Source organism: Grampus griseus, assembly GCF_964374135.1.
Source record: "Grampus griseus genome assembly, chromosome: 3".
Taxonomy (NCBI): Eukaryota; Metazoa; Chordata; class Mammalia; order Artiodactyla; family Delphinidae; genus Grampus; species Grampus griseus.
In genome coordinates, this window is record NC_139019.1 from 85,019,609 (window position 1) to 85,091,697 (window position 72,089).

Sequence of the window (72,089 nt, forward strand, 5' to 3'; positions counted from 1 at the left end):
AACCTAGAGAAGGAAACAGATATCCAGGTACAGGAAGCACAGAAGGTCCCAAACAAGATGAACCTAAACAGACCCACAAGACATATCATAATTAAATTGCAAAAGTTAGAGGTGAAGAGAGGATTCTAAAGGTAGCAAGAGAAAAACAAAGAATCATATATAATGGGACTCCCATAAGGCAATCAGCTGATTTTTCTGCAGAAGCTTTGCAAGCCAGAAGGGAGTGGCATGCTGTATTCAAAGTGCTCAAAGGAAAAACCTGTAATGTAGGATACTCTACCCAGCAAGATTATAGTCTAGAATTTAAGGAGATAAAGAATTTCTTCGACAAACAAAAACTAAAAGAGTTCATCAATACTAAACATATCTTACTCAGTACTTTGTAATAACCTATAAGAGTAAAAAGAATCTGAAAAAGATTATATATATATAAACGGAATCACTGTTCTGTACACATGAAACTAACATAACATTGTAAATCAGTTATGCTTCAATTAAAAAAAAATACCAAACATACCCTAAAAGAAATGTTAAAGGGTCTTCTCTAAGTGAAAAATAAAAGGCCATAAGAAGAGGTAAAAGTCTGTAGGAAAGGAAAAATTCCAGTATAGTAAAGGCAAATATGTAACAAAAGCTGAGGATCAACCACTTAAATAAACTATTACAAAGAGTAAAAAACAAAATATTATAAAATCAATAGGACTACAATAACCAGTAAAAGACTAAACATGAAGATGTAAAATATGACATAAAAAATTATATATGACAAGAATGAGTTCATATTCTGCAAAAGAATGTTTTCATCCCATTAAAAAGAAAAACATTAGAGAGTTGGGATAGTATTGCTTATTCCATATTTTATGCTATTAATATTGTATAGAATTCAATACTGCTGCTTCATCTGTACCATTTTTCTAGATTCCACATATATGTGTTAATATATGATATTTGTTTTTCTCTTTCTGACTTACTTCACTCTGTATGACAGTCTCTAGGTCCATTCACATCTCTACAAATGACTCAATTTCGTTCCTTTTTATGGCTGAATAATGGGGTGGGATGAATTGGGAGATTGGGATGGACATATATACACTAATATGTATAAAATAGATAACTAATGAGAATCTGTTATATAGCACAGGGAACTCCACTTCACTGTACAGTAGAAAGTAACACATTGTAAAAAACTATACCCCAATTTAAAAAAAAAGAATTCAATAATGCCATTTGATTAACTAATTTTGTTATAATATTTAAATTGCTGTTTTAACAACTATACTTCCATTCCAATAAAGAATTCTCAGCCATTTAAACTTTGATCTATTTTGCTTATTGGATGATAATGCAAGTGAAGTGATAAACTGAAAATTTAACAAATAACTTATTTATAGACATAAAATGTTAAACAAAATGAACCATTCATGATAGTAAAGAAGAAATCACCCAGTCATTATATCTCATATACAATGTTTAAGAATTTGTTAAATAAGCAAAACATGTTTTGACCAACATAATCCTTCATTTAAAAATTTCAAAAATATATGAGCAGAATTGTTTTACTTACTATATTCTTTTGGAATACCATCAGACTATTTGAGAACCACTGTATGAAACATCAGCGGTGGTCCATAAAAATATGTTGGTGTTCCCTTTACTATGTAAGGCCAGATGAATTTATTCCTTTGTCAAAGCATATAATACTTTGGGGTAAGCTTTCAGTTAACCTCTCTTTTGTTGGTTTTCTCTACTATCATAGAAATCCAAGCCTCAGTGTTTAGAAAAATGTCAAGAATGCTCATTAATAACCACATATCTTGTGTTCAATGGAACAGCTGGAAGCTGTTTGATAGACGGAAGGAAGGTAGAAACCAAGAAAAGGATCTCCAATATGGTAGACACTCCATTCAATCCAAACTAGTTCTCAGTAGTTTATTAGACCAGTGCTTCTCAAATTTTAATCAACATAAGATAGTCTCCCAAAATGTAAATTCTGTGCAATAGGTCTGGGATGGGGCCTGAGATTCATATTTCTAACTAACATTTACACACTGGAAATATCAGTACAAACTGATAAAATTGTATTTATGTGTACATTTTTCTGTGTTGTTCATTGGTATGATAGGCATTTTTTCCCTCTCATTCCCCAGATCTTTCCCTGATATGCTCACTAGCTATTCTTTATCACAGGTTTCCCGAAGTATAAGATTCTTAAATTTTTGCCTCATGTCCCTGACCCTGATAAAATCCCTAATGTAGTAAGTGTGATTAGGCAAAAGTAATTTTACATATTATTTTTATTATTTCTAAATTTTATTATTTTTCTATTGTGTGTTATAATTTCTGATAGGCTGTACAATTTTTTCTTTCTGGTCTATTTTAGAATTAAATTTATGAAATACTGAAATTATGGTGGATGAAAAAATTTTACACAAGCTAAATAATTTTATTATAGATAAATGTATACATATTCCTATAATGATGAAATTTCATAAATAGTTCTATTGATTGTTGGAATATTAATGGCAATTTTGAATACTGTTGCATTAAATGTAAATAGGAACCATTTATAGAGATTATAACACAAAAACCTTTTTAACAAATCTTAAGGAAAAAACCTTCAAACAATGAATTTGACTCTGAAGATCTTAAATAGCACATTTATCAAACAAATCAAGGGATCAAGAAAACTTTTATAATATTCATGTATTATAAAGATAAGAATTTTGTTCAGTATTTTCATTTAAAATTCTCATTTTTAGAAGGAATTTAAGAATGTGTATTCATGGCTAAGATTTGATATTGACATGTAACTAATAATATCCCTGTAAAGCCCTAAGTCAAAGTCATTACCCTTCTATGAATTGCAACCTTATTCCACTTCTATCACATTTCATTTAATCTCTTTATCATTTACTCACAAGTGCAAACTTAAAAAAGTGTTTTCGCTGTTCCCTGGAATATCCAAGGTCTAATAGGAGCAGTAAATCAAGTGATAAAGTGTTACCAAATGTCATACGCTTTTCTTTGAATCACCATTAAAAGTCTCTAAACAGCCAATGCTTCTGCATACACTAAGGGTTTTGACTAATAATATTACTTCCATTTTATCTACATATGTATATATGTATCTATCTGTTTACCTACTTACCTATACCAATACAACTGTATCCATCACTGGCATAGCTATCAAGTGGTTAAGGATCAGATTTTGTAGAGCATGGTAGATAACAGCTCTGATATTTTACTTCACAATTGATAAGATGCCATCACGTGAATTTGGTGAAGGGAGCAACAAACTGACTTACATGCCAAAAGGGCCAACAGTCCTGTTGTAGAAAAGAAGTGGAAGCAGAGAGATCAGTTAGGAAGTTTTTATAGTAACTGGGACAAAAAGTGATGGTGGCTTGGACCAATGTGGTGGCAGTGGAAGTGCTGGAAATGGTGTTTGGCAAACATCTCAAAGTTGGAGGTGGCCAGAATTTCTGATATACTGGGTATGTGATGTAAGACAAGGAAAGGAATCCAAAACTTTTTTGCCTAAAAAACTTGAGTTTATGGAGTACTAATTATTTCAATGAGGAACATGGGAGGAAAAAACTGATTTAAGATGATGTTTCCATTAAAGATAAGTACAAAAACTGAAAATACCTTAGAATTTGTATTTCTTTTCTTTTTTTTTTTTAATAGAGATTTTAATGCTGGCAATTTTTTTTTTTTTTTTTTACAAAGGTGTGGGAAGTACATGTTCTTATGGTGGAAGGTTAGTGTAGTGCTTATTAATATTGTTCACAAATTATCTCCAGATTCCTGACAATTTTGGAGATAGGTGTGGCCAAGTGACATTCTTAAGCTAAAAAAATGTGAAAAGAAGCTCTTTATCTCTGCCAACAGCAGCTAACAATGTTCCAATTGTGGATGCTCTATACTTTTGCATCTCTGGTTTAGATTGACATGAAACAGAATCCCCAGATTATCCCAGTGGTGGACATGTAGTGTGAGCAATAAATATACCAGTGAGACGTTGGAGTTCTTTGTTATGACAGTTTAAACAATCACTTCCTGACCCATAATTTTTAACTACTGAAAGACTAGTTGGCAGTTTAGAATGGCTTGGTTTTTCCCTTCTTCCTGTATTCAGATCCTTTGCCTGTGTCTTCCATTAGAGGAATGCAATGGGGAAGTCAGCTGGCAAAATGGATTAGGAAACGTAATTTACATTTTCTAACTTGAAGGTAAAAATGAGGTATGGAAGGATGGGTGTTGTACTAAGAGACAAGACAGTATTTGACACTGTCCACTATGTTGGTTATTCAGTCAAAGAGAATAACCATGCTTCTTCCTAATAGGATGTAACTATCCTTCATCCACAGGAAGATATTTCACTCTTCCAAACAAGGAAGACCAAAGTTTTCAGTCACTGCATCTATCTCTGAGTAATATCAATTTATCTTCCAGTTTATTTTCCACTGATAAAGATGTAATCACTTTTTTAAAGCAATTATGTTAGCTAACTAATCCCAAAAGATCTGTTTCCTCAGAGCACTTCTGGCTCAAATATTATATCAGTCAGTCTTCAATCATGAAAACAAACTACTCAAGAAATACAAATGGAGGTAATTTAGAGAATTTCGTTTTCAAAAGTTTGAAGCACTGAAGGAACAAAAAGGGATAGGTGAGGTTAGCAAATAATGAACAATTGCAGGAAGACACTATTACTCTTAGAGCTGGAGAAGCACAGGGAGAATGGTGTCACTCCAAGCCTGGGATTGTTCTCCCAGTTGAAGCTTCTGCTTGCTGTGTTTGAACTGGTTAAGCAGGAAGCCAGGGGCTCACTCACATTCCTTGTTTTTGCAAATGCTACTACTGCCTTAAGTACTGTTACCACATTCCTGTCGCTGTCTCCACTGTTGCTGTTATTACTGCTTCTCAAGTTTTTTTCACTACCACCATCCCCACTAGCACATCTGGGACAACCATTGTTAGAGACACTCAGAAGCCATAAAAGTATTTTATAATTTTACCAGCTTCCAATCTCCTGCCACAGTCTTATATTAGCAGAACCTAACAGAAAGCCACTGGAAAGAGAGTCTGTGAAATATAGTTTGTATCACACCAGGCAGGAATGGTGACTGGTTTAGACAGATTCCTAGGATACTAACAGATATCAGATAGTAGACTACAGAAGAGTGAAGAAAATAGCTTGAGGCAGGCCACATTTTATATGCTGGGTGGATATAAATGTCTAAAATTCAAGGGAAAGTTCTGGGATGGAAATAATTATTTCTCTATAGGTCATATGATCACCCAAAGAATAACCGTAAAAAGAGAAGAAAATTTGTGACAGGACACAATCTGAGGTTACTCTTCAAAATGCATAGCAGCAAGAAGAAAAGTTCTATCAAAGGAGATTCAGAAGGACTGAGAAGAAAACAAAGATACTGCTATTGCAAATTTAATAAAAACGATGTTTCAAAAATCAGGAAGCAATCATGTCAAATGCTGCAGATCTTCAGAAAAAATTAGGGCTGAGAACTAACCCATAGTTTGGACAATATGGAGGAATTAGTAACCTTGACGGTAGCTGCTGCTGGCAAATGCTGGGGACAATTAGATGAGATTTAAGGAGAACAGGAGGAGCGGAAGCCATGACTCTGAATATGTACAGTAGTTAAGCCATCTCATTTGAAATGAGAGAAGTATATTAAAAAAGCGGTAAAAGCTGGAGGAGAATGAAGATCACGGGAAAGCTGTTCTTTTACCTTTATTTTTAAAGTGGGAGATAATACGAAATATTTGTCTGCTCATAAGAATGATACACAGTGTAGAGAAGAAAATGTTTTAGAAGGCAGAGATGAGAAGACTTTTTTCCAAAATAAATATACAGATGGCCAATAGACACATGAAATAATGCTCAATATCACTAATCATCAGTGAAATGCAAATCAAAACCACAATGAGATATCACCTCACACCTGTAGAATGGCTATCATCAAAAAGACAGAAACAAACAAGTGTTGGCAAGGATGTGGAGAAAAGGGAACCTCCTGCACTGTTGGTGGGAATATAAATTAGTGCAGCCACCATGGAGAACAGTATGACGTTTCCTCAGAAAATTAAAAATAAAAATTACCTTACAATACAGCAATTCCACTCCTGCTATTTATCTGAAGAAAATGAAAACAGTAATTTGCAAAGATATATGCACCCCTTTATTTGTTTCAATGTTATTTCCAAAAGCCAAGATATGGAAGCAACCTTAGTGTCCATGGATAGATGATGGATAAAAAATATGTGGTAAATATATACAATAGAAAACTACTCAACTGTATAAAAAGGAATGAAATCCTGCTATCTGCGGCAACAGGGATGGATATTGAAGCTATTAGGCTAAGTGAAATAAGTCAGACATAGATAGAAAAATACTGTATAATTTCACCTATATGCATAATCCCAAAAAACAAATGAACAAAAAAAGTAATGAACAAAAAGAAATGAACAAAAAAACTAAAAAATACAGAGAAAAATTGGTAATTGCCAGAGGGAAGGGGAATAGGAGGTGCGAAAAATGTAATGTTTGTTCATTACAAAAATGTAATGTTTGTTCAAAATTACAAAAATGTAATGTTTGTTCAAAATTACATTTGAAAAATGTAATGTTTGTTCATTACAAAAATGTAATGTTTGTTCATTACAAAAAAGTAATGAACAAAAAAAATGAACAAAAAAACTAAAAAATACAGAGAACAAATTGGTAATTGCCAGAGGGAAGGGGAATGGGAGGTGGGAAAAATGTTTTAAGAGGGTCAAGAGGTAAACTTCCAGTTATAAAATAAGTCATGGAGATATAATTTACAGAATGGTGACTATAGTCAAAAACATTGTATTGCATCTTTGAAAGATGTTAAGAGTTCTTAAAAGTTCTCATCATAAGAAACTTTGTATCTTTGTATGGTGACAGATATTTATTGTGATGATTTTGTGATATTGTGATGATTTTGTGATATTGTGATATAAACTTGCAGTATATACAGATATCAAATCAAAATGTTGTGCACCTGAAACTAGTATAATGTTACATCAATTATACCTCAATAAAAAATAAAAGATATTTAAAAAAGAAGCGAGAAAATAAAACTGTAGAAGGAAGTTCCTTGATTTGGTGATATGGGATAGAATCCAATACATAGGGAGAAAGGTTTGCCTTATATAGGAATAATGACATTTTATATATGTAGCAGAAACTAGCTGAAAATATGTATATTTGGTACTGGGAAGATGTAGAAGTTATCTTCTGTTTAACACTTTGTTCTTATTTAAGGGAGAAATGTGAAAGAGAAAAGAATACCCTGATATTCTGAACCAGCTAACACTAACAGCAAGTATTTAGTGTTATTAGAAGCTGGCCTCACAGTCACAGTTAGGTCAAGATGTTCTCTTATTGAACATAAGTAATCTCACAGAATAATATTAGAAAAGGTCACACTGGTGGTGGACATTTTCTATATCCTGATTGTGGTGGAAGTTATACAACTGTATTCAATTACCAAAGTTTAAACTTTACACTTAAAAGAAGTAGATTTTATTGTATGTAAATTATACGTTGATAAAGAAAAAAAAAAGTCAGTGAAATTAAAAAGGAATTGAGTCTTTAGGTATATTTCTGAGAACATAAATCAAGATAATTACCACTGAGTGTAGGATCAGGTGAGCATTTCAAAACAAAATCAATTCTTACTCCAAAATAATACCTCACCCTCATTCCACTTCAATATAGAGTACTGAGTTGTCTTAGTTGTACAACTCTAATCTCAGAACTTAGATAAAACTGTATACATATCTATGCAGTAAGGTCCAATTAATGTCAAAAGCATAATTTCTTGAAAAAATCAAAATTTATATTACATGGGTATTTACAATTGAGATTACTAAAAAAAAGTGGATGTTAGCTCAAAATTGGATAAACTTTTACTTGTGGTGATGTTACCAAGGAAATGCCACCCCTGATAGTCATACTGTCAATTTTTTTCAAAAGCCAAGTTTTCAGAGTAAATTTATTATCTCATACGTACAGTTATCTATAATTATTCTAAACTATTTAAGGACATGTGTGGGTGGGAATATCACTCTAGGACTATGATGAAGTGAGACTAAAACAAAAACAAACAAATACCACCTCATAATCTTGTTTAAGCACAGACAAATTTTGATAACTGTACAAATTACAAAAATACCAAATATCCCTAGAGATTGTTGGCTTCAGGGCACTGACGGAGAAAGATTACCGGTTGAGAAGAAGGTGGATTTTGGAAGTTTAAGGAGATAAAAAATAACCTGCAAAATAGTCACCTAGGAGAATAGGATTATTAATTAACTTCAGTTCTAGAAAGAATAAGTTTTAAATATTGCAGGTAGTGCTCTAAGGATAAGGTAATTGAAATGGAGATTTGGAATGTGTTGCATTTATTATAATGACAAGTTTTAGGGTATCATATTAGGAGTGTAAGATGGAGGAAAAAATCAATAAAAGTGAAGATAAGGAACCAAACTGACAGGATGCTGGATGGATTATTCAAATGTAATGCAATTTTGAAGAATGTTGACCAGGACAGTGATAGAGTAGGTGTCAGTAAAGCAGATACTAAAATTATCCATGAACAAGGAGAACTGACCAGAAAGACTGCACAAAGAGTAATAATAGGGGTACGGTCTGATCATGTGAACTTCAGTGGAGCTGAGAGAGTGTGTGCGTGTATGTGTGTAGTGCGAGGGGATGGAGGTCTGATAGTCTGAAAGCAGCCGTTAAGAGTAAAAAGAATCACCTACTCTAAAGCGGAAAGATTAGCCATCTCACGGGCATAGTGGAATTAGTGACCTCAGAAGAGAGCCAAGGTCATATTAGAAAAAGAAGTTAAAGGAATGATTCAGAGAAAGTTGAGGATTTAAGACATACCTTGATGACAGTCCAGGAGTTCCAGAGGCACATTGAAAGGATTTGTGGATTGGGAATGAGATGGGATATAAGTCAGATTTGGGGATATGTGAAATAATCAGAGGGTTAGAATCTAGTTATTTGAGAATACTAAGACAGAATTCTATCTCTGGTGATGCTAGAAATATGTCATGATAAAACAAGTCCAGATGACCCCTACAGGGAAGCAGATGACCAGTTCTCACTCAAACAAAAAAACACTTATTGGAACTGGTGTCTCAGAATTTTGGGAGAGTGTGGTAAAAATGTAGGAGAAAGAACAAAATTTTGATGTTATAAGGAGCATGCCTCAAATCCCTTTTAGGAGGTAACTATGTACATGAACAAATTATTCAGATTATTTGGCAAAAACGCTAGGAAACTCCTTCCTGCATCAGGAAACTGCTGAAACAAGGGAGATCTGAAAAGATTCAGGGTACAGACACTTTGATAGACATTTGAAGACAAGAATTTTTTTCTGTACAAAATGCACCTTACAGAAAAATGTGTTAATACTAATTCACACAATACAAACATAATACCAGGAATTAGAAATACTAAAAATCTACATTGCATAAAACTTCTAAAAATAAATGCCTTATAGTCTATTCAAAAACTGTTTAAACTGATTTTATGTGTACTTCCATTAGATTAGCTTTGAAACTTGAAATAGTGAATATAATAAAGTCATCATCTCAGCACTGGACTTTCCCGAATTCATGTTAAGATTTTCTTTTTTTTTACATTCATAAGTTACAGACAACTTTTAAAACATTGCCCCTACCAAAAGCATTTCAAGGAAACCAGGATTAAATGCTTAAAGCCTACATTAATTAAAATAATCCAGGCAGTTTTCACTTTTTAGAACAGAACATTTAGTAAAGCAATTTCAACAACTATCACACATTTACTCCCTTTGTGCGTGTGTGTTTATGTGCGTGCACACAGGCGTGAGGGGTATGTGTGCACACACTCACTTGCATGAATGTGAATAATGTATGGACATAATGATGTTTATTAAAGCCATAAAACATAGTTTTTCAGCTTCAGGATAGCAATTCATACTTCTTTCATGTTATATTTAAGATACATTTCTTAGAAGGTAAGCGCTTCTTCATAGTAGCTGATATACCTTAATAATATTGATACAGAGGAGGGAGGTTACATTGAGGCAGAAATAGATTAAGTGACACGCTTTATAATATTTGAAATGATCACTGTTATCCAGTACCATATGCTTTTTTTCCCCCTCTTCTGCAGTAATTTCCCTTCATTTTTTATATAATAGTGTACCATGAAGTGACTTCCAGGAACATGTCACTGATTAAATCAATGTGGAATGACACAGCACTATCATTCCCATAGTGTTGAAGCACTTCTGGAAATGATTAAAAGGCAGGGCATTCCCTACTGACTGTTGAGGTGAGATGTATACTTTGGAGAAGATAGTCCTATTGAGCAGGTGTCAATTATAAAAGTGTTTGAAAATAGCAACTTTTCTTTTTTTTGAGGATATTTCAAATACGTGGCTGTTATATCTGATATGATTTTATCATAGGTCTGTAATTTCCTCTACAAATCTCAAATGAAAAGCTCTGAGACAGCATCAGACCAAACTGATATATTTACTATCTGATGTATCTAATGATTTTTAATAAAAATGTATTTTGATTTGAGGAAATTAATTTTATACTGTTAACAACACCAAATGTCAGATGAGCAAAGCTAAAAAAAAAAATCGTTATCTGCCTTGAGATTATTGTTAACCCACTTTAATTATATTTTCTACAAACTTTTTTTTTTACATTACCTTATATTTAAAGACCTATTGAGCTTCTCTTGATGGGGCAAGTTAATATTGAGTTACATTTATTTTAAAATACATTGATAATGTACCCAGAATAAAACTGTTATGTTGCTTTATATGTTAAAAGTTTTCTTTCGTTTCTTTCAATCAGAAAGAAAAATACAAAGAAACAACAAAAGACCCCAACTGCAGCCATGTGTTCATAAGCAAATTTCATAAAACTTTAATTCTTGCTATTTGAGTAGCTTTGTGGGGACAATTTTGAGAGGAAAAGGAGATTTTGTCTGAATGGGACATGTGGTTTACAACCATTTTACTAAAATAAGTACTGGGTATGCATTTCAATTTCATAATTGAAATATGCAGCAAAGTTCCAAAAGTTGATTACTCACTATTCAGATATGCTCTAACATTTTATTTTCAGTTGGAACTATTCAACCAATTCCAGTGATGTCACATAGATTCAAGGTGTAAGTGTTAGTCTGTGATTGCATTTTATTCAGCAAGTGAAAGATTAAGATACACATAGGAATTTTAACTGGATAGCTAACACTGAAGTGTATAATTATTTTTTGTATACTTTATTTTAGAATAGTCTCAACCTCCAATAAACAATGAGATACTATGTCGGGAATAAAGAAATATGCATTATAACCATAATATGTGTCTAGTGGAAGAGTGTTTAAAAAAAAAAATCCTTACTTCCCAGAGGCATCTGGTAAATTTCTAGTCTCACTAACAAATTTATTCCCTGTCATCCCTGAACCAGTGTGTGTGTTCCCAGTCCTACAGAAGTCCATGTCAAGAGAGAATGGACTGCCATTACGAGCTCCACACTTTTAGTTAGGGGTTGTCAATCTCCCATTAGTATTTGGGCTTACAGTTGAAAGGGATGAATACCAGATCATGCATTCCAAAACTATCATTTATTTATTTATTTATTTTTTGCGTTATGTGGGCCTCTCACTGTTGTGGCCTCTTCCGTTGCAGAGCACAGGCTCTGGACGCACAGGCTCAGCGGCCATGGCTCACGGGCCTAGCTGCTCCGCGGCATGTGGGATCTTCCCGGACCGGGGCACGAACCCGTGTCCCCTATATCGGCAGGCGGACTTTCAACCACTGCGCCACCAGGGGAGCCCACTATCATTTATTTTTAAAAAATGAATAAACTAAAAATCAAGGAAATTCAATGACAATTAGTCTGATGAGTCTGAAGTGCATTAAGTTATGTAAAACACTTTGGTACAAGTCAAGAGCATCGTATGCCTCCCTCATCTCAGAATCATTGTTACTAAAGTCCATAACCAGTCCCCACATGGAATTTAATGACTCAGTATTTACTGTCTTGTGGAAGGCTAGATATTCCCCCAAAATTATACTAATATCTCTTAAGACCTTAAAATTTTTTAATTTAAAAACAAGTTATTAGAAAAAATTTTAAATTAGTAATATATTGGCATGCATATAAGGCTTAAATCTATCAGTGGGAGACAAGTTAAGGGCAAGACAAACCTGAATACAGTTTATCTCAGGCCTTCTTTGTTACCTGTCGGTGGTCATCTTCCCCTTCCTTTTCCTACCCCACAGATTAGATCTTGTGAACCCAGTACCCTATAGACTTGCCATCAATTTTTTTTTCAGTCATAGATATTAGCAGGTTAAATTAACCTTACATAAAATTCAAATAACTGAATAAAATGTCTGTAAATTCATTTCCTAATATATATGAACTGAAGACATTTGGAATGGAAGATACAGTATTTTCTAATATAAGTATATATAAAGAAAAGCTGTCATAAGATCTAAGCACCTAAGACTGTATCTGGCAAAGTTACAAAATTTGTAATAAAAAAGAAGCAAAGAGTGGGAGAGTATTTTTAAGTCTTCAGCATATGGAGTTAGTTCAAAACTGGAAATGGCACAGAATGATTATGAATTACCATTGGATATGATTCAAAATGTAAGCTAATAATAGGCATGTATTAGTTCACCTGCTTAGAAAATTAACTGAGCTATGAAATAAAATGAAGACATTAATGGGACATTTTAATTAGTGATATTATTATGTATACTTAGGACAAATTGTTTGGATAGGGAACTTAATTATCCACTGGAGGATCAAGCAGTAGATGATAAAGCTATATGTTATTATTGCCAGAAACATATTTGCATATTTGCCAAATTTAGCACTTTCTCCAATGTTTCAAAGCCTATCCTACATTTTAGATTTTGATTCATGCGCTTTTCTTTTTCAATGATTTTAACTATTCGAAGTTTCAAATAAAAATCCTTGGAAATTAAATATATAAGACTTGAAAATTATCATATGTTTTTTTCAAACCAAAAATATTTAGTTGATCTCATTTTACATCTTTAGTCTAAGAAAAAATTCTCACATGGTGTAGGCCAAATTCTGAACTGCCTTCTCCACCACCCATGCTTATGTTTTTAAAAACTGTCATCATACATCTTTAGCAAATAGTAGGATAAAACTCCTTTTAATGTACTATAATTTTAACAAAAATGCTGGTTTTGTAAAATTAAAATGCTGGTAAGGAAGACATTAATGATGCTTATGAGCCTTTTTATGTCAATTATTACCAGGGTTTTGCACATTCTAATTCATTAATAAATGGGAAAAAAGGGAAGTCATGTTTTATTACCTACCATTACCCTAATAAAATGAGATTTTCTTTCAATGAGAGTATTAAGGGATATTGCCAATTTCCATTTTTCCAGAAAATCCATTTTTACAAAGTGACCTTGGTTTTTTGACCCATTCTGAAAGAAATTTTGCTGTAGTTTTCATATTCATCTTCCTTATGCTTTCCTTATTTAACTCCAGTAGCAGCCATGAATTTAGGTAGAGCTCCTTTCTTCACCTGTCAAATACACTGAAACTATGATCTATTATTGTTTGAATACATCATCATACATCATCTTTTCAAAGTACTTAACTGCTAATACAATTATCCCTGGATTTTATAATGTTCTATTTTACCTGCATAGATTCAACAAATATTTGTCTGGTACCACCCACTGTCCTAGTCACTGGCATCTTAAAAATTTCTATTCCCTTTGAACACACTGTCTTAATCTATATCTCTAAGGTTTTATTTTCCTCTCTCTCAATTTACCATTAATTTGCACTCTTTGTGAAATTACACCTTCAGCATCTGTACCCTACCCAATTTTCTCATATTACTTCCCATTAGGTTTTCTCATCTGGATTTTTCTGCTCTATTATTATCTTTGGATATCTACTCTAATAGTTCTCATTGAAGCAAATCTGCACCAAAAAAAAAACCCTCTTCTTTTACTTATACAGTTCTTAGGACCCCAAAACCAAACCATGGTGATTTTTAAATTTCCACATTTTACAGACAACTTAACTTGAACCAGTTCACTTGGCCATAAGTATCTATTATTTTAACATCAATTTCCATTGAATTTCCTTGTGGGAAGTAATTATTCCCAATCTCAGTCTTTATAATTGTAGATGGGTGACCACACCTCTGGATGTTCCTGGCCACAATAAATGATTTAAAGTTGATTATAAAGTTGATTATTTTCTCTGATTCAGACCAAATCAGAGAAACTCAAATCCCAACACCTGGGTTGAAACTATAGTGAATGAAGCACTCTCTTTCATCTAGGTTTGCCTAATCAGTAGAATCAAGCCATTTTGTCTCACCCAGGAGTAACCTCCTTAAAATGAAGCCAACATGGAGAAAATCAGCACTGAGTTACAAATATACCTCTCATGTAATCTTGAGTACATGAGATAATTTATGCTTGGAAACAGCTCTACTATTGAAATGTTCTGTTATGAAAGCCAGAGATTGCTTTACTTATTTATTTGATTTTGATTTGGGTTTATATCAGTTATAAACAAGAGTCCTAAGTTACATTATTGACTTTGTAATCCTCCATGCATATTTTTAATAAACTTTCTTTGTTTTTCTCATAAACCTATAACAATCCAGATAAAAAGCAAGCATTCACAGACCCTGACCATTGCTTAGAATTTCTACTAATCATTTATTTTCTACCCCAAGACTCATTCCCTCCAATAGTTGTCCCATATTCCTCTCCTTGCAGGGTCTCTAATCCCTTCCTGACCTATTCCTTAGCTAACTATTTCATAAGTCAGTGACAACTGTAACTACCATCTACCACTCCCTTCACATCTGATTACCTTTGCCTTCTTGTTTTGAATGTTAACAAAAGACTTGGCTCTTGAGCAGCCACCTTGCAGACATGGGAGAAAAGTCAAGGGAATCAAAGAGATATTGTCTTTGACATCTTTAAACCACTAAACCAATGCTAGCAGCCCTCAAACTCCAGCCCTCAAACTTGTTATATAAAAATATACTCACTTATTTAAGTCATTTATAGTCAAGAATCTGTTACTGTAGCAAAAGCTGCTTACCAATGCAGATGTTTTCCAAATAATGACTGAGAAACATATTTATTTGCTACAACTAATTTAGGAACAATAGGGTGTTTTTCAGACAGTCCATCAGTCAGCATCCATTAATTGAGCAAATAAACCCACAAACTTTGGCTAAGCTAATCCAGGTGCATTAAAAAAAAAAAAAAGAAATGGAAGAATGGTTTTCAAAATATATTCTATCTTATTGCTATGCATTTATAGTCTGGAGTTACACATTTGGCTGAAAACTAAGGAAGGAAATAAAAATAAAATTGTGTGAGAAAAAGGAAGAAAAGGAAAGAAAAGAAGGAATATTGCAATATACAAAAAATATGTGAGGAGGATAAGGTGTGAAATTTTAGCTAGTGAAAGCAAAGGGTCAAATGATAGATGGTAGACAAACTCTGGACACATATTCAAGATCTATAAGTGTAACTTCACAAAACATTTGCCAGAGCAGTATAGTAATATGAGACAATAATGGACTTTCAATTCTGGAAAACCTTGATTTAAATGCTAGTTTCACCTCCAACCCTATCTCTGCAACCTACAGTTAATTTACTTAAATTTTCTCTTTCTAATTCTTATCATTTGTAAACTTGTGAAAACAATACTACATCTGGACTAAAATTAGAAAGTAAGTCAAATGATCCATATTCATTACATAAATGTTTAGTTTTGTTTCACAGCATTCTTCCAAGTTGATTTATCGTATTCTCATTGACTTTCATTTTTATTTTAATTAAAAAAGAACAATAAAAATGTGGGAGTAGGATTCAATGAAATAAAAAAACAAGCATACCATAAAGAAAATCAACAAAGGCACTTTAGTTATTCTTAAAAGCTAATTTATAAACCAAAAAACAAAATTAATCAAGCAAAAAAGAGAAAAGATGCATGAAAACTACTAATTTTATGGGCATTAATAAAAAGGAAAATAAAAATAATTATGATAAACTTTACACCAAATATTTTGTATTTCAGATGAATTTAACAATATTTTAGGAAAACACAATTTACCAAAACTGACAAACAGAATATTACTATATTTAATAAATATATCAGAATGTGTACCAAAATTTACTCAATGAGATTGCCAGGTCAAGTTGGTGTCACCTACATAATTTCCAGACAGTTAAGGAAGAAATAATACTGATTATACACAAACTACTCAGCAAAGTTTTCTATGTGTACAATATAACTTAGTTACTGGACAATGATATTACAAAATAAGAAAATTATAGGCTAACCTTTCACATAAATATAGATGTAAAATTTCAAAACAAAATATTAACATATCAAATCTATCTTTATCTATCTACCCACCTATCATCTATCTACTTAACTAAAATAAATATATCTCAACATAATTTGCTTCCAAGAAACACAATACAGAAACATCAAGCAATGTAATTCACCATATTAATAAGGTAGAAAATCATACATATGGTATCTATTGAAAAGTGTATATGTAGTTGCAAAAATATCATTTAATATAATTCACAAACATTCAAAGATGCTAAGAAAATTTGGAAGATTTATCTTAATCTCATAAAGAATGTTCACTTAAAAAACAAACAAAAACAAGAGCAAAAACAGATTCAGTAAAGAATAAAGTACTGAAATCTTTCTGAAATCCAGAATAAAAAAGGTATACTCAATAAAACACACCAAGATTGTGTTGGATATATTGTCAGTAAAACAACGCAAGAAAAAAATAATAATTTGCTATTTATAAATGACAATTTTGTAAATAAAAAAGCTTGGTGTATACAAGTATTTATATGTATGCCTATCTATATACTTATCTTGTTAGCTATCTAGATATATTTATACTTCTATATAACTACAAAAATTTTGGGTATAAAATGATACCATTTTTAATAGCATACAAAAATAAAATATCAAGCTAAGAAAACATGATGTACAGAACAATGTTTTATAGTTATTCTAAGTTAAGAAATATTAAAAAGAGAACTAGACAGTCTTCGTGGAGGGTAGCCATGGTTTCCTGCTTCAACAGTGCTTGGACGGAACCCGGTGCTCTTCCCCCGCTCTGGCCAGATGCTCAGAGCCAGCCCTCGCCACCACCTCACAGTGCCCTCTGACCGCCCTAAGGTCCCTGCCGCCGTTACAGCGCCATGCAGCCACTGCCACCACTTCACCTCAGCCGCCCGCCATGACGACCGTGTCCCCCTCGCAGGTGTGCCAGAACTACCACCAGGACTCAGAGAACACCATCAACCGCCAGACCAACCTGGAGCTCTACACATCCTACGTCTACCTGTCCATGTCGTACTATTTTGACCGCGATGATGTGGCTTTGAAGAACTTTGCCAAATACTTTCTTCACCAATCTTGTGAGGAGAGGGAACATGCTGAGAAACTGATGAAGCTGCAGAACCAACGGGGTGGCTGAATCTTCCTTCAGGATATCAAGAAACCAGACTGTGATGACTGGAAGAATGGGCTGAATGCAATGGAATGTGCGCTACACTTGGACAAAAGTGTGAATCAGTCACTACTGGAACTGCACAAACTGGCCACTGAGAAAAATGACCCCCATTTGTGTGACTTCATTGAGACTCATTATCTGAATGAGTAGATGAAATCCATTAAAGAATTGGGTGACCATGTAACCAACTTGCACACGATGGGGCCCCCGAATCTGGCATGGCACAGTATCTCTTTGATAAGCACACACTGGGAAATAGTGATAATGAGAGCTAAGCCTTAGGCTGGCTTCCGTAGCCACAGGGGTGACCTCCCTTGTCACCAAGGCAGTGCATGCATGTTTGGGTTAACTTTACCTTTTCTGTAAGTTGTACCAAAACATCTACAAGTCCTTTCCTTAGTACCATTCCTTCAAATAAAGTAATTTGGTACCCCCCCCCAAAAAAGAGAACTAGATAAATGGAGGGATAGGGAATGTTAATGGATTGAAAGACTCAATATTATAAAGATATTAATTCTGTATAGAGTTGTCTCATTATAATCAAAATAACATGTTGTTTATAAGAAAGATTCTGACAAGCTGGTTTTAAAGATATGGCAATTCTAAAAATGCTGGGTTTTAGAATACATTCAAACTTAAGTTGTTAGCAACTTAAAATAGATTGCTATAAAGTAAGTTATTTTATGAAAGCCTCTTGTTAACCACAAAGCAAAAATCTAGAGAGGACACACAAAAGATGGAGTCTATGAATACCAATTGAGAAAATAATCAAATCACAAAGAAAGAGAAAAAAGAAACAGGAATTATAAAACAACACAAAACAACAAAATGACAATAGTAACATACCTATCAATAAACTTCAATGTAAATGGACTAAATTCTCCAATCAAAAGACTAGACTCATCTGTTTGCTGCCTACAAGAAATTCACTTCAGATATAAGGACAAACATAGACTGACAGTGAAGGGATAGAAAAGGATATTCCATACAAACAGAAACCAAAAGAAAGTTGGGGTAGATATACCAGATAAAATAAAGTTTAAGACAAAAACTCTCATAAGAGACAAAGATCATCACATAATGATAAAGGGGTCAAACAAGAGAATATAACATTGTTTAAGTATTGATGCACTCAGTATAGAAATACCTAGACATACAAAGTATGAACATACGTAAAGGATGAAGTAGACAGCAATACAATAATAGTAGGGGGCTTTTATTCCCCATTAACATCAGTGGATAGAGGACCTATACAGAAAATCAGTAAGGAAACATTGACTTTAAACAATGTGGTAGTACAGGTGGATTTAACAGAAATATATATATAACATTCTACCAAAATGCAACAGAATACATATTCTACTCAAGCACATATGAAGTATTCCCAGGACTGATCATATGTTAGGTCAGAAAAGAAGTCTTAATACACTTAAGAAGATGAAATCATATCAATCATTTTTTTTGACCACCCACTGTATAAAATAAAGAAAACTGGAAAATTCATAAATATATGGAGATTGAACTGCATGCTATCATACACACAATGACTCAAAGAAACTAAAAGAGAAATACAAAATTACCTTGAGACAAATGAAAATGGAAATACAACCTACCTAACCTTATGGGATGTAGCAAGAGCAGTTTGAAGAGGAAAGTTCATAGGGATAAATGTCTGCATCAAGAAACAAAGATCTAAAATAAACAACCTAACTTTACATATCAAGGAAATAGAGAAAGAACAACAAATGAACTCTAAAATTGGTAGAAGTAAGTAAAATATGAAGATCAGAATGGAATCAATGAAATACAGACTAAAACATTAATAGAAAAGATCAATGAAACTAAGATCTGGTTCTTTAAAAAATAAACAAAATTAACAAATCTTTAGCTAGATACACAAAGAAAAAAGAGAGGACTCAAACAAATCAGAAATGAAAGAGGAGATGTTACAACTGATACCACAGAAATACAAAGGAATATAAGAGACTACTATGAAAATTTATCCACCAACAAATTAGATAACCTAGAAGAAATGTATAAATTCCTAGAAACATTCAACTTACCAAAACTGAAACATGAAGAGAATATTTGAACAGACCAATCACTAGTAAGGAGGTAATCAGTAATCAAAAAACCTCCCAACAAGAACAACAACAGGGCTTCCCTGGTGGCGCAGTGGTTGAGAGTCTGCCTGCCGATGCAGGGTACACGGGTTCGTGTCCCGGTCCAGGAAGATCCCACATGCCATGGAGGGCCTGGGCCCATGAGCCATGGCCGCTGAGCCTGTGCGTCCGGAGCCTGTACTCCGCAACGGGAGAGGCCACAGCAGTGAGAGGCCCGCATACCGCAAAAACAACAACAACAACAACAAAAAGTCCACGACTAGATGACTTTACTGGTGAATTCTACCAAATATTCAAAGAAGAATTAATACCAATCCTTCTCAAACTCTTCCAAAAATAAATTAGGAAACACTTCCAAGCTCACTTTATGAGGTCATGATTACCCTGATACCAAAACCAGACACAAGATAAGAAAATCACAGGCCAAAATCCTTGCTGAACATAGATGCAAAAATCCTCAACACCATATTGGCAAACTGAATTCAAAACTACATTAAAAGGATTATACACCATGATCAAGAAGAATTTATTCCATGGATGCAAGGATGGTTCAATGCCCACAAATCAATGTGATATACAATGTTAACAAAATTAAGGATAAAAAAAAATCATATTATCTCAAAAGACTCAGAAAAAGCATGTGACAACATTCAACATCTGAAGTGAGTTTACTGTTGGCAACATAAAGATGGGTCTATGTATTTTGATTGAATTTAGTCCATTTACATTAAAGTTTATTGACAGGTACATAATTATTGCTATTTTTTAATTGTTTCTGGTTGCTTCATAATTTCTCTGTTCCTTTCTTCTTGCTCTCTTCCTTTGTAATATGATAGTTTACTGAAGTGTTATGCTTATACTCCTATATCTTTCATGCTTCTGCTATAGGTTATTGCTTTGTGATTACATGAGGCATACATAAAATAAAATAACAGTAACATGTGAAAGAATGAAACTGGACTACTATCTTACACCATACACAAAAATAACTCAAATGGATTAAATAATTGAGTCTAAGACCTGAAATGATAAAACTCCTAGAAGAAAATACATTTCTAATAATGGGTTAATATCCAAAATATATTAAGCCATACAAGTCAATAGCACAAAAATAATCTGAGTAAAAATGGGAAGACAAACTTAAAGGACATTTTTCCAAAGAAGTCATACAGATAGCCAACAGGTATATGAAAAAGTGCTCGACATCACTATTCATCAGGAAAATACAAATCAAAATTGCAATGAGATATCACTTCATGTCTATTATCAAAAATATGAGGTAACAAGTATTGGTGAAGATATGGAGAAAAGAGAACCCTTTGCACTCTTGGTGGGAATGTACATTGGTGCAACCACTATGAAAAACAGTATGGAAGTTCCTCAAAAAAACTAAAAGTAGGGCTTCCCTGGTGGCGCAGTGGTTGAGAGTCCACCTGCCGTTGCAGGGGACACAGGTTCGTGCCCCGGTCTGGGAAGATCCCACATGCCGCGGAGTGGCTAGTCCCGTGAGCCATGGCCGTTGAGCCTGTGCTTCTGGAGCCTGTGCTCCACAATGGGAGAGGCCACAACAGTGAGAGGCCTGCATACCGCAAAGAAAAAGAAAAAAAAAAAAACCTAAGAGTAGAACTACCATATGATCCAGCAACTTCACTTCTGGGTTTTATCCAAAGAAAATAAAAATACTAAATTGAAAAGATATATGCACCCACATGTTCATTGCAGCATTATTTACAATTGCCAAAACATGGAAGAAACCTAAGTGTCCACTGATGGATGAATATATTAAAAAATTGGGTATCTTTATATATCCCACACACAGGAATATTATTCAGTGATTTAAATAAATCTTGTGATTTGTGACAAAATGAAAGGAACTTGGGGGCATTATGGTAAGTGAGTTAGCTCATAGAAAAAGACAAATTCTAAGTGATTCCACTTACTTGTGGAATGTACAGAACAAACAAAAAATGTTCTCACAGATACAGAGAACAGATTGATGGTTGCCAGGGTTGGGGGGTGAGGGTGTGGGAGAGTGGGGATGGGCAAAATGAATAAAAATGGTTAAAAGACAAAACTTCCAGTTGTAAAATAAATGTCATGGGAATATAATGTATACCATGTAACTATAGTTAATACTGTATTAGATATTTGAAAGACCTTAGTTCTTATTACAAGAAAAAAATTTATAACTATGCATGATGATGCATGTTAACTAGATTTTTGTGATTATGTGATGATATACACAAATATTGTATCATTTTGTTGTACACCTGAAACTAACAATGTTACATGTCAATTATATGTCAACTTAAAAAGTATACATGGCAATGCAATAATATAGGAAAAATCTAGACAATATTGATTTTTAAAAGAGCTGGAAACTTTCACTACCTACTGATCTATTATAAAGTTACATTAATTAAGATACTGTGAATGAAAATAAAACAGAATAATGGAATACAGTAAAGAGTGCAGAAACAGTCCCACAGATATATTTCAGTGGACTTATTAAACAGTGACCCTATAGTGCTTTTCAGAACAGGTAGGCTTTACAATAAAGAGTTCTGCGAAAATTTGGTATCCATATGGGAAACTTTGCCTTTATTTCATACTACACAAAAATGAATTCCAGATGAAGTGATATGCATTTCAAAAGTAAAACAATACATCTTCTACATGAAAACATAGAAGAGTATCTTTACAATCTTGGAAGGCAAGAGATTTCTTCAACAGGTCACAAAAATTATGAAGTATAAAAAAGATTAGATGGCAAGGTCTTCTAGTAATCTGCTCAAGGCAGATATTCCTAGCATGATCTTACTGCCTTCTAATCATGTTTTCCACCCAGAAACCATCAATAAACCAGTTGTCCCTTGGGGTTACCAGGTGAGTTTTGTACTTGAAGTAGCACATCATCAACTCCAATACCCTTATCTTAGCTAAGAGTTAAATCCATGCATCCAAATATCCCCAGAAATAAGGGTGGAGAATTCCAAACCCAGCTGTAAATTACTTCCATAAGTCTACCATTGATTCTTGGTCAAACTTATTAAATTATAAATTGCAGTATGTTTCCTTCTCTTCCATTTTTTTGCACTATTTAAAGGACATGAAAGCAAAAAAAAACCTGCCAGGATATTATTTGTATCATTAAATTATGTTTGCTGTTTTTAAAAAAATAGCTTTAATTTCACCAAATATTCCAGCACAAACTTCATAATTATGCCCAAACAATAAATCTTTTGGTTCCTTTTATTCCTAAATTTGAACTTAAAGAAAGGCATCAATAGACTTTTCCCTCAACTACAGCCATAGCAACACGGGAAGTTCCCTATGAACAGCAATTAGAATTTTTAAAAATGCTTGACTTGGTCTATGGGTACATGAACAAGCACCAAGCACAGCTCTGGCACAGCAGTTCTAATCAAGTGCAGCCCTTAAAAAAAAAACAGAAAACAAATAAACAAACAAAAAAACAGCATTAGGGGGAAATCCCCCAGTTGGTAAGCCTCAAGTGGTACACTTGATCAACCCCTTTCAGTTGAGGAAAAAGTGGTGCGAGATAAGGATATATCATACCTTTGGGCAGTGGCAAATAGTATCAAACAGAGATAAAGATTTGAATATCAGAAACAATGATTTATAGGGAAGAGCAATGAAGATGGACCCTATGGAGTGTTGGCATGCTCTAAGAAATGGCCTTTTTTTCCTCTTTTCTGTTACTTCTTCATAAACTAGACTCCTAAACTTAGAGAGTTTATCATATGCTATTCTGATATTTAAGTTTTGGCAGATACTATCTATAGTAGTTTGAATGGTGGCCCCCCAAAAGAAATGCCCACATCCTCATTCCTGAAACCTGTTAATATTACCTTATTTGTAAAAAGGGTCTTTGCAGATAATTTCGCTAAGGATCTTGAGATGAAATCTTCCTGGATGAACCCTAAACTCAATTAAAAGTACCCTTTTAAGAGAAGGGCGAGGAAAAGACTCAGACAGAAGAGAAGGTCCTGTGAAGAGAGTGGCAGAGATTGGATTAATGCAGCCACAAACTAATGAATGTGACAGCCACCAAAATTTAAATGAGGCAAGGAATGGGGTCTCCTCTTGAACTTTGAGAAGTATCATGGCCCTGATGACACCTTGGTTTCTGGCCTCCAAAACTGGGAGGAAAAAATAAATTTTTGTTTTAAGCCACTCAGTTTTTTGATAATTTATTATAGCAGCCACAGGAAACGAATACCGTATTATTAATTTTTTAATTATGATGAAAGTAAATTTTTTCTAAAATTTAAATAAATATAAACAAATTTAGAATTTAATCGATCAAAGTACTGTGAGTTCTGATGGTATCTTTTCATTTAATATAATGTAGTTATGCTTTATGAACCCTTTTCAAAAGAAGTTACATTTTTCCTCCCTCTTTTCCTTGATTTAATTCTAAAAGGTTTAAATACCAGGCAATTTCTTGGAGAAAATTTACTGCAAAAACTTCAATTTATCTGGTCAGAATTAATAAAATAAGAGTGTCAAATAGAAGAGAAAGATAACATCCATTGCAACTTTGGTCCCCAATAAATGTTGTTGAACCATAATTTGTGTATATTTTCACTGTGACAGTGAGTTTTTATAGCACTGTCTAAAGTGTTAAATAAGTCCATGATTCACTTGTTCACTAAACCATTGTTCATATGCCAAAAAAAGATGAGAAGTAGCCAAAACAGATGGCAGCTATAATAGTTCCTCTGCTTAAAATAAATTATATACAGGAAAAGAGCATTTATTGGTATTCCCGCAATTCAGACCAACAGGATAGGCACATTTGGAAAGCACTTTGGGTGAGGTCATTTAAGTGTAGAATTGAAAATATTATGATGTCTTGGAGAGCTGAGAGATACTTATATTTTCTCAGTTACATAACAGTGATTCTAAATTATTGCTCATTAACCCTGTGTTGCAATAACTATGAATTACAAGGGAATGGTTGTTCTTTTTAAAATAAATAAGGAGATACTGTTATGAGCAAGGATCAATATACATCAAATAATGCATTTCAATATGCATTATAAGTAAATACTGTCTGTAAGGTCTTTGCTAAAATTCTATCCAAGCTTCTGGATTCCTTCTTTATCTTTGGGTGATAGCATTTGCTCTGACTTTTCCTCAAAACGTACTCCTAAATTTTTCTTTCATACCAAGGAAAATATGCTAATGATAGCTTAAACTATTCTATGCCATTGGCTATACTAGTTAAATATTTTACTTATTAGGAATTGATTAAATAATTACGAAGTTGGAAAGGATCTTCAGAACATTTAAAGGTCTCCATAAAATAGCAGTGTACTCACACTGCCCTCTGGGTAACTGGATAACAGGGCATCTCTTCCTTTTATGATTATGATTCAAATTTAACATTTGGCTTTACAATTCCTTTCTTGGCAATTGGCCTAAGAATAGTCAATCTGAGTAATCAAGTGGATAAGTACTCAAGTTCATATATTTAGTTTCCTCAAAAGGAGTTTCAATACTACTTCATGATTGTAATAGTGGTAATAATTGCTTCATTCTGGAAGGATTATATTGAGTAAGAAATGTTTTATATATCAGAAAAATACTTGTTTCTTAGAGGATATAGAAAAATATATGTCATCCTTAGTTTGTTTACATGTGCAGTTATGAGAAAATCTTAAGACTGTCCAAGATAATTACCATAATTCAGTATTGCTAACACAATATTTTACAAGGAAAATAAAATGAATTTTTCTGTGTTTGACACAAATGCACATTTAATATCATTAGCTACTGAAGATTTTTAAAAGTGTTTCAGCAAAGCCTAAAGCTATATTCTAAGCATGTTAAAAGATATGAATTATAAAGTAAGGCATATTACAGGTGTGAAATAGTGTTCTTTAATCATTTAGTTATTTTTATGGAACTAAATGGACAATCTACTAGAGTATGCTTTTCTTAACCAAATATTAAGCAAGATATGATAGTAAGCTAGACATGAGAGTTCATTAATTCTTTCAGGAATTTACGACACCATTAGAGTCCTGTCAAACACTACAGTAATGTGAACAGTGATCAACAACAAAAGGACATGTGATAAATCTTTCATAGTCAATTATTTATGAGTCAAAGACATTCTAATGATTAGATTTTACTAATTAGGGTGTACACAATTCTTTAAAAGACATTGAGGTTTAGCAAATTTGATTTCAAGTAGAGTAGAATTCAGTTTCAATTGCCTCCTGCACACCAGGGGTTGTTTCCTGGACAGACAGCTTTTTCCTGCCAACTTCTAGTCCCAGCAGTGTCCTGACACGAGATGATCCAAAGTTTAGATACTTGAAAAGAATTTGATGGGTGGGATCTTTATATTAAAGAGATTATGCCATGCACCTGTGTTCAACTAATCTATAACAAAGGAGGCAAGACTGTATTATACAATGGAGAAAAGACAGTCTATTCAGTAAGTGGTGCTGGGAAAAGTAGATAGCTACCCTTAAAAGAATGAAATTGGAACACTCACTAATACCATATACAAAAAAATAAAATCAAAATGGATTAAAGGCCTAAATATAAGATGAGATACTATAAGACTCTTAGAGGGAAACATAGGCAGAACATTCTCTGACATAAATAGCAGCAAGATCTTTTTTGACCCACCTCCTTGAGTAATGAAAATAACAAAAATAAACAAATGCTACCTAGTTAAACTTAAAAGCTTTTGCACAGCAAGGGAAACCATAAACAAAACAAAAAGACAGCCCACAGAATGGGAGAAAATATTTGCAACCGAAGCAACTGACAAGGGATTAATCTCCAAAATATACAAACAGTTCATGTAGCTCAGTATCAAAAAAAAAAAAAAAAACAATCCAATTGAAAAATGGGCAGAAGATCTAAATAGATACTTCTCCAAAGAAGACACACAGATGACCAGGAGGCACATGAAAAATGCTCAACATCACTAATTATCAGAGAAATGCTAATCAAAACTACAGTGAGGTATCACCTCACATCAGTCAGAATGGCCATCATCAAAAAATACCTACAAATAAGTGCTGGAGAGGATGTGGAGAAAAGGGAACCCTCCTACACTGTTGGTGGGAATGTAAATTGGTACAGCCACTATGGAGAACAGTATGGAGGGGTTCCTTAAAAAACTATAAATAGAGCTACCATATGATCCAGCAATCCCACTCTTGGGCATATATCTAAAAATCATGAAAACTCTAATTTGAAAAGATACATGCACACCGATGTTCATTGCAGCACTATTAAAAAATAACCAAGACATGGAAGCATCTTAAGTGTCCATCGACAGAGGAATGGATAAAGAAGATGGGGTGTGTGTGTGTATATATATATATATATATATATACACACCTATATATGTGTATTATATATGTATAATATACATATATAATACACATATATATATATACACACACAAAGGAATACTACTCCATTATAAAAAGAATGAAATAATGCCATTTGCAGCAACATGAATGGACCTAGAGATTGTCATACTGAATGAAGTAAGTTGGACAGAGAAGGACAAATATTATATGATATTGCTTATATGTAGAATCTAACAAAACGGGTACAAATGAACTTATTTACAAAACAGAAATAGAGTCACAGATGAAGAAAACAATCTTATGGTTACCAGGGGGGCAAGGGGAGGAGGGATATTTTGGGGGATTGGGGATTGACATATATACACTACTATATATAAAATAGATAACTAATAAGGAACTACTGTATAGCACAAGGAACTCTCCTCAATACTCTGTAATGACCTATATGGGAAAATAATCTAAAAAAGACTGGATATATGTTTACGTATAACTGATTCACTTTGCTGTTTAGCAGAAAGTAGCACAACACTGTAAATCAACTATACTCCAATAAAAATTAAAATATCTAAAACGAAATAAAGAGATTATGATTGATCATGGCTTTGAGTGCCATATTTATTTCTTTGGAAAATATTCATCTACTTCTATGTTCTTAAGAATGGAAAATTGCTTTTCTTTCCTGCAAAGTAACATTAATTACTACTCTCCTTCCTATTCTTAGATAGATATCCATGTTGCCCAAGTCCATTTATAATTTTATAACACCAGTCACTTTCTGAAATGTGTTAGAAAATTAACAAACAAAACTTCAAAATTGAATTTTCCAAGGAAAATATGATGGTAAGGAATTACAGAATTTTAAAAAATATTACCTGTTAATTCTAGAAAAATAATTTTCAACCTTGGCTATATATTAAGCTTAACCTATAATCTTTACAAGATCTTGGTTTTTAAACATATAGATATTTTTATTATCTGTATTTTAGAATACAGATAATAAAAACAAAATCATTTTTCATATGATTTATGAAAGTCATATGTTAACTCTTTTGCAACACTTTTTTGAGTCACATTTGCCTCTAAATTTCATGTTAATTCAGTTGAAGTTTATTTTTATTCTTGAATCATATTTTTTTGTGTGTAAATATATGACAGTATAACCATCCATTGTCTGTTGAATACATTTTTGGATTGATCTCTGTTCCAGTGTTTTGTTATTACAAGTTATGTTTCTGAGCACATTTTTGTACACATCCCTGGTATATATATCTGAAAGTTGGATAACCGGCAGTTTGTGCGTGTTCAACCAGATAATGTGAGAGTGTACATTAAAAGAGGCTGTTTAACTTCCTATAGTAATTGTTTCTGGTGCTCTAATTCCTCAACAACACTCAAAATGATCAAACATTTTACCTATTTTTGCAATTCTAGTGGGTATAATATAGTTATTCTCTACAGTCTTAATTTTCATTCCCTGATGAGTTATGAAAGTGTACTTCTTTCCATATGCTTAAATGTATTTACTACTGTTCATGTTTAGTGGCAAATTCGGGCGTGTATGTTTTGCTAACATGCCTCACAGACATTTTATCGTCTCTAAACTAAAATAAAATTGATGGTGGAAAATGTATGTATCTTGTTTTCCTTTACTGAATTATTGAGGTATAATTTATACAATTAAATGCATCCACTATTATTATAATTTGATGAGTTTGATTATATGTACACATTTGTATAACTACCAATATAATTAAAACAATTTTAATAAGCCTAAGAAAGCTCCCTTGTGACCTTTCCAATTAAATCCTTGCCCATCACAGGTTATAAGCACCAACATAGACCATATGCTGTGACATAACACAAATTTCAATTATGCAGAGTATATGCTCTAACTATATGAAATTAAATTAGAAATAAATATAAAGGTATCAGAAAAATCCACAAATACTTGAAAATTGAGTAACAAACCTAATATCTTATGGACAAATAGAAATTATCAGAAATATAAAATACTTTGAAGCATATGTCCTTGAAAAGATGTATATCCTGTTTTGTTGTTGGGGGCATTGATCTACAAGTGTCAAATAGGGTAAGTTGGTCACTAATGTTGTAGTCTTCCTAACCCATCATGATTTTCTATGTACTGCTCAATTTCTAGGAGAGAAGTGTTTTCTGTTCTTTTCTGTCAAATTTTCTGTCATGTGTTATAAAACTGTTGGTTGATTCACAGATATTTAAAACAGTTATATCTTCTTGATGAACCAAATCCAATTATCATAAACTTTCCCTAGTAACATTCCTTGTTCTGAAGTCCAGTTTGTATGATATTATAGTTAAAGCTTTCATATGCTTAATGCTTTCAGGGTGCATATATTTATTTCCTTCTATATTAAACTATCTATATATGTAATTTATTTTTTTAATTAATTTTTTTTTTGAGGACCACAAATAGTCCTGGCTTCCTTTTTTATGTAGTATGACAATCTTTGTCTTTTACTTGTAGGGTTAATGGTTAATTGGATCATTTGTAATTAATACAAGTTTGGACTTGATAGAATTTAAGTTTATTATATTGCTGTATGCTTTCTATTTTTCCTTTGTTCTCTTAAATTTTTTGAATAAGTTAAATGTTATCATTACTTATTTTTTGTGATCAGTTTTATAATGCATTTTTCATAAAATTCTTCTTTGACATATATTACTTTACACATAATATTAGAAACTTACAATAGTGTTCTATGTACTTACCTTTACAGTATTGTCAAGATTTGATTTACTACACATTAGAAATCTCACTGTATATCATTAATATTTTTTCTTTTGACAGTCAATTAGGTTTTATGAAATAAAACAATAGAAATATATAATTTACATTTACCATATATTTATGATCCCTATCAGTCTTCATTTTATCTCTTCATGTACCCTAATTTCTACCTGCAACTCTGCTGGGTGTCTCTGTTTCACATTCATTTTTTTTAAATTAATTAATTTATTATTTATGTTTGGCTGCACTGGGTCTTTGTTGCTGTCCGTGGGCTTCCTCTACTTGTGGAGAGTGGGGGCTACTCTTCATTGCAGTGTGCAGGCTTCTCATTGCAGTGGCTTCTCTTGTTGTGGAGCATGGGATCTAGGTCTGTGGGCTTCAGTAGTTGTGGCTCACAGGCTCCACAGCACAGGCTCAGTAGTTGTGGCGCACAGGTTTAGTTGCTCTGTGGCATGTGGGATCTTCCTGGACCAGGGATCGAACCCATGTCCCCTGCATTGGCAGGTGGATTCTTAACCACTGCACCACTAGGGAAGTCTCTCACATTCATTTTTGAAAAGTACCTTTTCTGGGTATAGAATTTTAAGTTCATGCCCTCCCTTCCACCCACAACACCTTAATACTTTAAAGAAGTTATTGTCTTTATGCTTGCATAGTTTCAGAGAAATCAGCTGTTTTTGCCTATCTGTGTTCCTCATTGTTGCACTTTTAAGATTTTCTTTGTCACATGTTTAAACCCATTTGATTATGGTGTATCTTAGTTTCATCTTTTTCCTTCTTTTGAGTAGCTCCTATAATATTCTTGAATTTTTAGTATTTTAACTTGTAATCAAACATGGAAAACATTTTGTCACTATTTATTTTTTTCTATAGTTCCTTCCTCTGGGACTCTGATTACACACAGTAGACAGCTTGAATTGTTCTGTATGCAGTGAGTTTGTTAAAGATTTTTTTCTCTCAATGCTTTCATTAGGAAAGATTCTATTATTACGTATTCATTTTAGAAATATTTGCTACTGTAGTACAAAATCTGTTAATCCTATCCAGTGAATTTATAATTTGATATATTTAAATTAATAGCTTGAGATTTCAGTTGGTTATATCTTATACCTTAATTTTCTGTCTTATGTTTAATCTTTCCTTCAAATAATTGAATATTTTATAGTTTCTATTTTAAGGTCCTTGTCTGATAATTCTATAACTTCTGTCATTTCTGGGTCTGCTTTTATTAATTGAGTTTTGCCTTTTTTAGGTCACATATTCCTGCTCCTTGGAAAATCTAGTAATTTTTATTATATGCTAGACAATGTGTTGCCAGACATTATGAATATTGTGTTGTTCATTGTCTCTATTTTGTGGTTATTCTTTAAAGATTATTGGACTTCATTCCAGCAAGAAGTTGAGTTGGTCCCTACAATTCCTTATTCCATCATTTCATTAATAATTTAAATTTTCAACTAAGGCATGACTCCTCTGAAACCTCCACTGAATACCTAATGTGTTCAACAAGGACTTTTCACTCTAGATAGTCAGAATTTACTAGCTATCTGATGTGTGTGAGTTTTGGAAATTGCTCACCTAAAAATCTGCCATCCTTTTAAGGTCTGTACTGTGAAGTTTCACCATAGCATGACTAACCTAGTACTTAGGAAAGATTCAAACAACTGCTATATAGAATCCTTGGGATTTCTTCTTCTGCATAACTCCTACCTCTCATGAGAAATGACTCAAAACTTCCAGCTTCCTCAGCCTTCACCATCTCCAAAATCCAATTTCCCTAAACCAGCCAGACTTTCAGGCTTATTATTTCTTTTACTCCTTCTTATCATAGTCACAAATTATCTCCATGCAGAATTCCAGGGTTATTGTAGGGTACATCTTGTTTGTTTCACTTCTGACAGGGATCACAGTTCTTCAATGCTCAGTTTGAAAACTGTTGTTTTCTTTTACCCAAGTTTTACAGTAGTATATGGGGGAGGATTAATTTATTTCTTGTTGCTTCATTAATAGCCAGTGGTGGAAGTCTGTGTGCATTAGTCTCAATTTACATCCTAAAGTAGATGATTGAAGTATGCAACTCATTAAAATAAAAAATGGGTGGTTTTTAGCATTAAAGAAACCATAATCATGAGTCTCTACAACAGATCTAAATACCACAAGACCACTGCTACACAGATTATTTATTAATTAGCATAAATACTGTTGATTTTATTTTCCATCTTGAAATAACTAGTTTTCATAAAATATATATTTTACAGATATATTTACCTTTGTCTGTAATTTTTTCAAGTGGCTGGTAGGCCAACAGCTTAACATTTTGAGTCTCATTCTATGCCCAGTCTTCTTTTCATTACTACATTCTCCAGTGGAACATAAAAGATTTTATAGCATTCTTAAACTACAAGTTTTGTCAGTCATGCTGTTGATATATTTTTGCTTCTTATTTCAATGTACCTTTCTTGCAGAGTGCTTAAATGCAGATAGATGGTATGTCATTGACCATATGTAGTATAAACTGTTCTTGTGACTATTTGCCAGTAAACATATAGTTATGTGGGGGAATCACATATTGGACATATTTGATTATAAGCAAGGAAACACCTCAGAAGCGTCTCTAAAGGTAGTTTCTTGTAAAAATAGACTGAAAACTATTAATAGCCAAATTGATTAAACAACACCTTTACAATAAACATATAGATATAACTATCCATCAGATATATATTTTATTTATATACATATACATAATTTAATAATTAGAAATATGATGCCTATATCCCATCACTACAGTTCCCATTTTTCTGGAGAGGCATACACATTTCTATTTTTAAAACTTCTACAAGTTATTTGATACAGAGCAAGACTGAATATAATAATCTTTTCAAGGACCTAACAAATAACATAATTTGATTCCTTTTTTTAAATAAAGGAAAGATGAACCAAAAGGATTTTTTAAAGTACTCATCCAGGTATTGTCAAATTTATCTCCTAAGAGATTCTAATCCATTTCCTTTTTTCCTACACAATGCTATCTTTATCCTTAGAATTTATAGATTCATTACTGAGGAAACTGATTAGGTTTAATGTTTGACAGAGTACAATTCTGTTTCTGCATGAATTTAGTTTCCTTTTTGAATCCAGTGTTGGTGTCATAAACTTTTTAACAGTTATTATTTTAAGTGCAGACTAAGAGTAACAGCAAGAACAAAGAAAACAACACTCTAGGTTTTAAATGTCATTTTTGAGATACAATTTTAGTTATATCTTGCTACTTATTCTCAATTTACATAACAAGGATACATGAATTTATTTTGTGACCCATTGTCATGTAAATGTATGAAGAGTTCATAAATTTAAATGTTTTTCAGACAACTGTTTGACCTGTTGTAGAAAGTTATTCCTCATGGGGAAAATATCTACTTCATATTTGATAGCATGACACTTTTTTGCATCTTATTGTCAAACTTTGGAAAAGAAAACAGTAGACCATGATGGTGAGAATAGAATGCTAACAAACTGGTAGAACTCTAATTCAAGTTTGAGAAGTGATTTGAATTGGACATGTCATGCAAAGCTCTAGTTTTCTGAAATGTGATTTTAGAAAATAAATTTGCTGAATAAAAATAAACCTAAATTCTAAAAAACAAAAGATGCCACAAAACTTTAGTGCTTTTTAAAATTTTAACCTGTTAATTCAGATTCTTAGAAATATATTTACTATCTGCTTGTCAATTTTAAATCAATAGAAAGACTATCATAATATAAAAACTTCATTTTAAATCCTGAAAACATGAAGAATATTCAGAAGGTATTAACAAACAGATGGTCATTCTGGACATTTTAGACAACATTATTGACTGAGACTTTTGCTTCAAGGTTCAGAGAAAAAAATTTAATGGGTTTGAGGATATAAATATCAGAAAGACTGTTGATAAAAATTCAGTTTGGGTGTCTGGATGTGTCTGTTGGTAGTGTCCTTGGGCAGGTGGGTTCTGGACATTACCAACAGACATGCCCAGAAACCTAAACTGAGCTGATGGGTGAAGATGGCCTCTACCAAATCAAACCTGTGAAGTCTGGAAGAGGAACCCGATTACTCAGGTGAGCAGATAGGGAATCAAGGATCACAAAGAACCAGGTAAATATGACATCAACAAAGGAAAATAATAAAGCTCTAATAACTCATCCTAAAGAAATGGAGACCTATGAACTTTGTCTTCAGACAAAGAATTCAGAGTAATCACCTTAGAGAAGTTCAGTGAACACCAAGGATACAGAGGCAGGTAACTAAACAAAATTAGGGGAAAAAATGCATGAACAAAACTAGAAGTTCAACATCGCAATAGAAATTATCAAAAAACAAACAAAGAAACATCCTAGAGTTACAAATTACAATAATTGAACTGAAGAATTCAACAGAGACTTTCAAAAGCAGACCCAATCATGCAGAAGAAAGAATCAGAGACCTGGAAGATAGGACATTAGATATTATCCAAGAGGATCACAAAGAAAATTAAGAATGAAAAAGAACAAAGAAACCCTAGGGGACTTATAGGACACAATGAAAAGAAATCAGAAGAAGATAAAGAGACAGAATGTATATTTAAAGCAATAATGGTTGAAAACCTCCTGAACAAAGAGAGAAATAAACATCCAGATCCATGAGGCAAAAAGGACATGAAACAGGTTGAACTTGAATGGTGCTATACCAAGAAACATTAAAATTAAATTTTCAAAAGACAAAGAAATAATTTTAAAAGCAGCAAGATAAAAGAGAAGAGTCTTCATGAGAAGAGTCATGACATGAAGCCTCATAAGATCACTGACAGATTTCTCAACAGAAACTTTTCAAGCAAGAAAAGAATGGTATGACATTTTCAAAATATTAAAGAAAAAAATTGTCACCTCTATTCTAGGTAAAACTGTCCTTCATAAAAGGAGCGATAAAGACTTTCCCAAACAAACAAAGCTGAGGTCGTTCATTACCACTAGACCACCTAACAAGAAATGCAAAAGAGAGTTCTTTTAGTGGAAGTAAAAGGACACTAACATCTTAAAAACATTAAAAGGTAGTGTAAAACTCACTGATAATGGTAAATCAGTCAAAGTTAGATTCTATACTTTGGTGATAGTGGTACATAATTCATTTACAACTCTAAAATTCAAAAAGAAAGGAATGCATAAAAATAGCCATAGCTACAATAATCTGTTATTGGCTATACAATACAAAAATATGTAACTTGTTAGAGCAACAACCCAAATGTGAGTGGAAGGAGAAGTAAAATGCAAAATTTAGAAATTCTATTAAACTTAAGTTGTTATCAGCTTAAAATATTATAATTTTAAGATATTTTATATAAGCACCACAGTAACTACAATAGAAAACACTGTAGCAATTACACAAAAGAACATGGTAAAGAGGTCAAAGTGTACTGATGCCAAAACACATCAAAACATGAAAAAAGACAGCAGGATAAGAGACAAGGAACAGTGGATCTACAAAACAACCAGAAAACAATGAACAAAATGTCAATAGTCAGTTCTTACTTATCAATAATTTCTTTAAATGTAAATAGATCAAATAATACAATCAACAGTGTAGAATGCTTGAAGAAATAAAAAAAAAAAAACAAGATCCAGCAATACACTGACTACAGGAGAGTCACTTTATCCTTAAAGACACAAATAGACCAAGAGTAAAAAAATAGAAAAAGACATTTTAAGTAAGTGGTAACCACAAAAAAAAAAAAAAAAAAAAAAGCATGGGTAGCTATACTCACATCAGGTAATATAGAATTGGATAAAAAATGGTAAGGGCTTCCCTGGTGGTGCAGTGATTGAGAGTCTGCCTGCCGATGCAGGGGACGCGGGTTTGTGCCCTGGTCTGGGAGGATCCCGCGTGCTGTGGAGCGGCTGGGCCCGTGAGCCATGGCCACTGGGCCTGCGCGTCCAGAGCCTGTACTCCACAATGGGAGAGGCCACAGTGGTGAGAGGCCCACGTACCGCAAAAAAAAAAAAAAAAAAAAGGTAAAAAAGAAACAAAGTCATTATATGATGATAAAGAGGTCAATTCACCAGGACAACATTAAAATTATAAATATTTATGCAGCCAATATTGGAGCACCTAAATTTATAAAGCAAAATTATCATAGCTAAAAGGAAAAATAAACAGCAATATGATAATAGTTGGGGACTTTAATACCCCACTGTCAACAATGGATAGATTGATCCAGACAGGAATATCAATAAGGAAAGAGCAGATATAAACAACACTATAGACCAAAATGACTTAACAGACATACACAGAACATCCTATCTAAGAACAGCAGAATACACATTTTTCTCACGTGCACAGGCAGCATTTTCTAGGTCAGACTATATGTTACACCACAAAACAAGAATTAGTAAATTCAAGAAGGCTGAAACTAAAAAATGAATAACAGAAACCTCAATTAAATACAGTTGGAGACCAGAAGGGGGTGCTTCATGCTCTGCAATGAAAGCAGAGCCCAAAAGGAAGAAGACACCTCTTCTCTCCTGGCAAGGCCACAGTCAATCAAGAGTCATGAACTCTTTGTTTACTACAGCCCTCCTAACTTCATTTTATCCTCTGTAAGTGGTCTCCTTTCCTTGCTGTGCCAGAAATTTGCAAGTGGCTCTCCATGGTAGCAGATCTCAAATTGCAATTATCTACTGATCCCCCAAAAAACATCTTTGTTGGGAAAATATGTGGCAGTCTATTGTTTAGGTCAACAAAATCATACCAAGTATTTTCTCTGACCACAATAACATAAAACTAGAAATCAGTAACAGAAAAATTGGAAAATTCATGAATACATGAAAATTAAACAACAGATTCTTGAACAACCAATGGATTGATGAAGAAATTAAAGGGCAAATTAAAATACTCCCTTGAGACAAATGAAAATAGAAACACAACATACAAGAATTTATGGGATGCAGCAAAAAGGTGTTCTAAGCGGGAGGTTCATAGCAAGAAAGGCCAACATCAAGCAAGAAAGTGCCAAATAAACAACCAAAATCTATCCTTTAAGGAACTGAAAAAAGAAACTGAGTTAAAAAGGTTGTAAAAATAAATTACTAAAAAGCTTCAGCACAGCCAAATAAACCAATAAATGAAAGGACAACCTATGAAATGGGAAAAAAATATTTGCAAACCATGTATCTGTTAAATGTTTAATATTCAAAATATATAAAGAACTCATACAACTTACTGGCACATAAAACCCAGATAATCCAATTAATATGCAAAAATTTGAACACACAGTTTTACAAAGAAAATATACAAATGGCCAACAAATGCATAAAAATATGCTCAGCACCACTAGCCATTGGGGAAATGCAAATTAAAACCACAATGAGTTATCACTTCATGCTTCTTAGAATGGTCAACAACAGAAAGACCCCAAAAGCAAATACTGGTATGGATATGGAGAAAAGGGAACCCTTGTGCACTGCTGGTGGGCTTGTAAATTGATACAGCCACAATGGGACACAATATGCAGGTACTTCAAAAAACTAAAAATAGAATTACCATATGATTCAGCAATTCCTCTTCTGGGGAATTTTCTGAACAAAAACACTAATCCAGAATGATATACGTACCCTCGTGTTCACTGCAGCATTGTTTACAATAGCCAAGATATGGAAAAAACCTCACTGTACATTGATGGATGAATGCATAAAAGTGGTATACACACACACACAAATATATACATACACACACACACATATATATACGTATACATATACATACACACATATACAAAGGAATATTATTTAGCCATAAAAACCTAGGAAATCCTACCATTTGTTAGAACACGGATGAACCTTGAAAGCATTATGCTAAGAGAAATACATCAGAGAAGAACAAATACTGTATGATCTTACTTTTATGTGGAATCTAAAAACAAAAACCACCCACCAAACTCATAGAAAAAGAAAGCAGATTTGTGGTTACTATAGGTGGGGGTTGGAGGGAGAGGGGAATTGGAAGAAGGTGGTCAAAATGTAGAAACTTCCAGTTATAAGTACTAGGGATGTAATGTAAAACATGATTAGTATAATTAACACTGTTGTATGATATACCATAGAGTTGTTAAGAGTATAGATCCCAACAGCTCTCATTTTCAGGAGAATATTTTTTAAATTCTATCTATAGGAGATAATGGATGTTAACTAAAACTGTTGTGGTAATTATTGCACAATATATGTAAATTAATCTATCATGTTGTACACCTTAAACTTATACAGTGATAGATATCAATTATTTCTCAATAAACCTGGTAAAAAAAGAAATTCAGGGAGACATTAAGCCATAAAACCTGTTTTGTGTTATTAGAAGTATTGATGAAGAGTTTAAAAATAATTAAATACATTTTAATTATTTAAATATTTAAATATTTAATTATATATTTATATATAATTATATATTTATATATAATTATATATTTAATATGATGAAATACTACTTAGCCATGAGGAAGAGTGACATTTTGCAATTTGTAACAACGTGGATGACTTGGAGGGTACTATGCTTAGTGAAGCAAGACAGAGAAGGACAAATACTGTATGGTATCACTTATATGTGGAATCTAAAAAATAAAATACACTAGTGAATATAAAAACAACAATAAAAAAACCAGACTCAGATATTGAGAACAAATTAGTAGTTACCAGTAGAGAGGGGGAGAAGGAAGGGAGCAAAATAGGGGTAGGGAATTAAGAAATACAAACTACTATGTGTAAAATAATTAAGTTACAAAGATATGTAATACAACACAAGGAATAAAGTCAATATTTTATAATAACTATAAGAGGAATATAACCTTAAAAAATTGTGAATCACTATATTGCACACCTGAAACTAATATAATATTGTACATTAACAATACCTCAGCTTAAAAAAAATGAAAGAAAATAAATAGTAGCATCCACCTTAAGAAAACATTGGGGCTTCCCTGGTGGCACAGTGGTTGTGAGTCTGCCTGCCGATGCAGGGGACATGGGTTCGTGCCCCGGTCTGGGAAGATCCCACATGCCGTGGAGCGGCTGGGCCCATGAGCCATGGCCGCTGAGCCAGCGCATCCAGAGCCTGTGCTCCACAACGGGAGAGGCCACAACAGTGAGGGGCCCATGTACAGCAAAAAAAAAAAAAAAAAAAAAAAGAGAACATTGGATCAAATAAACTTAATAAATGTATACAGAACATTCCATCCAATAGCAAGAGAATATACCTTCTTCTCAAGTGCATATTGAATATTTTCCATGATATTGTAGATCATATAATAGGCCAAAAACCAAGTCTTAATAAATTTAAGAACATTAAAATTATATCAAGCATTTTTTCCAACCACAATAATATGAAACAAGAAATCAATTATTTACAAGAACAAAACTGGAAAATTCACAAGTATGTGGAGATTCAACAACATGCTACTGAACAACCTATGGGTCAAAGAATAAACAAAAGAGAAATAAAAATGTGCCTTGAGACAAATGAAAATAGAAATACAACCTATCAAAACTTGTGGGATGCAGCAAGAGGAGTTTGAAGAGGAAAGGTCTTAATGATAAATATCTACATCAAAAAACAAGATTTAAAACAAACAACCTAACTTTACACATCCAGGTACTAAAAAAAGAAGAACAAATGAAGTCCAAAGTTAGTAGAAGGAAGTAAATAACAAAGATCTCAGGGGAATCAGTGAAATTGCAACTAAAATGTCCAGAGAAAAGATCAATGAATCAAAGAGCTGGTTCTTTAAAAAAAATAAAGAAAACTGACAAAAATTTAGCTAGACCCACCAAGAAAAAAGAGAGGAAAAGCAGAAATCAAGAGGAGGTGTCAAAACTGATATTACAGAAATACAAAGAAATTTAAGAGACTACTATGAAAAATTTATCTGTCAACAAATTAGACAATCTAGAAAAAATGGATAAATTCCTAGAAACATACTACCTACAAAGACTTGAAAAAATAGAAGAAGAAATGGAGTATATGAGCCAAGTACTTACTAGTAAATAGGCTGAGTAATCAAATCCTCCTAATAACAACAAAAAAGTCTAGGATCAGACAGCTTTACTGATGAATTCTACCAAATATTTAAAGAAGAATTAATACCAATCCTTCTTAAGCTCTTCCAAAAAAAATAGAAGATGAGGAAACACTTTCAAACTTAGTTTACAAAGAGAGCATTCCTCTGACACTAAAACCAGCCAGAATACCACAAGAAAAGAAAATTACAGGCCAATATTCTTGATGCAAAAATTGATGCTGGTCTATTGGGAACATACTTCAACATAGTAAGGCCATATATGACAAGTCCAAATCCAACATCATATTCCATGTTGAAAAGCAGACAACTTTTCCTCCAAGATCAGGAACAAGATAAGGAGGCCCACTCACAGCACTTTTGCTCAGCATAGTATTGGCAGCCTTATTTAGAGCAATTATTCAAGAATAAGAAATAGAAGTCTTCCAAATTGGAAAGGGAGAAGTGCAACTCTTTACTATTATCAGACGACATGATATTCTATCTAGAAAACCCTAAGATTCCACCACAAAAAAACTATTAGAACAAGTAAATTCAGTACACTTGCAGGAATAAAAAATCAATATACAAAAATCTGTTGCATTTCTCTACAGTAATAATAAACAATAAGAGAGATGAATGAAACAATCCCATTCACAATAGCATGAAAAATAAAGTATCTCTGAATAAATTTAACCAAGGAGGTAAAAGACTTGTACACTGAAAACTTTAAGACATTGATGAAAGAAACTGAAGAGGACACAAATAAATGGAAACATATTCCAAGCTCCTGGATTGGAAGACTTAATATTGTTAAAATGTCCATGCTACCTAAAGCAATCTACAGCTTTAATGTAGTCCCTATCAAAATTCTGCTGGCATTTTTCACAGAAATAGAAAAATCACAAATTTTTTTTTTTTTTTTTTTTTTTTGTGGTACATGGGCCTCTCACTCTGGTGGCCTCTCCTGTTGCGGAGCACAGGCTCCAGACATGCAGGCTCAGCGGCCAAGGCTCACGGGCCCAGCTGCTCCACGGCATGTGGAATCTTCCTGGACTGGGGCACAAACCCGTGTCCCCTGCATTGGCAGGCAGACTCTCAACCACTGCGCCATCAGGGAAGCCCCATAAAATTTTATAGAACCACAAAAGACCTCAAATTGCCAAAGCAATTTTGAGAAAGAAAAACAAAACTAGAGACATCATGCTCCCTGACTTCAAAGTATATACAATTCTACAGTAATCAAAACAGCATGGTATTGAAATAAAAACAGACACATAGATTAATGGAACAGAATAGAATCCCAGAAATAAGCCCACATATATATGTTCCATTAATTTATGATAATGGAGCTAAGAATATACAATGTGGAAAGGGCAGTTATTTCAAAAAATGGTGTTGGGGAAACTGCACAGTCACATGCAAAAAAATGAAACTGGAACACTGTCTTACATCACACACAAATATTAAGTCAAAACTGATTAAAGACTTGAATGTAAGACCTGAAACCATAAAACACCTAGAAGAAAACATAGGTGGAACGCTCCTTGACAATGGTCTTCACAATAATTTTTTGTGTTTGACACCAAGAGCAAAAGCAACAAAAACAAAATCAAACAAGTTGGACTATATCAAACTAAAAAGCTTCTGCAGAACAAAGGAAACCATCTACAAATGAAAAGGCAACATACTGAATGTGAGAAAATATTTGCAAATCACATTTCTGATAAAGGGTTAATATTCAAAATATACCAAGAACTTATACAACTCAATAAAACAAAAACAATCTGATTTAAAAATAGGTACAGGATCTGAGTAGACATTTTTTCCAAAGAAGACATACTTCATTTCCAAAGAAGATGGTAAGCAGGTACTTGTAAAGGTGCTCAACATAACTACTCATCAGGAAAATTCAAATCAAAACCATGAGATACCACTACACAACTGTTAGAACGGCTATTAAAAACAACAACAAAAAATAGTGTTGGTGAGGATGTGGAAAGAAAGGAAACCTTGTGCACTGCTGGTGGGAATTCAGACACACAGGTGCTCACACTAAGAACAGGGGATTGGGAGTTGTCAAGCACTCAGGACCATGGTAGCACCCATGTGGCTGTACATTTACTGTTAGCACTATGTGAAGAGATCTTTGCATAAAAAAGATCTAGAGTGACAACACTTTGACCATTAAAACGCAATTCTCTTCCTTTGCACCTCTAAGTTTATAAGTTAGTGTGAAGAATCTGTTAGGTCAGAGCAATTTTTTTATAGCCTCTATTCTTCTGAAAGTAGATCTAAAAGCATTTCCTTTTGAAAATTTTGAACATATAGGGCTATGTAGATACAGAACATGCAGTAATGACTATGTTCTTTTAATTGATGAGAATTTTTTGGTATTCAAAGAATTTTTCAAATATATGCTATACACTCTGTAAGGAAATTATTCTCCTCTCAAAATGACCATTAACAATAGATTTTTGAGTGCTCAAAATTATCTAGACACTGTATTAATTGCACCTTTCCCATATATCCATCAGACTCCTGTAAAATATCAGTGGATTACAGCTCAAAGAACTATAAGGCTCATAACCTATTTAAGAAGTAAACCCTAGGGAAACCCAAAGACAACAGGGGAGATAAAAACATGGACACAATAGAACATTTTAGCCTTTGACACCTATAGCTATAAATATGAGTGATGGCAAGGCATGGGGGAGGAAATCATTGTACGATCCATGTTATTGGCTCCTTTTATTTTAGTCAGTGACCCTGGGCTGTGGGAATATGTATATACTAAAATTGATAAAGATTTTAATCCTTTCATTCTATTCCATTCTTTACCTACTCCATTTCACTCTTCCACTTGAGCTGTCATTATTGAAACCAAGAGATAATAAAATATTCCAGCAAATTTAAAAAAATTATTTGTCTCTTGGGACTTTAATTCATGTGGCTAATAATGCAGTACAACAGTGATTGAGAGTTTGAGTCCCATAGTCACATTTTTCTGCTTTTAAATCTTGACTCTACTACTTATTAGTGGCATGATCTTCAGCAAGTTTTCTGATCTATTAAATGAGGATAATGGTTGTAATAACATTAATAATAACTTCAGAGTTTTTGTAGCAATTAACTCACTAAAACAACTAATGCAAGATCAGTGGTTGCCAGGGATTCAGGGAGAGGGAGGGAGAAATGAATACGTAGAGCACAAGTGATATTTAGGTAATGAAACTATTCTATATGATATACTATAATAATATATATACACAACATTTTGCATTTGTTCAAGACCTGTGCAACACAAGGAGTGGACCCTAAAGTAAACTATGGACTTTAATAAGGCAAACCATGTATGGAGGGGTATATGGGAACTCTATTTTCTGTCCAATTTTTCTATAAACCTAAAATTTCTCCAAAAATATAGTTTATTTTTTAAAAAAATGAATTATGAGTGTAGATTCCTATGGGGGCAATATTTATATGAGAAGATAGAGGTTGGGATAAGGTTATTGTATTATCCCACCTATTGAAAAGAAATATCACCTAACTCAGAAGTTTCATAGTTTTCTCTCATTTTTCTCTTGTGGTAGTTCATTCTGAACTTTAACTTGGTATAATTATAGAAATGTTTGGGTAAAAAACATTTTAAGAAGCATTTTAGATGAAGACTATGATCTTAACTCATTCATTAAAATTAATGAAGTAATGTCCAAGCCAAGATGGTTTCCAGGGAGAATTCTACAAACACTTAAGGAATAATTTCTACTAATCCTACTCAATAATTTCTACTAATTCTACTCTTTTACAGAAAACTGAGGAGAGAATAGTTCCCAATTCATTTTATGAAGCTAGTATTACCCTGTTACCTAAACCAGACAAAGACAGTACAAAAATAGAAAACTACAGGTCAATCTCTCTCATGAATATAGACACAAATATCCTTAACGAAATAATAGCATAGAGAATCCAGCAATATCTATAAAGAACTGTAGGGGCTTCCCTGGTGGCGCAGTGGTTGAGAGTCCGCCTGCCAATGCAGGGGACACGGGTTCGTGCCCCGGTCCAGGAGGATCCCACATGCCACGGAGCAGCTGGGCCCTTGAGCCATGGCCGCTGAGCCTGCGCATCCGGAACCTGTGCTCCGCAATGGGAGAAGCCACAGCAGTGAGAGGCCCGCATACGGCAAAAAAAAAAAAAAAGAACTGTATACTATGACCAACTGAGGTACATTCCAGGAACTTAAAGCTAGTTTAATAATTGAAAAATCAATATATTTCATCATATTAAAAGTCTATAAATAAAAACCACATGATCATACGAACTGATAAAGATCATTTGATAAATTCAATACCAATTTGTGATTAAACTCTCAGAAAAATACAAGGAAACCTCCCCAATTTGATAAATAACATCTATAAAATATATACAGCTATAATCATAACTAATGATGAGAGACTAAATGCTTTACCTATGAGATTAGAACCATGGCAAATATGTCTGCTCTCACCATTGCTATCATACACATACCAATTGCATTTCTATATACTAACAATGAATACAAAGACATTAAAATGAAACTTACAATAATATTTACATTCCAAAAAATGTAATTCTTGGGTGCAAATCAAAGAACCCTGTATAGCACTACTATGCTGAAAACTATAAAACAGTGGTGAAAGAAAGCAAAGTAGTCCTAAATAAATGAGTGACATAACATATTCATCCCTTAGACAATTTAACATAGTAAAGACATCATTTCTTTTCAAATTGATTTAAGGTAATTTTAATGTAATTTAAGGTAATTTTAATCAAAATCCCCAAAATATTTTTTATAACTAGATGAGATTATTCTGAAATTTATATGGAACGACACAAGCCCTAGAATAGCTAAAACAGTTCTGAAGAAGAGTAAAGTGGGCGCGATCACTCTACTTAATTTCAAGACATAAGATATATATCACTCATTAAGATTATGTGATATTATGAAGGAATAGAAACATAGAACAGAACAGTGGACCCAGAATTAAACCCACAAAGATATGACCAACTATTATTTGACAAAGGTACAAAAATAATTCAATGGAGGAAGCTAATATTTTTTCAAAAAATGGTACTGAAAAAAAAATGGTACTGAAGCAACTGGATATCCATAAGCAAAAATACAAATCCCAATGTAAACCTCACAGCCTATTCAAAAATTAACTGAAAATGATTTAAATGTAAAACTGTGAAACTTTTAGAAGATAATATAGGCAAAAATCTTCAGAACTAGAGCATGGTGAATAATTCTTACACATGATACCAAAAGCGCAATCCATAAAATAACAAATTGATAAACTAAACATCATGATGAAAACTTTTCTCTCTCTGAAATATGCTATTAAGAGACAAGCTACAGACTGGGAAAAAAGATTTGCCAACTAAATGACAAAGGACTCATAATATATATATAAAATATTAGAAAAACAATTAGAAAATTGGCAAAATACAGGAGGAGACATTTCACTGAAGAGGATATATTAGTAGAAAATAAGCATGTGAAAATAGGTTTGACATCTCTAGTCATTAGGGAAATACAAATTAAGACCATGATGAAATATCACTATGCACCCATTAGAAGAGCTGAAATTAAAAAAAAAAGTAGTGACAATACCAAATATTGGCAATGGTGTAAAGAAGAGGGATCCCTTATAGATCATGGTAAATTGTGAATATGTTTAATGATACAGCCACTTTGGAAAACAGTTTGGCAATACCTTTAAAAACTAAAAGGACACAACATAAATGCCAGCTATTGCAATCGTAGACTAGAGAAGTGATGGCTTATGTCCACACAGGAATATTTACTTGATTGTTTATAACAGTTTGATTTGTAATAGCCCCAAACTGGAAGCAATCAAAATATCTCTCAATAGGCTAACGGTTACCAGTTGTACATCCATACCATGGAACACTACTCAACAATGAAAAGGATAAACCATTGCTACACATAACAGCTTGGGTGAACATCAACAGCATTTTTCTGAGTGAAAAAAAAATCTCAGAAGTTTTCATACTATATGTTTCTATTTATATAACATTCCCAAATGACATAATTATAGAGGTGGAAGACAGATTAATAATGATTACCAGGAGTTAGGTATATGGAAAAGTTGGTGTGACACTATAGGGAGAACTCGGATCATGGACGAGTGCTGTATTTTGATTGCAATGGTGTTACAGGAAGCTATGCATTGTAATAAAAGACATGTAACCCACGTTCTATCAATTTCACTTTTCTGGTTCCAATATTGCACTCTAAATATGTATGATGTAACTTTGGGGGAAATTGGGTAAAGAGTTCAAGGGAACCTCTTTGTACTATCTTTGCAACTTCCAGTGTAAGTATATCTATGATTTCAAAATATAAGGTTTTATAAAATAGTGCTGAAAACATAACCATGATACATTGTACAGTTGACTCTCAAAAACACGGGTTTGAATAGCCGGATTCACTAATACACAGATTTTTTTTTTCAATAGACACATATTACTGGATGAGTAATCCATGATTGGTTGAATCTGCACATGTAAAACACAGATAGGAAGGGCCGACAGTAAAGTTATAGGTGAATTTTTTTTTTTTTTTTTTTTTTTGGCGGTATGCGGGCCTCTCACCGCTGTGGCCTCTCCCGTTGCGGAGCACAGGCTCCGGACGCGCAGGCTCAGCGGCCATGGCTCACGGGCCCAGCCGCTCCGCGGCATGTGGGATCCTCCCAGACCGGGTCACGAACCCGTGTCCCCTGCATCAGCAGGCGGACCCTCAACCACTGCGCCACCAGGGAAGCCCTACAGGTGAATTTTCAACTGCCTGATGTTGTTCCAGGGTCAACTACAATACTCATATGTATTTGCAAGAGTATTACATTTAATAACAATTTACCTCACTAGTTTCATATCCTGACATACCAAAATTAAAGTCAATATGTTAAGTCCAAAATTAATGAATGAGAAGGTAGCAGTAGAGGTGCTTAGTATTTCACAACATGTAGAAGTGTAAATCTCATTGAAAATAACTAAATTACCAAAATGGTGCTTCTGAGGATAGGTATAGGAGAAAATGCAGAGGACAGGAACAAAAAAAACTGATTCTTAAAAAATTAAATTGTTCATTATTTAACATTTTTAAAATGAGTGTGTTAATCTTTTTAAAAAGGAAAAAGAAGAAAGTAAGGACACGCCTAGTATAAGTAATTGGAAAAAGTGAACAAGTTTCCTGATTTAAAATAGAAATACCTATATAAAAGGCAAATACAAAATCGTAATTTAAAACAACTTTCAGCTGGTGGCTTCTTTCATTAGTTTTTACTTTGAACATTTATATGTATATTACACTTATTCTTGCATTTTCTTATACATCTTCAATCTGCAACCAAATCAATTCTCAGTGTATATTTTGACCTTGCAAGTCAAAATAATAATTACTCATTTTAAATGACTTACTTCTCAGTAGCTCTGGGTTCTGAAGAAAGCTTCTTGGGGTCTCTATCATGTTTTACCTTTGTTGTTTTTGTTTTGTTTTTTGTTTGTTCTTCCTCACAATGAGGATGTTGATCATTTGGAAGTGAATAGGGCTGTCTCTTTATGTACACAGGAATAGTGAAAAGGAGAGGACTAATGGATTAATACCTAAGTATCAATAGTCTCAATATCTCATATTATTGAAAGGTTATGATACTTGTTTTTCATACAGCCATATCATCCTGGCCTGATGTCGTAGATTTGTCTTTAAATATTATTTACTTAAAATACATTTATTGATTTCTTTATATATATATACAAACAAACTATCTTAGGCACTGAGGACCCAGGAGTAATAAAGTAGTCACATTTCATTGGCACATGCCACATGACAAAATGGAATAATCAGAAATAATCTCCTAAACAACCATGTGAAATGGAAATGAGTTACATGGGTATTTAAGATAACATTATCTCTATTAAAAAAAAGTTGTTACTACTAAATTATTCATGGAAATATTTTCTCAGAGTAATTTTAAATTGCTTTGAGTGAGACAATATGTATGCCAATATATTTCTACATTCTACAAAGATGTTCTAATTATACAATGGGTACAACAAGGACCAGAAATTAACCAGGAGCTCACCCAGTGGATGAGTTTTTATTTACAGAGTGACTATTTATTTATTCTCCTCTTAATATCTCTAAGTCCCTCATTAATTTTCCTTAAGCTTCCAATTTGAAGCAGAGTTGCAATACCCTAAGTTCATCTCCACTAAGAGTTTAATATAGTATACTATGCCCCAAGGCTATATTCTAGGACTATTAAGCACATTATTTCAATATTGCTAAAGCACATAATGAACTGTGTTAAACACTAATCAAATATTTAAATAAATGTATTTCACTGGATGATGGTATTGCTAAGAACTTTGTTTAGTTTGTGAATCCATTGATTAAATCCACTAATTATTTTAATTGAGCTATTTGATGGCTTCTTTACTCACCAAATATTTGTTAAAAAAACATTTGGGAATCATAAAACAATTTTCTACCACTTTAAATGCAATCTCCTCAGATAAAGATGTTTTCTGATTATAAAGTTTAAAACTTCAGAAGTACAGACATTTGTATTGACAATTTATATATTTTGTGAAATATGTAAGACCTAAAAAACAACATGCTCTAAAATATTCAGTTATAGTCCTTACACATATTGGTTTCTAGAAAAAGCAAAAAATGTTACATTTTGATTGCAACAGCCACAACTCTAGCTGCTGGATGAAAAAGAAATTTTATATACATTTTTACCTGGCCTCTGGAAAGTTGTACTGATATATATTGAATTCGTTATAATAAAGGATTAGAGAAAAAGAAGTAGGTACCCCCAAAAGACTGACTTTTATATGTTTAGTGTTGAATTAAGGAATTGAGTACATAACTGATTTGTTAACTAGTTCCTTAAAATATTATTTTTAAAATCCATTTTACATATATTTCTTAAGGATTTCAATTGTTTCAGGCACTGGGATAGATCTTAAGAATAAAGACCTTTATCTTCCACTCCAGATTTCAAATGAGAGAAATGTGAACTGTTTTGTATTCTCTTTTGCTTATCATGCAAAATATATTTATAGTTATTATATTTTAAAATTATTATGTGAGGAATAATAAGATTTCCCTCTGAAAATTATACTTGAGAGAAAGGAGCATGAAACACATGCAATTAATCTTCTCAATAAAACATTTTTTGTATTTATTTTTTATATATTTTTCCTTCATATAAGGAGTATGAATATTTGGCATTATGTCACAATGTGAAATGCTTGCTGTCTCTACTAAATTCTAAATGATTTCTGATCTCTAAACTTGATAGCAACATTATTTAAATTTACAAATGAAAAATATGAAATCTTATTAATAAAATGCTATATCTGATGATAACATGATATATTTTATATACATTATATATAATATATATCTTAGGTTTCAGCAAGTTTTTGATACTTGAAATTTTTTCAAGGATTGCTACTTCTTTTAGTGTCTTAACTGTAAAATTGGGGTGATTATTTTCATCACTGAATGGAAATATTTTTGCTTTTAATACATTTAAAAGTTTAAAATCAAACATGAATTATTCTCTTTGAAGATATACTAAGAATTTGGACAGATCTTAGAGACAAAATAAATAATACAAATGCCAGAAAATTGACAAGAAGAAAGTATAAGCTCATATAAATATACACAAGTGAATAAGATAAATCTCAGGATGAGTGAAAAAAGAATTAGCAGGATTCAATAGATTAAATGATGTTCATCAGCAAAATCTCCCAAGTAAAGAGAGTAATGGAGTTCAGTGCTGGATCAGATATTGAGGAGTGCATATTAAGTGGTATTATTTTAAATTAGATATAATTTCACAAAATATATGTTAAAAATATATTCTAGTCTTTCTTTACAGGAACCTTGGAACTAATGTAGAAATTCAGGCGTCACTCTCCTAATTGAATCCAACAATTAATATATTTTAGTAATTGAATAAGTAAGTTAACAGACTTGTCTTTGAATCCAGTAAATATTTAGTGATGAAGTAGGCATATTGTAGGATTATTCAACTCTCAAATCCAGAAAATTATCTTGATTTATAGTCTGTTATTAGTGTCATTACTTTTAATTACAATCATTTAGAAAACGAGTTAGTCAATTTTTATTTAAAAAAATAAGGGTAAGGTAGCTAAGAGAAAAAATATAAACCAGAGAACTGAACCAAAACGTTCAAAAACACTGTATGATATCATTTATATGTGGAATCTAAAAAATACAACAAAGTAGTAAATATAACAAAAAAGAAGCAGACTCACAGATGTAGAGAACTAATGGTTTTCAGTGGGGCGTGGGGGAGAGGAGAAATATAGGCATGGGAGGAGTGGGAGTCACAAACTATTGGGTATAAGATGGGCTCAAGAATGTATTGTACACACAGGGAATACAGCCAATATTTTGTAATAACCGTAAATGTAAAGTAACCTTTAAAATTGTATAAAAAATAAAGACAAAGAAATGGTCAAAAAAAGTTCAAAAGGATGAAATAAAATGTGAGATTATTATCAGAACTTGTTACTAGGGCCAATATTCAATTGAGTAGCTTTGTTCCTTTGGAAGGCAGAGGTCTGTCTGATTTCATTTGCCTATGGTCTCAATCACCCATGGAAAATAAGAAAAATCTCATTAGAAGCCTTATTTGAAGAGAAACCCTCAAAAGATGTTTATCCCCAAATCACAGTGTTTTTTCTAGTCTTCTCTTTGAAAACCTAATACCTAACTCTTAACTTCGATATAGGGGAACATAGAGTATACTTGCTTGTCAGTCTAAGGGCATTCTCTTTGGATACGGGAGTCTCATTATTATCGTTAAATCATTAATCATTGTAGGACTAGACCTCTGTTAAGAGAAGCAGTCCTCAATAAACTTGATTTTTGATGGTGGGTCTAGTAGTTAATTTTTCTGTCCTCTATCAGACTGGCAGGAGTATATTCCACCTATGCCATGTTTATGGGGCTATTCAAAACAGATATAAAGAATAATATGGCCCTTACCTTTAAGGAATTGAATTTAAAATTACAGAGACAATTAAAATATTAAGTGGTAAGCATTATAATAGAGGGAGTACCAAGAGAGAAGGTCAGTTACTAGTTAAAAGCAAAGCTCTAAAGTTAAAACAAAAAGCAAGAATATCTGAAAATTGTTCTCCAATCAAACCCTTTTAAAAAACTTCTCTCCAAGAAAAACCAGTGTAACCTAATATAAGAAATTCATTTAGCAAAAACTAAAAACTTCTAAAATAGTCTGCTTGCACTTTAATCAAATTGAACACAGAAATGAAGTGGTAAAATATGCCAGCACACCTGGTCATTACCCCCTATGGCTTAGACACTTTCTGAAAGGTTGGCATTGATGTGTCAAAGTAAGTAGCAGGTGGTCTCAAAGTCTTAGTTCCCCCTGGTGATGGATGTCAGGTGGTTCTTAATTTTTCCAAAGAAGGTGCCCTAAGCAAATTAGCAAGCAAAACCTACAAACCTTTTTGACCACCTTTATGCAAAAGAAAGGCAAGAGAACATTTTCACTCATTATAAGATGACGTATCAACCCATTAAAAGTGCTTCAGCTTGTCACTGGCAGGTCAAGGGGCAGTACCTAGGAACTCTACAACTTCTAACCTACTTTACTATGCTATGTTAAAGTTTGGCTTTGGATTTCTTTCTATTCAATGTATCAAAAATTGCTATACATGCTTTACAAATATGAACTCACTTTATCCACTTAACTACTTTATGAGTTAGGTGTGGCTATTATTTCCATTTACAGGTCAGGTTATTCTAGCATAGAGGTTAGCTAGCTATCCCAAGGTCACACAGCTACTAAGTAACAGAGCTGGGATCTGAACCCAGGCACATTTACTGGTTGTAGTGTTTTTTACACACAGTGCATTTTCCCAATTTATTTCTTCTCTTAACAATTGGACAACTTTACATTATACACCTTAATCATAGATAAGCTAAGTATAGACCTTGGATAGATATGCAAACTGAATATTGGTCTCCTTTTTCTCACACCTAATGATCATAATATATTGATTTAATGTTAAATAAGGGTATCCTGATGAACTGGTTCAGAACCTTCCATTCATTATAGGTTTAAACCTAAAACTCTATACCAGTATAGGTGTACAGGTGGCAGTGAAGTTGATGTAGAATTTGATCTTCTACTAATGCCATGTTCAATTTCTAAATATGAAATATAGGATAGTTTTAATAAAATTTCCCTGTCTTTGAAAATTTAACACATAAAAAAATTCTTAAGCTTCACAATCTATCCTTATGAATACCATGGAAGTTTCCCAATGGAATTTAATAATATCTCACTTGGAATACTTGTATTCTGATGCTGTAAGGTTATGGTTATTTTCATTACTCTTACTATATGTACTTTTAGTTATGTACACTTCTGCCTTTTTTTTTTTAACATCTTTATTGGAGCACAATTGATTTACAATGGTGTGTTAGTTTCTCCTTTATAACAAAGTGAAACAGTTATACATATACATATGTCCCCATATCTCTTCCCTCTTGCATCTCCCTCCCTCCCACACTCCCTATCCCACCCCTCTAGGTGGTCACGAAGCACACAGCTGATCTCCCTGTGCTATGTGGCTGCTTCCCCCTATCTTCTGCCTTTTTATATCATGTTTTAACTGTATTGCTCAATTGCAGTCTGGTCTTCATCAAGCCAATTCTGGTAACACTTGTACATATTATCTGAGGCAACAATGGCAGCTTAATCATAGAGAATGGTCCTAAAACACCTATTGTCAAAGTCACTGATACCTATTTCAAATCTATCACTGCATTTTTATTTTTATAAAATTCAAATGTATCAGTCAAGAAACACTGATTTAAATTTTCCTAAACTTGAAGACACCAAATTATTTCGTTGTGCTCTTTGTTCTGTATCACCTAAAATACTACGCTTAATAATTTGTTAGCCTGTTAAAACAAATGAATAGAATGTTCTTGTTGTTTAATGTATCTAATGTATCTGACTTATTAAGTAACAAGGCAGTATATGCATAAATCAAATACATATTTTGAAAAAAACCTCTTTGAGGTCTATAGTCAATGATGATTACCTCAAAATGAAGTAAAGACAGACTTTTTGCATATAAGTTAGTGAATAAGATATAAACTACAAATATAAATTTTATTTACCAATGTTTTAAAAATTCATTAATTTCCCTACAATGACATAATTCTTAGAGTGTTATAAAAACATCTATAATAGTACTTTCCTGATCTTAATATAAGAAAATATATAAACTTTATAGTTGGGTATCAACACATAATTTAAATTATTGTTCTTGCTTTTGTTAACTTTATTGTACATTATGATTGTGAAGAAGGATTTAGGGAAATTTTTCAGCAAGTATCATTCTACCCTCTTTTGCACGCACTTATGTGGAGACCAGAAAGTGGTTTTGTTAGTTATTTCTTTGATATATCATATAACTTGTGGTCTTCCAGATTCTCTGTATGAGATGAACCCCATTAAATAGTGTAGTGAAAGGCAATTTTCCCATTGTAATTCATTTCTAAGGTAGAAATTCAACTAACAAAATGTGCATGTACTTCCTGGTCTCTCACCCTGACCACAAGTCTCAGGGTAACATCAAAAGTCTAGTTTCAGAAACCAGATAAGAACTATGCCTTATATAGGTTTACTGATCAATGTATATTTATGAGATTGGGCTGAATTCAAAGCATGGTCCACTTACTGTGTAACTGTACAAATTACTACTAAAACTATGACAACAAATCAAGTATCACGAAATAATGGGGGAGAAGAAAAGGGTCAATAAATGATCATTTCTTGGTTTCATTATGTAACTAGAGCCTGGTAACTTTTAGTAGGACTTATTCCTAGATGATTAACATCCTTAACATAGTTTTTTAGTTACCTTTGATACTATGCTGTAGTATTTGATCCCAAGCCAGTGCATGCATGGATATTTATATTCTAAGAAACTGGCCTTAAGAAGAAATATCACAAACTAATTTTACAGCTGATTACAAGTATTTTTTCACTACCATGAACAGTTTGATTTTCTGTGTAAGGCTCAGAATTGAGAAAACAAAGTTCTTTAAGAATTATTCAGTTATTATAGACTAAACTACAAAAATCCAGCATTTTTGTTTCAATTTATAGCTTCCAAATATAATCAAATCATAGTAAGACTCTAAAGTGAATTCATTTTCTCTCTCATACACAATACATATTATATTACATATATGTTAAACTATCATGAATATATTCATAAACTACCACACATTCAGAACACATAATTCTCAGGCAATTAAAGGACAGAATTGCAGGCAGTTGGTGTTCTGTAAAGTTTGGGCAACAAAAAATAATGCTTTTTAGTAATACTGCAAAACAATATTCTCCATATCATCAGTACCTGTTATTTACTCTCATTGAGATATTTTATTTAAAGAGGTAACAGACTACCAGATTTTAGTTTAATGTCCTATAGTGAGATAGTATTTTTCTAAATATAGAGTCATCTATGCTTTTAATTTATAGTTACAATTATGCATTTCAAAGATTAGGTAAAGGAAGTAAGACCATTAGCTGGCTCCACTTTTGATTATAGACATAATCTAATAAGTAGGAAACTGTTTACAACTAGCAGTAAAATTACATGGACATGGTTGTGGCTATTAACTAATTGAAGCACCACATGGTTAAAAATATTTGTTCCATATCAGTTGTGATATACCTCTATTACAGAGTTGTTCTAAGTACTAGTATAGGGCTCTCACTATATAAGTGATCAATAAATATTGGTAAACTTCATAAATTTGGTGTATATTTATTTAGAGCTACATACCAACTATATACAAGATTTTCAAAAATTATTTTTGTGGCAACAATGAAATATGGGTTTAAATTACTATGTGTTCAGACAATAGTATTTTAGTAAAAGAAAAAGCAAATGAGAAATTTTGATAGTATAAAAATGAACAAGATAATTAGAACAATTCAAAAAGGATTATGCTTCCCTGAGCTTTTCAAAGTTAGGCTCTTACTTACCTTGGTCAATAAAATGTGAGAAGTAGGGAGTCTCACCTTGTTGCATAAAGTTTAGAGCCAGTGTGAAATAGATCCCTACTATCTTCACCCTGCTGTGGTGGTCTATGGCAGCATGTGTTAAGAAAGAATTTTATTCAGCCTGGGTCTTCTGCAGTGACTACAATGAGCAGAGGTCCCCTGCTATCCCATAATGACTAAGCTGCATGAGTAGGAAAGAAAATGCTGTTGGGCTGTGCCACTGAGAAGTTGAAATTATTTGTTATTGCTGCAGGGCTTAGTCTTTCCTGACTGACCTTGCTCACATTAAGGAGTTTGCATAACCCAAACTTAAAATACATGACAGTGGCTTGGGGATGGGTGACAAGCTCTAGAGAAATGGATTGGAGCTTTGAAAGAGGATTATCAGTGAAATGTTACCTGGGATAACATTTAAGACAGGCCATATACCTAATAATCATGCAGCCCTAGGTAAAAAGCCTGGAAAGTTGACTGTTAATAGTATGGGTAAGTTACATCCATCTGTGTTTAACAAAGAATTAGAAAAAAAGGGGTTGAAGAGGAGAAAGAGGAAGAGAACAAGGAAAGAAAAGGAAGAGAAGGAAAGGGAGGAAAAAGGGGAAGCAGAAAACTTGATATCAGCAAACAACTGGAGAATAAATAGGGTCCACAAATCAAGGAACAAGCAGTATAGACAGAACATGCTGTTAGTCACCAACAACCTGTAAAAAACAAAAAAAGAAAAAAAGAGAAAAGAAAAGCCTTTGATAGACAAGCACCAACTAAAATCAGTCTTGATGAAAATGTGAATTCAAAGGTCATGATGGCTATTTCCATTTTAAAATGTCTGAATAAGTTAAGATACTCAGCATTAGAGTCTATCCAAGAATATAGGATCCAGTAAGCCATTTCAGTTGAACAAAATTCCCTAAGGAGGTGATTGAATATGTGGCTATACTACTAAAATCTGAAAGAGAGAATACTTGTGATTAACTCAAAGAAAGATATATGGTGAGATGGGTTGCAGAGAAACAAGGGAATATAGTAAATCTAACATGAATATCTAAAAAATAATCGTGGATTTATCTGATACGTGTTACTGACTGAATTCAAATTAATGAGAAAATTTTTAAGTAAATTATGCCTGCAGAATACTGAATCTTATGCATTTCCTCTATCTTAATAAACTAATTCATATTGTCACAGATATTTTGATATATGGAATATAAATATAGATCAAATAAAGATTTATACAATAATGGGAAAAATATTGAAGTATAAAAATTCAATAAGAAATCTTTGTTAAGGAGAATATTAGTATCAATGAATTCTAAATAATATACAATCACATGACATTGCTCTGATAACTAAAGGTACTACTTGGAACATTCTTTTATCCAAAAACATTTGCTAACCTTCAGGGTGCATTTTCTTTACCTTAAGTATGTTGCCAGTTCTAACATAAATATTAGTTTTCTATAGTGTGATCTCCCTTGGAAGGAGAGCAAGATGAATGTAGGCAATGTAGAGTAAAATAGTTCTGATGAGATGAGCAGCTACTGATAAAATGTCAACCTGATTTTCGGCTAATATATATACCAATCTAACAGAAAATCTAATTCAGTGTTTGATTATCATATTTAGGCTCTAAAGTTTGATATTGAGAACTTGAAATATCATCTTTCAATTTCTACCTAAATTTAATTGTAATCCAATAGCTTCCATTCTTTCAAAGTAATAGAGAAATTTTTGCAAAGTTCTCTAGGGTTGAGAGTCTACAACAGGATTGAGAGTCTATGCCAGGAATGCTGACTGTGTTGTCTATATGAAAGAATAATGCAAAGGCCACTGCATTGTGAAAAGAATCTTTGAAAAATACACTAATAATTCTGATTTTGATACTATATATGTATATATTTATCTGTATTGTTTTATATGATGCATGTATTTATATATCTGTCTATTGTAATATATATATATATATATATGCATATTCATTTTGTTCTGAAGAAAACCAGATAGTTTTATTCTTGGATTATAGTCTATTAGTTTATCATTGTCTAAGCAGTCACTTGAACATTAGATGATAATAAATACAATCATATAAATAGGCAGAAAAATGGCACAATTTCTGCAAAGATCTCTAAATGGAAAGGGAATCATCTCAAAGGGAAATAAGATTTCTTTTACTCATTTTCCTGCATTTCAAGCAATTAAGAACAATAGGAAACCACTAAGCTTTTCAAAACCTTTCAAGAGCACAAAGTAGTTTGCAAGACAAGGTAATTTCTAAGTATGTTAAATTGAAGTAAAAAACCCGGAAGGAGACAAAAAGATAAAAGGAATGTTATCAAACTCAGAGTCAGTGATAAGGAATAAACAACGTGTTAGGAGCACAATTTCTTTTAACTTACACTTAAAATATTTGGGCACAAAATGATGTAAGCATTTCTTATTACTTACTCTTCTGTCTTTGAGCCCTTATTTCTTGCTAACTATGACAATTAAGCTGGCAAAAATAAATTCTGCTTCATGTCTGTAGGAAGGGTAAAGGAATTTATTATTTTAAAGTATGATTAAGATCTTGAGTGTTTTACGTATTTGAAATTGGGGGAACCATGACAGACCTACAAAAATTATAAGAGTAGTAGTGGAAATAACAAGCCCTAGAATTAGAAACATAATATTTATTGAATGAGTGAGCAATAAATGAATTAAATCCATTAATGAATATGGGCTCCCCAAATGCAGTTTAGATCTAGTAATAGTTTTGTTTTTGAATGTTTAAAAATAAATAAGAATTAAGATGAATATCTATCTAGTTGGAATTAACAAAACATCATATATATCTCATCTCTTCTAACAGCCAAGCACATATCACTAATTGATAGTGATGTTTTGAGGTTGATAGCAGCCACAGAATCCCTGCCCATATCATATTTTTTAAAAAAGAAACAAGTTGAATGAATTTAGAAAGAAAACAAGGGAAAATGTTGTTCTTACACTTAAGGAAATGGACATATATCAATATTACATGTTCATAGTCATATTAAAAATTAGCCACAAAGCTAGGTCTAAAGTGGACTTAACTTTAATGTTGTATAAATGTTTAGGGTGAGCTATGTGTCTATGATTAGGCATTTGGCACTTTAATTGTGACAATCAGAACATGTCAAATAAAGGTAGAGTATTTTGATATATCAAAATCTTGGTACCAGCAATAAGTTCAGTTTCTTTCTCCTCTATCTCTCAATTTCCTTCCCACACTGTAGTGTACTTTTGTGTGTGTGTATGTATGGGGAGGGGCATGGGAGAGAGGAACCAAATAAATATATTGTCATTCAAGTATTCTCTATATCACATTATAGAGAATCTTTCTAACTTCAAACACAATTTTAACAGTTACTCTATGGTATCATACTGAAGGAATTTAGCACACATTTTGAACATCTTTGGACAGCTATATAAAGAAACAAATGAGTAGCAACATCATATAGACCTACTATATACTTTTGTAATTAGCCAAAATATATTTGCTCTTATCAGGAAACATATTCAAAATATTTTAGTGAATAACAGGTCAATGAGAGACATTATTTTATACTCAGGTAAACCATATTTAGAATTTACATTGTATAGTTCTTCATCTGGCAAATTAGTGGATGAGGGTTGCTGTTATGAGTTAGAAGAAAGACCTCATTCTACACCTGCCCATGTTATTTGCCTTGATTTGGGTATATGCGGAACTTTACTTCCATAAAATGAGCGGTTTTGTTTTGTAGATTTATAAAGGTATTTCTAAGCCTACATTTCAATCATGAATTTATATTATGTATAAAATGTATTTATTATAACATTCACTATAGAAATCATTACTTGAAGTAAATAATTTTGAAATTTTCACATTTCATTGATGTTTATAATATATAATCTCTAAAGTCTCCTTTTATATCTGAACAAGTTATCCTATTAAATTGCATAAAACATTTTAATAAATCTATCCAAGAGCTTAAAAACACAAAATATCATCAAAATAAGTTTCAGTAAATGTCAGTAGGGAACCAAGTGTTAAATATGGCTCAAGCACTTTTCCATCCCTGACATGACACAGTCCAGATTATGCATTGTAAGGGAAAGTGTATATGAGACATATTCAGCACAGTGGAACAGGAAAGTCTGCCTAAGGACAGTGGAGTGGAAAATAAAGGGCAGAGGAATGTGGTAGACCAGACAAAACAACAAAGTCTTTGGTGGATTAGTAAATAAAGGCATTGAAAAGAGAGAAATTTTAAAAATAGGTCTTAATTCTTTATTTAAAAAAAATCAGTATGAATTAGTTTCATGATGCTAGTATTCTAATATCATAAAGAGTTTTTTGCAAAGTTTTATTTACAAGCTAACAGCTGTATCTGCAATGTACATACTAAAATGTTGGGAAAATATATTTTGGCATACTCTTAAGTACAAACATCTTGACCAAATGAACTGAGAAAAACATATAGCAATTTCTGATTCTAACAGTCTTATATTCTTCATTTTCCCCATGCAATTCAATACTTTATTTTGATTAACTTGGTTGATGCCAACATGTGAAAATATAATTAAATTATAGATGTTCCAAGATTAAAGAATTAAAATTCTTCTGAATTTCCATCATGAAGAGTTATCTCTGTTTTCTCATAGGAGTCTTACAGTATTAGCTATACATTCATGTCTTTGGTACATTTTGAGTTAATCTTTTAATTTTAGTGCTAGGTAAGGGTCTGATTTCATTCTTTCACATGCGGATATCCAGTTTTCCCATTACTATTTGTTGAAAAGACTGTCTTTTACCTATTTTGGCACCCTTGTCAAAAATCATTTATTCATATATGTAAGCATTTATCTCTGGGCTCTGTATTCTATTTTATTTGTCTATATATTTGTCTTCTTGCCAGTACCACACTGTTTTGAATCTATCACACTCAACTGTGAAAGACTGAAAACTGTCACTCTAAGATTAGGAATAGGGCAAGAATGCCTGCTTTTGTCATTTCTTTTGAACATGGTACTGGATATACTACCCAAAACAATTATGCAAATAAGGGAAGAAAAGGCATCCAAATTGGAAAGTAGTAGTAGAACTATCTCTGTTCACAGATCTTGTAAGTAGAAAATCCTAAAAATTCCACAAAAAAGTTAGAAATAATAAATCCAGAAAAGTAGTGGGATACAAGGTTAGAAGTCAAAGTTATTTTGCATTTCTATACACTATGAACAACCTTAAAAAGAAATTAAGGAAATAATTCCATTTACAGTAACATCAAAGAGAATAAAATACTTAAGAATTAACTTAACCAAAGGAGTCAAAGATATGTACCATGAAAACTACAAAACGTTGCTGAAAAAAAATTAAGACATAAATAAATGGAAATATATCCCATGTTCATGAACTGGAAAACTTAATATTGTTAAGATGTCAATACTACCTAAATAGTACAAATTAAAAGCAATCTCTATCAAAATACCAATGACGTTTTGTTCTGACATTGAAAAATCCATCTAAAATTCATATGGAATTTCCAAGAGACCCTGAATAGCCAAAACAATCTTGGACAACAAAGCTGAAGAACTCATACTTCCTGATCCCAAAACTTAGAAAGCTACAGTATAATTGTTTTTTATATTTTGTACCAGGTGTCTAAGGAATATAGAAGTCATAAGAACTGATTGAAGAGTAAGGACCTTGTCACTTTATGCTTTCATTGTGTCCCCCTATTTCCCTACCACATATTATTACACATAGTATATTATAGCACTTGGCAGATTTTACTAACACTCATTAAAAATTAATTATGCCTGGCTTACTGGCTTACAAAAATGTTACACCTGTACCAAAATATTATAAAAATTTTTGTGCTAATGGTGAAAAGAAAAAATATTTTTATCATTTTTGTTTAAGCTTGAATTTTAGATGATTTTCATCATTAGATCATTTATTATTTTGTAATTGATGTAAATAAAATCACACTTCCTATCTATCTTTATAATGCCCAAGTGGACCAAGTCCAAGATGGATAACAGTTTATGAGGGTTTTCTGTCCCTTCATACCTATGAAATCTTTTCATTGTGAAGTCTGACTTGGTCTCATCAAACTGTAGTGACACCTCTTCCCCAAATCAAGTTTGTTAGCATTGTATATTCTCACGTATATGACCTAAAAATTCACTCAACTTCTACATGCATTCCTATTCCCTCTTACCCCCACCTCAGAGTAAAGCACTTTTCAGAATGGAAGCCCACTTTGATACTTCATTTTGCCAGTTTATATGTAAGAATCGTTCGCAGATGGCACAAACCTTCCCAAAATTCTTATTTAAGTAATTTGATGTTATAGATTGGGGCCCACAATCTGATCATGCAGTAAACATAAATAAACTTCAGTGGACCAAGTTAACTTCAGTGATTCAAGGACTGAATATATTGACATGAGCAATGAGAAATTTACCCCCACCCCAAGAGTTATTTGTATAATTAAGAAGAAAAGCAGAGGTCAACGTCTGATTTTTGCTAATTTTGTTGATGATGTTAATTTATATTGAATCATGAATTTATGTTGAATGGACTTACCAGAAAACAGTTTTTTTCTTTTCTATAAAAAAAGTAAAACTAGCCTGTTTTAGGTTGTTGTACATGATGGATTTGACCAGTGCGATCACTAACAGCCACTAAAACAGAATAAGCTGTGGTTCAGCATGCATAGATGCTTCTACTTAATCCAGAAATGAGAAAAAAAGTACAGAAATCATCAGGTGCCTTAGATTCCAAGTCATCAGTACAGGCTTTTTAAATATTCCTGTCTGTATCCACTCTCTCAACCTCAATGTCGTACCTTCTTCTTGTTTTTCAGAATAACAATATTATGATACAAAATGGCAAATATCAAATTCAGGTGGATACCATCGTTCAACACAGGATAATCAGGCTATCAAGGAGATTTACTAAGGCATCTCTTATTCTGTACTCTTCTTAAAGTTGTCTTCACGTATCAATTTTGGACTATTCCTTTAATTTAATTTGCTTACCCCCAAACCTCTAAATTTTATGTCTGTATCCATAGGTGATATTGACAATATCCCTGATATGTGAACTCTGTTTTATTGTGTTCCAGTGTTGGTGATGCTGATAGTGTTATTATGTTGATTCTTATCTTAATTCCTAACAAACTTATACTCCACAGAAACTGAGTTTTTATTTAAACTTGGTATCCAGAAATCTCACAAAAATGTCTAAATATCAGAGTTGTGTGTTTAATAATTCTCCCACAACAATAACATAACTGAATTTTGTTTTTTTGGTCTGAGATATGTTATTTATTTCTTTTCCTTTGTTTCCTCTAGTCTTCCTATTTGGTATGCTTATCAAATACACTTTGGTCTATGTGGATTAATATAGCATATGTATGATTTTTAAATCAAATCTCACCTTCCTCATTCCTCATAGCCCTTAACACCATAACTATAAAGTGTTTATTTTCTCTATATTCTGAGATATTTATTGTCTTACTCCCTGTCTAGTGAATTTTTCCTTAGGTATATTTTTTCCCAATTACACTTATTATCATAGTAGCCTCTTTTATGGATGCTTATTTTCTTGAATGTCACAACACACAATCACAGTATGTGATTTTCAAAGTTTTCTACTGTTCCGAATTATGTGTTTTCTCTATGATGAGCTGTTCTATTAGTATACATGCACCCTCTTTTAGTGTTGATGGTTTTTCTCATTTGCCTTGAGATCCTTGATTGTTTTGCTTGATGTTTTGAATCAAAGCAGTTTAATGTTACTTAATTTCCTCTCTAACGTATAAAGATACTGAAAGGTCTACTTTTTTGAGGGGTGGATATATCTACTGGCAGCTTTCTCTGTGTGCTTAAGCAGAACAATCATGAAGTTATGTCAGCTCCACTCTCAACTACCATTAGCAATACCAATACAAGAACGCTCTACTCTGTTGCAAAGTCTTTTTCGGGAAGCCTCAGACTCACCTAACCAAGTGCAGTCTTCTTGCAGGACTAATTCTCCAGCTTCAAATTGGTGGTAAACAACTGATCTGTGAATGTGATATGGGGAAGCAGGGAGATAGACAAGCCTGAGACAGTTTTGCCGACAGTATTTTAAGATGCCATTTAAATATTGGTCCCTTTTGTCACTTCTGCTTATGACAAATAAGGCTATCTAGGGTTTCTGCAATGCTTCTACTACTGTACATCTTTCTTGCAATGTGGAATTTAATTCCTTCTTTTAATATTCCCATTACTAGGCTGGTATATCTCACTTCTACCTCAATGCTTTTCTGAATGTATTATTTACTAAATATATTAAATAATGTGATTTTACTAGGTTTGGGTAAAGTAATCATCTATGCAAACACAGTCAGTTACAGTCAGTTACTGAAATGATTTAGTTTCTTCATCTATGTAGAAGCTATTTTGAAAAAAATGAAATTTTCAGTTAGAAAATGTTACTTTTAAATAGCTCTGTAAACACAAATTTGTTACATTATATGGCAATCTAGATTCAGATTCTTCTTATGGTTAATGATGTCCTTAAATAATGTAATTGACTTTTTTTCTCCCTAGAGCAGATAGACATGACATGTTCTTTTAGGTAATTTCTCATATTAGTCATTCACATTTATGAATCATCCTTATTTACTTTAATGATATTCATTATCTGCTGGTTATTCCATAATAGAGAAAGTTTATTTAGGGTGGAAAGCTTAGAAAATAAATTGACAATTGCTATGATTTATATACAAATAGGTCTAAGATATGCATTGTAATTTCTTTTCAATTTTAGGAATATGAAAACTGCTAAGGAACGCACTTAGTAAATGAGATCACCAGGGAATGACTGCAAAGAAACAAGAGGAGATAACATGAAACAATGTTAAATCCAAAGAATAAGGGGATATATATTAGAAATGAGGACATGAAAGTGGAGAATAAAGTCAAGAATGATCTTGTTACCTGATTTTCTTCATAGAAAAGGTAAAATATTTTGGACTAAAACTATTTAGTCAAGTCTAAATGTGTGTTGTGAATTATTTTCCAATGCACAGCAGATGCATGAAAAAAATTTCAGTAATAAAAATAACTATTAAATAATACATTCATACAAATATAAATAAGACTTTCTATTACATACTGAGTCTAGCTCAAAGTACTGACTGTAGAATGAGGCATATCTGGGTTGTTGTTCCATGTTCTGCTACTTACAAGCTGTGGCACCTTGGGCAAGCAAATTACATTCAGACTCAATTTCCTAAGGTCTATAATGGGGAACATAATTATACCTACACTAAGGGCTGTGTCTAATTAAATTTGATAATGCAGGTAAAGCATTTATCTGTGTGCTTTACTCTTAGTAATACTAACTACTTGCAGGGTCTCATTTTAGTATAGATTGTCACTGTTATACCATTTTATAGATGAATAAGCTGAGACTTAGGTTAAGTATTATATCCAATATAGCATGTAGTATATGTCATAACAAATCTAATGACCATGTGGTATTTGATTCCAAAGTTCATTAAATGAGGTATAGAGATACTTTGTCTATTACCCTATTAGAAGCATTCATCTGGGTTCAGTGGGATAAGCAAGCATGAAAAAGGACAAAGCATTTTATTCTTAAACAATTTATGTTCTAGAAAGAGTATCAATATAGAAACAGAGTACTGTAACAGTATGAGCAGTTTCCTGTTTCTGGTGGGCTAGATTACTTGTGTTACTCTTCCTGCTGAATATACTACACAATGATAAAGTGTGTTTTTGTCTTTTCTTAAATCACAGAAGCATGAAAAAGTTGTCAAATCCTAATATTTAGTGAAACAAGAATCCAGATGCAGACAGGCATGAGAACCATTCTCGCCATAAGAGTATTTCTCTTCTCCACATATTACAAACTTATTTTGAAGGAGTTCTAGAACAAAAAAATATCAAAGCTCAGCTTACATTCAAAGGGATGAATAAAAGATAAGACCTTTTCCCTCAAACACACAAGGTCAAATATAGCAACTTCAGGGTAAAGCTGGCCCATGCAAAATCATAACCCAGTTCAAATTCCCTAGGTAATACCAAAAAATTCAAACCTTGAAAATGGCTTAATGTGATCTTTAATTGAAAAAGGCACCAGATGCTTCACAGAAGCAAATATAAATCCCCTTTGAATGGAAATAACTTTACTGCATTTTTCAAAGTATCTATATAAACATATTATATTTCAAATATTATGTTCAGCAAATGGTCAAAAACAAGCACAGGAGGAAACTAGACTCTAAAACCTAGAGTCAGCCAAAACACCGGACAGACACAATTTCTATTAACTCTAGAAACTGAATATATAAAATCCTAAAATACACTGAAGTAAAAATTAAATGAATGGGTTTAAAAGCAGAAGAGGCAGAGCAGGAGCTCAGTGGTGTGGAAGATATCACAACAAATTCTTGAGAATGAACTGGAGGAAGAGAGAGAAAGATGGAAAATGCAGAAGATACCTGAAATCTGGCATAGGCAAAAAGAGCTCTCTGATGAAGAAATAGTAACTTTTTTGTTGTTTTGTTTATACAGGTCTAGGTGGAGGAACGACAGGATTTGAATACTAATAAATTATATTAGGGATTTAGAGGAAGGGATATGTTTTAAATAATTATGAAATAGAATCCACTACAAATGAATGTAAGTGGTGATGCAGAAGAATGAATTGAACATCATTCCAAGATTTCCACCTTGAAAGACTGGACAAGCTCCAAAGAGGAAAAATATGCATTTTTTCCCTTGTATTAAATATAAGATATCTGGGTATCTGAACAGAGATTTTGAAAAATGAGGAAATAGGGTCTGGGAATGAAATGCAGATTTAGGCATTTCCAGTGCAGACTATTGTTGAAGTGATGAGAGCAAATAAAGCAATTAAGAGGGAAAAAAAACAAAAAACAGAATTATTGGCTAGATGACTCTAAAGGGAGAATCAGGGAGGTAAAGAAAAATGCTGTCAAAAAATTCAAAGGAGAAAAAGGTATCAGAAGGAACAAATGATTAAGTGTAAAATACTTAATTTCTGAGAAGGAAAGAAGATAAAACATTATAACTGGTCTTTATATTTTAGAGGAGAGTTCTAAAGATATATACATGTATTACGTAGACAGGTGAAAATCAGAGATACAGGTAAAATGAATGGAGATTGAACACACAAAAACAATAAAAGATCCTAGGGAAAATGAAAAAGCAGGGTATCTCTGAGCATTCTAGTGACCTTTACTTTTCCTTTTATGTCAGAGACATGATAAAAATATATGACTTTTCCCTCAGATAAAAACAGCAAGCCTACAATTTCTTCATAAAATTTAGAAAATCCCTTAACTTGTTTTCAGTTAATTTCTTTGATTCAAAGATGCCTATTTTTCCACATTTGTTTTTCTCTGAAATGTAGATTGACCTTACCATTGATGTGGTAAGAAATCATCATACTCTAGTTTGATCAGCAGTTTTGCTCTAGTTTTTTCTTCTTTGGTGACACCTAAGATGATGATGAATTTTATAACAGATGTAATTTTAGATTTAATGAAGTACAGATAGCTATAAAGATCAGTAGTCAGTTACCTTTGTTAATTATTGTTAATTATTCTTGACTCAATCAAATATGCCAAATTAGTAATAATACATATGTATTACTCACATTTATCTATTTAGATCCCAAATTCCTGAGAAAATATTTCTATTTCTATTGATTTCCAATTAGAAAATTACAAATGGAATGTAAAATGTAAGGCTATAACTAATATTATAAAACATTTTACTTTAAAAATACATTACATTTTAAAATTCAAAAAATTTGATTTGATGTAAATGTAGAAAAGAAAAATATAAAAATCATAAATCAATGATATCACATACCATGAAAAGTTCACATACATACAAGTTCCATTATCTATGTGCTTCACTTATTCCCCATAGTTCTAAAACCATAGAAAAAAATGTTACAAAATATGTATACCTTCTTGCTTCCCTCATTTAATTAGTGTATGGGTTAAACCTCAATAGTCATTAGGTAATTCTGCTTTCTAATTTGTTTGTTACATTTCAGAAGCTTACAGCTTCTAAGTAGATCTTAAGCTAACATTTTTGGTAAAAACATAGGAGTTGATACAATATGCATTATCATTGTCAGAGATGTCCTTTTCATCTTTAAGAAGATCGGTTGACTAAAAACTGATTTTATCAAGATGTGTTTGATTGTCTATTAGATACTTTGATAATACAAGTAGAATTCAGATGTCAACGGATACTATACTCCCATCAAGCACCAAAAAATGATTTCATTGTTCAGCATATGTAGTTTTACTGGCACCATAAACTGTTCTGCAAAACCTGAAAATAAATGTCTTTCACTGACATTGAACAAAGGGGTATAAACCTCAGAACATCTAAAAAACACATTTCACCAAGCACCTGATGTTTATTATTTAGAAGAGAGGGTTAAATAAATAGCAATGATTTCTAGTGCTTTACCCAAATGCCTCCTTATATTATATTTTACAGGTGCTAAATGTAACATTTCAAATAAAAGATTTTAAATATAAATTCTGGAAAGCATAACTCAGATAGCCAATATAAAAGGTCTGAAAGAATTTAATATACACTAAATTAAACATGAATGCTTTAAATTAGAATAGGATTGATGATATTTGTTATTTTGAGGCTTAATATAACTGAGACATACATTTTCCCAATATGCTGAATTCAAGAACAGGATTTTAACATAAAAGCAAATGTAAGAAAAAAAAATAATTCACCTACTAATTTATTCATCTCAAGGAATAGAATAAAGAAAAATAATTCATTTAAAATCTACTTTGAAATGAGAAGTGAAACATGTTGATGTCAGTAAGTTACTGATTTAGTGTATAACAAGCCAAGTGGCACTGGAGAAAAAATATGAAGTGGTGCAATTAATAGTTCATTGATTATCAAACATGCCTAAAATGAAAATTCCTTTACTGTGGCAGTGTTTAAAAAGGAAAAGTGTAATTATCCATCACAAAACCCCAACATAAAAATCATTCATTTAATAGACTATTCTTAAAAGGTTTTCTATCCACAGTTTAATCACTATAAAAACAAAAGGAAAGGAAAAAGAGTCTTATCAAGATACTATATTATTTTATCTTTCTAATAACTCAGTTACACTCATTATATACCTTAAAGGGACTACAGAAACTCTAAATTCAGGAAGAGAGAAAAATATAATTAGGTAGTATAATTATGCATTTGTGCCTCTAGTTTGATGTCTTCTATGTTATGCTATATAGATAGTCTACGCACTTAGGAACATCAGTACTTATATTGTTGTGTAAAATGAACAGCTACTGAGCTCTAATAGGCTTCATTCTGTGTTTTAAAATTCCTCCAAATGACTTAGAGATCATTAGCTCCATAAGCAATAATGCAGGCTGCTACTCATAAAGGAGTGTAATAAAGAAAAACATGAGTAGCTAACCTCAACATTGCCTTAATTCTGGAAAGATGAAATGTGTACACATATTTTTTGCCATCAAAGCAAGGATTAAAAGACATATTATCCCTTATTTATATTTAAAAACATTAAAAAATAAAAGAATAATTGATGCTTGACAAGCAGATTTTTCCTGGGTAAATTAAAGGAAACATTCCTCGAAGCTTTGCTTGAACTTTATTTGGACCACAGTTTAAGTTACCTATCCAGGATCAGGGTGATCATTACCCTCTGACTGGATGTTAGTTTACTCACCTTTTCTAAGTATCAGTTTATACATATGTTTATTCATAAAAAATAGTGTTTGGGGAAACTCACACTTACTGGTAGATCACGTATCACTCTGATCTAAGCTCAAGTACCCCTCCTCCTCCTCTACTAGCAATATATTAACGTTTAGTGCGGCCTTGAAAGTTTTATTCAGTTATTTATTCAGTTATTTATTCAGTTATTTCACATCACACCTATGGCAATGGAAATAGATAGCTACATAATGTGTATAATGATTACATTCCTCAAAGCTTGTCAAACAGCAGGTATTTCAAAAGAAAGGAAATAAAGTCCCTTCAAAATTAAATCCAGATGATATGCTAACTCTGTTTCCACAGATTGCCATGCATAGCCTTGGACTGCTTCATAAAATATAAATGACTCATGAAAGTTATTAACTCTATAGGCCTGAATTAAGTGATATTCTTTTTCACTGAATAACATGACTAAATTAAAATTGAAAATTATTTTAGTAAATTTTAAAATTAGAACATGATTTTCTGTGACTGAAATGGGCAAGGATAAAATTTCCAAATTTCTCTGACAATAAAGTATAAAATCATATTGATGATACAAACGCAAAACTTATCTTCAAATTTAAATATTTTGTCCATCAAAACTTTAAAGCGTTTATTTGTAAGAAATTAATTTTCGCAAATTTGTTGGCAAATATGTTGCATGTACATATGTGGCATTGTTAAAAGAAAAACAGTAATCAATATTACAACCTAAGGTTAAATAACTGCACTAAAATATATTGCCTGTTTCATTATTGTTACTATTCATCCAAGTGAGTACAGATTTATAGAGTTTATTCTCCTCCTTCTTCCCTCCCAAAATAATCCCCCTGTCGACGACTAAACAGCAGAAACATTTTAAAGTGTGCTTCAGCATTGAGCCAGGAGAGAGTGTTATCAATACCTAAAAAGCATCAACATATTTCTGCTAGATCAATTAGACATTTGATATATTTTCATTAAAACGGAGAGGACTAAATCATACATTCTGTTCCTTAAGAAAATTTACCATAATTAAATAGAAGAGATATTAGTAGAATCTTTTTATATGCTCTATTTTGAAGAAGTGATAGTTGGAAATCAAGTTAGGTCATGAGAAAGAGATTTTCATCTTCAATATTTTTTCACACATTTCAAAACCAACTTAAACGAAAAGCCTATGGACAAGTAAGTCCACACCAAATAACGCAACTAGATGACATGGACTATTCCTCCTCTAGATTCTTCCTGAAGCAGTAGCTTCTTTTTTATATCATTTTGAACCACATTAGGAAGACAGTGGAATGTACCACAAATGGAACCTAGAGGAAAGAGTGAACTATGAAAAGCACAGGAATCAAGATGACCCCTTCTTTTAGTATTCACTGTTTAATTCTGAATATGCACAGCTAAAATTAAATGGTATATTGGGCAGAGAATGACTGGTACTTTTTGAAGTTCTTTGTTTTTACAGCTATTGTTGAAAGTACTATTACAAAGTTCATCTTAACAGTTTTGAAAGTTAAATAAGTTGTTAAATCTGATTCATATATAAGATGCCACCAGAGTGCGAATATATTTCTACATGCATTCTTTTGGAACTCAGTGCATGAAGCTCATTTTGTAAAGACAACATTAACTTAATGCTACAGTTTTGACTATTGACCCATTTAGTCATCTACAGTAAGTCCCCTACATACAAACCTTCAAGTTGCAACTTTAAAAGATGCAAACGTGAATTTGCATGTCCAATCACATTAGTTCACGTGCCTGGCGTACATCGTAATGTGTGTGCATCCTCTATAAGTGGCTGTACTTTTGTGTACTTTACCGTTCAGTACTGTATAGAGCACAGTAGTGCAGTATCTTTATTTCAAGCCCAGGATGTCTGGAAGCAAGCATAAAAGCAGCGGTGATGTAGCTGGTACCCAGACATCACTGGATCATTTTTTTCAAGAGGGTAGACAGAATTGAATCTAGCAAGGAATCAGAACCTGCGCCATCAGCGTTAGGGGTGAGTGAAATTGCAGATTGCCCTCTGTCTCCTACTGCTGACGATCCTTCAGCTCTACCATCTCCCACCTCCTCTCCCTCCTCCAGTCAGTAACTCTTCTTGCCTGTTCACTTGATGCCAGCCCCTGTGTGCCAGCTGTTGTACTGTACTACTGTACTTTTCAAGGTACTGTACTGTAAAATTAAAGTTTTTTCTTTTTTTGTGTTTGCTTGTTTTTTATGTATTATTTGTGTGAAGAGAATTACAAACTTAATACAGTACAGTACTATATAGCCGATTGTGTTAGTTGGGTACCTAGGCTAACTTTGTTGGACTTATGAAATCACTCTCAGAATGGAACTCGTTTGTATGTAGGGGTCTTACTGTATTTATTCCTCCTGTGATTGTTCTTTAGTCCCAATTGGATAATAGGTACAGAAAAACACTAAGATAAAGCATAAAAGTTTTCCTTTTCTTTTTCAGCTACTCAGACAAGCAAACTTTAACACTGACACTTTAATATCATAAATATAAAAACTTTCTCTTTTCAGAACACAGTATGAAAAATGTAGAGCTCAAGGGTTACATTTTCTCATCTGAATATATAATCCATTAAACACCATTTTTTGAAAAAGCCATCCTATTGCTACAGTACTGCAATGTCACCTTGGTTATAATTTGTGAGTTTGTATGCATGTATGGGTTTGTTATTGGACACTGTTCTGTTTTCACTGATTTTCTATTGTGTTAATATCACAGTCTTATTTTATAATTAAGTTTTAATTATTTTACAGTTTTTATAGTTAACATTCCTTTAATGAGGATTGATAAGGATAAAACCAAATGGTCAAACCCAGGAAACTTTATTCCTAGATTTCTTTGTGGAGACTTTGAGAATTAATTAGTTTTATCATATAGAAGATATATGACTATTCAGATCCTTTTTTGTCAAATTTGAAGTGGTGTTATTTTGTTTCTTTTAAGCAAACAAACAAAATACTTGGTTGTGATTGGGATTAACTTGAATGTAAGAAAATGGTGTAGTCGTCTACTCATTTATTTAAAAAAATTCTATGATACTGATTTATTCATTTCTTTAACATCTTTATTGGAGTATAATTGCTTTACAATGGTGTGTTAGTTTCGGCT

The 72,089-nt window shown here is 32.7% G+C and overlaps 1 pseudogene across 1 annotated transcript; it reads left to right on the forward strand.

The window, feature by feature from the left end:
* Positions 1 to 17,389: 17,389 nt before the first annotated feature.
* Positions 17,390 to 17,940, forward strand: LOC309819594 (ferritin heavy chain-like; annotated as a pseudogene). Its single transcript has one exon. The product of its transcript is annotated as a ferritin heavy chain-like (transcript).
* The last annotated feature ends 54,149 nt before the right edge of the window (positions 17,941 to 72,089 follow it).